This window comes from Furipterus horrens, unplaced genomic scaffold, assembly GCF_987537825.1.
Source record: "Furipterus horrens unplaced genomic scaffold, mFurHor1.1.pri manual_scaffold_8, whole genome shotgun sequence".
NCBI classification, from domain to species: Eukaryota; Metazoa; Chordata; class Mammalia; order Chiroptera; family Furipteridae; genus Furipterus; species Furipterus horrens.
The window spans coordinates 79,197,099-79,269,187 of NW_028327178.1; the positions used below are offsets into that span (position 1 = coordinate 79,197,099).

Sequence of the window (72,089 nt, forward strand, 5' to 3'; positions counted from 1 at the left end):
CTTTTCTAGTTTCTCAAAGAAGTCTTTATGCTATATGATGCTCATAAATATTTTTTTTGCAGCACTTCAAGTTAGAATTAACTAGACTACTAGTATGACTTATGTTAGGAATATTTCAGGTATAATTTCATTCCTCTAAAACAAGTTGATATAAAAGAGATAGACTATTAAACTATTCACCGAAGTCATACAAAAAGCTTGCCTTAATTTTGAAATAATTTTATGTACTGTTGTTGCATGAAGTTAAAAAGGACATCATCCTTGAAGTCTAACATCGCTCCTCATCTACACCACTTAAGACTGGTTACTACCAAAAGCAGCTTAAAGAAGTCAGTACGAATAAACTAATGGTTAAGTACTAGGAGTCTAATAGGAAACTTTAATTATATCCTAAACACAGATTTATTTCAAGTACAGATTTGACAAAATAAAGAGTGGGTGTTTTAACAACCTATCTTGAGTTTAAGGATGTTTTTAGATGGTAGAATATAAAATGGCAGTATCTGCTATGAATACTACTGTCCAATGGATACTTAAGTAAAAGGCAAATAGAAAATGATTATAAACATAGCTAGGGTTTGCATAAATAGGAATTACACCCTTCCTACTGCCCTCCCTCAAAAAAAGGGTTCAGAAGAGGAAACAGAGGCAAGATGCCAAGTTGGGGAAATGCACCCCAAGATTCTTCAGATGTGGATCTACAGCTGCTAGTGTCTTACCTGGCGTGTGTGTGTGTGTGTGTGTGTGTGTGTGAGAGTCAACCTTTCATTATCTTCATCTCTTCTTCACAGATATATGCATCTAATTTACCTGACAATGTCTTGGTTTCACTAGTGCTTATGTTGGTGATAGTTAATGAGAAACTCTATTTTTGAAAATTTGCCCCAGTTTTAGTTTTGTGAGATGACATATTCTAAAAAGTGGAGGACGACATTAACTGTTAAGCAAAGGGAGTAGCTGGTCAATAAACATAAACAGCTCAGAAAAAAAGGTTGAAATGTATGAAGTAGAAATCAAAAGTATAGTCATCTTCTACTGAAAAATCTCAAAGGCAGGTAAAGCCCTGCTCTTAATACTCTGGATAACCAACCACAGGTTTTCAGGGCCTTTTGCTCTTGTTTTGGTCTCTAAGTTTAATACTATTTAGTTCACCAGGAATACTTTTCTTCTTTCTGTTTCCCCCCCAAGTTTAAGTCCATGACTTTTGAAGGCTTGCCATAGAGTCAACTGAGAAGAAAGTGTTATTTCAATGACATGTTGGTCCCTAGTGCCAACAAAGGAGGAAGCTGACTTCCAACCGTCTTGGGATTTTGAAAACAAACATATATGGATTAAGTTTAAATAGCAAGAAGGAGAGAATAGCTAAGACTTTCCTGGATGAAAGATCTTTGCAACTCAGGTTGTATGAGTAAGTAAACTGATGAGAATGTATACTTCCAGTTTCCTTATTCTTTTAAATAATTCCTAAACTCCTTTGAGCAGGTATTCTAAAGAAACTGAAGTGGTAAAGTGGTTAAGCAACTATATAAGATTTCACAATAAATTCTAATAGGAAAGCAACAGAAAGCTACAGAGAACATGTGTATATAATTATGTATAAATGTGTATTAATGCACTTGATATAGGGAAATATGAATACTAGTTGAGCACATAAAAATTATATTCAAAATTCTCATATGACATTTCTTTTTTTTAAGTTCCTAAACTTAAGCTATTATAAACTGGCAGGAACAATAAACACTGGTCACATCTAACACCTGATGTAATTCAAAATTAACCCCTTAGTACAGCCAGATTCACAGATATTTGAGCAACTACAGCATCAGAATGCCAATCACAAATTCCATAAGGGGAATATAAATGAATCCATTGACTCCCTCTCATTAACTTAAGAGTCAGGTTTTGAACAATGCAATTGATTAACATATTCATTGTTCTCCTACGCTTTTGCTTCAAATTTTTACTTCTTTAGGGATCAGAGATACCTGAATACTTATCAAACAAATGCTCCCGCAAAACCATCTCTGTAAAACGTAGTGGCACCAAAAGTGCCAGAATGAAATTTTTTACTATTTCAAGAGACCTACAAAAATGCTAAGAAATACAAACATATGAATCAGTTTTATTTTTATTTGCATTTAACATGATTATACACATTCATGTGTCTAACAAGATCTGCACTGTTACATTAAAAATACAGTACAATAACATTCAACATGAGGTACTTCATATTTATATTTTTCCTTCATAAATAATGTTGTAAGCTACTTAATCCAAGCACTTGATGCACAAGTGGCTAGTGTCTTGAATTAGCCAAGCTTACTTCAACACCTTAAAAAACAAAAAATAAAAAAGACAGTTCAGTGCAATAATTATGTAGAAATGAGACCATTTACTTAAATACTATATAAGATATGCTTATAAAGAATGTTACATTAGAACTGCTAGCCTAGTTCCCTTCCCCTTTATCCCCAGTATGAACAATGCCAAAAACTGCCAGATACATTGGGAAAAGCATCTATGGAGTATTCTGTCTAATAAAGTTGTGTTTATATATAGAGTTGCCTGCCTCATCAGAACAATAGATTCTAGTTTTAAATGTTACAAAATTTAAGATTACTAAAAAAAAAAAAAAATTAAAAATAAACAAAGCAAGCACATTAGCCTTCATTCCATGTTGTTGAAAATGCAGGAGGGAGAATAGGATTTAAAACACAATTTTCAAATTTAACCCACAGCTCTCAGCACCAGCCAATCAGGTAGTAAATATGTCTTTTTTCTTTAACAGTAATTAACATAGAATTAGGTTCTTCTACACCCGGTGTACAGGATTCTGCAGCTTTCACCTGGCAGGTCCCTAGACACACAGAGGGCAGCCAGCTAACAGGAGCATGAACAGTGAGTGATAGTGAATGAACAGCCTCCACTCTAAGGGTATCACACCCACCTCAAAAACCCATATAATGAAACTAGTGCTAAATAAAGTCTCTTCTCCTCTGGCTTAAAAATGAGTGCCTTCTAATCAGTTACACAGCCTACCAATTTGCATGGTAGCTAAGAATTCCTTAAATGTTTAATCACAATTTAAAAACAAAATCATTTGTAGAAGTATTTTTCAAATTGAAAACGTACCCTTATTTCATAGATACGTTGCCAAAACTACTATCTGTTAACTCCCTAATAAGAAATAATTGTTAGGGAATTTTGGAAAGTTGTCCTGGGAGTACTAATTTATAATCACCAGTAACAGCTTTATACGATCTATGCTAACAGATATAGGTAATGGCAAAGATGATTAAAACATTTCCCATAATCCAGTGTTCTCCTCCACAAGGAAGCCGGCCAAAAGCAACAAGCCCTTGTCTACAGGGGAAGAAGTAGCCCAGAAACGCAGTGAATATGATTAGGGCAGTCACTCACAGGGGCCTTGCTAGGGCCAGCAGGGGGAACATTTCTGTCCCACCTCTCACTGGCCAGGCAGGGAGGAGACAATTCCTGAGTCGGCAAACACATTTGCATGCACATGGGTGCCCACGCACACACACCCACCCCAGGACTAACCCCTGGCTCCAGACAAGCCAGCTTCAGGCTTGCAGAGCAGGAGCAGGAGGCGGCCAGGGACCACACTCTGGGTGGCAAGGGAAGCCATCTCAGGATCACACTGAGCAGAAAAGCTGCCCAGAAACACATGGATACTTCAAGTGGAAGTGAACACACTGAACAGTACCAGGGTCACAGGCACTCAACCATCACAAGCCGTCACTGAAGGAGAATTCTTGATAAGCTTTCCCTCCTTTGTTTATATTACCCACGGACAAATAAAAAGCTGGATGTGATGATGATGCAGTAAATATTAGGTGTATTGCTCCAGATCCTTTTTTAAAAAACCCTGCAGGCATATATTGGCACTTTAAGATGCCCAGAGGCCAGATTCTAGCAGTCCAGGAACAAGACAGAATTATAATTAACTAAGAAGATAGTATGTGATCAAACTAGAACAAGTATATTTATTTTTTTAAAAAATCAATGAATAAAAGTATCTTATTATATTAACATATAGTGCTACAGAACTAATTGCTTTTCCATTCATCTAAAGAACTGTTTGGTCCTCTTTTCATTAAAAAAAAAAAGGGAATAGGAATCCTATACAGTATGATTTATGAAAATAAGCAAACAGTGGGGATCACAAGCTAAGTAGAAAGAAATGAATTTGACTTTTTCAAACTGTGCATTTTATTGTGCCATCAGTTGATCCACTTATAATATGGGACTTTTACAGGTTTTTTTTTTTTTAACTGTTTTAAGTTAAAATAATAAGCCTGGAACTTTTTTCTAATGACAATGAAATTTTATAATGTATTTACTTCTAAAAAGGTGTCTGTACTGCACTATTTTGTCTTCTAATCAAGCATAAGTCATGGCCTAAACAAACATCCAATTTCTTATTTTCCCACTTTATACTGACATTTCCAGTGCTTAATATTTAACAATCTTAAGAATTTAGGATTTCAGAAAAAGTCATGTCCAGAAGTAAAGTATTTAAAAGGACATAAAATAAGAGTTACACATGACTACTGTCTACTCTCTAACTTATTACTTAGAATAAAGCAAAACTTCTTTCAAAATTGCACACTGAGGTTTATCTGTTTTTTGTTTTGAGGGGAAGGGTTCTGTTTAAAAATAACTCTTTGTTACTATTATTTTAGACTATTTCTTTCTATTTGTCAAAATAAAGCCCTAAAGGAAATTTGAGGTGACCCAAAAAAATGTTTTAAGAGGGACATAAGGGAGGTCAATGGGGCAGTTTGAAAAGAGCACAAATTCTCCCCAGCTGTAGAGACAGACCCAATTCTGAAAACCATAAAGCTCTAATAAGAAGTTGGCTCTTTTAAGCATATAGTTAAAAGCTGAATGCTGCATTTTTGCCTGTACATAATTAAAAGGTTGAAAGAAATTAGAAACTGTCTACAGCTTCATTCATTACAAATTATCTGCGCTGATCACATATCTGCAGATGAGCTAAGTATCAAGCAAGTAGGAACCAGATGTGCACTTCAGAGCTCACACTGCTTTGGGAAGTGTTTTCAAGCATAGAATATAAGTTCGGGAATCTGCCCTCCCTGTACCCCAGTACCATTGGTGCTATCTGAGGAACACTGAAACTGGACGGTCACTTTGCCACACTGAACCTCCGTCATGCCTTCCTGTCCAAAGTAGCTGAGTTCATTGCCATCCAGTATCACACTGGCTGTGTAGAAAGTGTCTGGCTCTATCTGCACCGGGTACTCAAACCACACGGGGAAGGTATTGCTGGAGCCATCTGAGAAGTACTTGCTCAAGTTCTGCCCCAGGACAACGCCCTGCCGTTTGAGTTCAATCTTGGCGCTGTACTCTGCAGAGCCACAGCTAGAGCCATAGAGCCCAAAGCCAGCGATGAACACTCTCTTATCCACTGCAAACTGAATGCTGTCACACCGGCCCCGATAGCGCCACTGGTTGCTCCGATAGGCACACGACTGGAAACGGTGACAGCGCTGGGGAACAAGGCCCTTGCGGGCTTTACTCACAAACTGCAGCTCAGGCTTTTTGGCTGCAGTGTACCAGAGGAAGATATCATTGGTCTCATTGAGAGTCAGAACTCCAGATTGTGCAGCACCATTTGCAAAATCATCCAGGGCCATTGTAGGTATGCGGATCAAATAAAGTGCCTTTCCCAGGACCTTGCGTTTATTTTCAATGCTCAGAGCTAGATCTTGCCTCTGGCATTCTACTTCAGCCCAGTTGAGAGCTGCCTCAAAAACAACAATTTCTTTGGCATTCAGTGTTTCCCTGCGGAGGATACTTTCTAATGTCTGGAAGTCAATATCGCAGAATCCCTCAGACTTAAGAGCTAGCTCAGCCTGGGCGTCGATCACCTCCCAGCAACGCTGTGTCAGGTCTGGCTCCTCGAACAAGCAGCTCTGGGAGAGGAGCACACAGGCGTTCTTGGCACTCAGGCTGGTCTCCAGGAAATTAACGCAGGCTCTGGCGAGGTGAGGAACAATGTACTTTTTGGCAGCATAAAGAGTAGCCAGCACAGTGTCAGCAGCCAAGTCAATTTCATCACAATAGATATATCTGAAAGAAAGTACACAGCATATAAATGGAATTTTCACAAAATGAGTGTGTACAGCAAGAAAAGATGCAACTACTTTCAAGCTAGTTTCAAAGAAAAATCATGTTAAGTGAGAATTATTACAAAAAAATTGGAATTAAAAAACATATGAAATATGTTCATAAATTAATGTTTCAACTCAGTAGTTAAGTCTATATAACTAAAGACATTAACTTTGTGTTGTCATTCTAGCCTCTAAATTATAAACTGCATTTAATGTCATTTCAAAAGAATAAAAGATACTAGAATGACATATCAGAGGTGGTTAATATTAGGAGAAAAAACACGAAATTTTAGTACATGTACTATTTTATATTTAATGAAAAAAATATAGCTTCCCTATGTTTTAGAAGCTACACACACACACACACACACACACACACGTTTTACTTCAAAATTTTTCTGTACATTCAGATAGAATCAAACATTTTTAATATTACAATGTTAGCAATGATTACATCTTGACACTTTTAACTAAGTTTGACTTGGATTTCTCCTAAACACAAAATAAAACCTGAGATTAAATAAGATATTTTTCAAGTAGTTCCAAGTTCAGTGGGTTATCAAATATGGACTTCAACGCTATCTCCCAGTTACCTTTATACAGAATCTAATACAGGCTTTGTAGTTGGCTTTCTTTTTAACTCTAAATTCTTTCTTTTCCCCCTACATATTCTTTCAACCTTCAGAATTAAAGAATATATTGTTTCTAGATATATTTAATTAAAAGACAAAGAAAGCCTCAATATGCACTCTTTCTGTGATTCTGCAAAGCATCCCTATGTCAGGAGATAAAACACTTCTTGGTGTTTGGGGAGGCAGTGGAGTCTCTCAGAATGGTATGTAAAGGCAGAAATCATCTGCTTCTTATAGAGTGCTATGGTTCACCAAGTCAGTGAGAACTACATATGGATAAAAAAATACATGCTGATAATGCTTAATTTTTAAATCTTTCTAACTAAGGTGTTTAGCTACTTGCCTGTGAAGTTTTTCTTTAGTTATTATATTTCAACTTAGTGAAATACACATAACAAGAAATTAGCAGTGGCTTCTGTAAGAAAGCAAAACAAACACACACAAAATTACTGCAGTCAGAAAATGTCCACAATCACTAACGAAGGCAGCATTTTTGCTCCCAGGAAGCCCTTTCTCTTCTTTGATGGGCTAAACCACGTACCACTGGCAAGACCTCTTGACAAAACAGGCTGCAGCTAAGAGATGCTCTAAAAAGAGGTCCAGGACCTTGGGGAAGATTCTGAAGCATAGTCAGCACTCTGGCTCTTACCCTGGAACTATCAACTGAGCAGTCTTCCCTTTTCCTTGACAACCCCTTTCCAGGCATACTGGCTACTCACCCACCAAGGAGGGGTGAAGTGAGGAAAACCTGGCTTCCCACTACCGCTGGGACAATGTGGTACTGATCAACTATGGCACAACAACAAATGGCACCTTATCACTTTTCTGATTTTTACCTCTTTACATGAGTGGCATGTCTAATTTTAAAGAGCTGTATTAAGATTTATTCTAGGGAGTATATTTGTGAAAAAAAGATGCTTGTCAGATGATCAATCAAATGACTTAGGTGAAATGTATTAATAACTCTGTGATTCTTACATTTCCTAATTATGTATATATCTGGAATGACACAATACTACTCAACTGCAGTGAAGTAAAAATGCTGAATTATCATTAGCACTCCCCTCTGCAAAAGATAATGTCATATACGCAAAGCTGGCTTGACTGGGGAAAAAAGAAAAAAAGTCTTACTGGTAATACTGGTCCTGTATTTATATCTCTAAAAGATTACAAAGGTCATGAAGTACTGGCTGGTTAAAAAGTGGTAGATTAGTTTACATTTTGTATTTCATACATTCACTTGCCTTTAATTTCCTTACCTTCCACAGTAAAAGTTTAAGTCAGCAGCAGTTAGATTTCAAAACTATAATGCAAATAAATAATTAGCTCTAGAACTGTAACAGTGAAATGCTTGGCCTCGCTGACTCCATCTTGTTCAAGCCTGCTTTGTTCCCATGGCCTTTAGGTTAATAGTTTCTGCTTAGTCTTGCATACAGACATGCTAATCATTAGAGGAATTCTGCTGGTGGCCTGAATTTTACAAAAGCAGCCCCTTACCAGAAAGTGCCTCTCCTGAGGAGATAAAGGAAGTCTATACAAAAATAATGTTTACCACAGACTTTAAGAAACCTAACCTCATGACTGGACTCATATCAACTAGAGTCAACAGACTAAGAACAAGTAAGTTTCACAAACTTTCTTGAACCCCTGCTGGTGCCCAGCTTTCTAGAGTCACCAATCACCACTTGCCTCTCTGGTTTCCCTCTGTCCTAGACATAAAAGAAGCCTTAACTCTATACCTTAAGATGGCTCTTTAGGACCCAGTCTGCAATCTTTCTAACTTTCTGAATAAAGTTGCCTTTTTTGCCCCAACTCTTCATCACTCAACTCACTGGCTGTCATGCAGTGAGCTTGGACTCAGTTACAAAACTAACTATTAAATAAAATACTACTTATTTTTCAGTAGGCAGATGATATGTAGCAACATTTTAACCATTTTTGGGATTACTGTCCAACTTGACGATCCACTGGGTCACTTTTTTCAACAAAGATTATATTTATGCTAGTGAACCAAAATTCCAACAGCAGCTGATAACCTTGAACTCTGATATACCCAATGTGCTAGAGTATTTAACAAGAAATTATGTAAATATGGTTTAGAATAATCATTGGATTTTAATAATATGGTAGACTATCACTGCCTAACACCAGTACATGTAATGAAGTAGATTATATTTACCTCATTAACATGAACTGGATTCTGAAAGGCCCATGAGATATAAAACTATTTTTTAAAATATATACCTTATAGCTGTATATTGCTATATTACCAATTAAAGTTAGTCTGTATAAATACATAGAAAACTATAGAAAACTACTCACTTCTCTCAAAAATTTCTCATCTACTATCAAATACAAATGCTTCTTATCCTTGAGAAAGGGTATCCGATTATATGTGTGAGAGAGAGAGAGAGAGAGAGAGAGAGAGAGAGAGTGTGTGTGTGTGTGCGCGCGCATGCGCGCGCGCACGCAAAAATCAGATTATTTCAATAAATAATGCATTTTATATTTGCTGGTAGGAAACAATAACTCCTAAAAAACTTAGAAATCTCTTAACTGGTGATATTTAAACAAGGTATGTATTTCCAAAACTGTGAAGCAAAAATATAATTTGTCTTTAAAGTTTTTCACACATGTCCTTTCCTTTCAGAGAGGACATCCTCTATTAGATAATGCCTATGCCAGAAAGTTATTTTTCTTTAATTCTGAGTTGTTAAAAATCAAATCAGAAGCCACTTGCCCCCAAATTCCATGCCAAGATGTCATTACAAATGACTGCATCACTCCACATGCTTTCCACTGAACGATGCAGTTTTCTCCAAGAGAGGTAAGCGGCACCCTCTTTCTTCATCGGTATCCCTTTTCTGTGACACAACTTAAATTTAACTGTGAAACCAGCAGAGTACAAATGCAGCATAAACAAACTCCAAACATATGAATGATGCTTACTTCAGCATAGCAAGAAAAGCAGCAGGTTCGACATCTGGTATACGGATTTCATCTTTGTCCTCAGCAAGTTCTCCGTAAAACATTGCATGGAACACAGAGCTCCCAACAGCTAAAACATACTGTGGAGAAAGGGAGTCATGCTCTAAATTGAAGCATTTTCAGCAAATCAAATTAGAAAAACAATTCTAAGCAATCAGGTTTAATGGACACAGAGTGCCTAAACCTGCTCTTTTGTCAAAGCCAAGGTACAGTGTATCTTGCTCTGATAGTATAAGATAGATGTTCATGCAAATCAGTCTCTATGCTGCTAATTATCTAAAGGCTTTAACAAATTAATACACAAGTTTCCCCATTACAAAATAAATAAGTAAAAGAAAAGCTTATCTAACTGATTTCCAGAGAAAGAGTGAACATATGACTTTCCTAACCTGTCACAACAAGTCCCTGTGGCTGGAGAGTTAAAAGGGCATGTTTTTGTGCGAGATATAAAGCAGGATAAAAGGAACAAAGAAAAAAATTAAGCGTGGCCAGAGCCCTTTCGAGAGGCTGAGCTTTCACAGTGATCGGTGAAACATGCACTGCCTGACAGCAGCAAGCTTCCCACCCCAAATTCCAGGCTGACTGAGAGGGTCCCTCTCTGTAAATCTCAGGACTAAACCAGTAATGAGGCTGTTGCTTACTTTGTGTCCTGGCAACCGCTGAGTCCCACCTGGTGGCCCAACCACAAAATGTACATCTGCCATCAAATCATTATTGAACATCACCGCATTTCTATAAACAGAGGCAAATCATTAATTCACAGCAGTCCAGCATTTTTAATACCCCATCCCCAATATATAAAACCCACAAAAATTCATAAGCTAAGCAACAGTTTCATAACTTCAGGGTAAAACTACAAATAAAGGTTTCAACTAAACAACTGTGTTTGTAATCACTGCAAGCACATGGGAAGTAACTAACGTGAAAAAAAAAAGTTACCCAAACTTTTCATCAGACTAAGGATAAATAAAAGCTTTCTGCCTTCTATGGCCCCTAGACATACCCCTGTCACTTAAATGCTACAGCTTGCAAAAACATTTTTATCTAAGAGGAAAACAGCTGTCTGTTTTGGAAAAGGCACAAGGCAGTTTTCCATTACCAATAAAGCTGCTGGGAAAAGAGGAAACACAGATTTATGTTAAAATACAGTACGGGTCGCGCAAAAGCAGAAACTTCAACACAGGAAAACTTTTAAAGTAAACATGCTGTCCTGGCACTTACCTTTCTCTGATGGTAGGATAAAGACCCTGCCAATTCGGGGCTGGGATTAGGTTGTTGTTACTGAGGTTCTGCTGGTGGTACTGCTGGACAGTGGTGCTGCTGGAGTTCGCTGGTTTTTTGCGGGGAAATATGTCAGCAGCCATCTTCTTCTTCTTTTTAGTCTTTAAGGTAATTATTTCATAACAAACTGGAGGCAACTTGCTGATGCTGCTGCTGCTGCTGCTGCTACTGCTGCTATTTGTTTTCTTCGAGCTTTTCTTGGATCTGTTCTTTACCGTCTCTGGAAGCATCAAGAAGAAGGTGAGACATTTCATGTTCTTTTCCTTGTCATCTACCATGAGTACAGTGTCTCTCTCTTTAGAGCTAGATATCCCAAGTTGATATGAACATCAAGGAAAAGAGGCTGGCACGAGCTAAGATGTTAACAGAAACCAACAAGATGATATTTTGCTTCTTTTCTCAGCCAGGCAAGGTGACCTTTTCACTGTGTTGAATAGTAACTGGCTTTAAGTTTTATCCAGTACTGGGTCTGTTAAATACATGCCCATCATGATTCCTGTTTCTCTTATTTGCTCATGAAAATAACCCAGTTTCCAGGATCACCTGAAAATGCTACAGTGAGCAAAGATGACAGGCAGAGAGCCGTAGCACTTGTTTCCTGAATTAGGTTAGCAAGATGTGCTAGAGCCAGGCGAGTGTGTTCAGCCGGCTGAAGTTGTGTGGTGAATGGATCAGAGGAGAGTAGGTATTACAGCCCTGCAGATGGAGTCAGACAGCCAGTGCTTGGAGCCAATCGCTGAAGTCACCAATCATGATTGGACCAAGCAAAACAGTGACACCTATTGTAACGTGCACAGTTCTGATATTAAAGGAACAGCAAGCAGTTGCATTCTCTTGTCTACAGTACTATTGTATATTTTAATAAGACAAACAACCTATGAAATACATTTGAAAACAGGAAGAGTTTATGCTCACAGATTTCTCCTTCAGTAGATGTATATTTTTATTTCCTTAGTAAAACAAGCAGGATCAATTAACAAAGGGTAGGAACTGATATCTAGTGTATATTACTGGTAAAATCTTTATACCGACAGCATTTACTTTCAAGTACTTCAAACAATATCCTCCATTCACCAGCTAAGAGGAATTATTTATAGCAAAACCATACTAAACACATTTATCACAGCCTAATGAAAAAAATGTTTTCTTTTTTCAGGCTCTTTGTATATGTTATAATCTAGTGCAAAATAAGAGATGAGGTCATGTATTTATTTTACCTCCCAGTGTTTTCTAGCTCCTGTAATGATTTTGACAGGAGTCCCAGATCACAAAATACTGTTAATTAGACTAAGATTATACCAGTAGGCTTAACTACACTGAAATATAGACAAATTCTAGATGTAAAAGTAAGATTCAAGTGACACAGATCTAAATCAAAAGGTTGTAATTCATTAAAAATATGTCAAATGGGGCCTTGTTCAGGATTTCAAAATACAACTAACGTATTATGGCTATATTTAGCCTTATAATAATTTTAAAGGATATAATCCACAACTTCTAACACAACGCCAGTAAAAGGCTATTCAAATAATAAATGTTCTGATGCTGCCTAGTTAAAATGCAAACAGGTTCTCTCCGTTTTGAATCAGAAGAATATAAACTACTATGTGGTTTTTATAGACAAAAATCCTCCAACAATATCTAGCTTTAGTGAATTAACAAAAAACAAAAACTCCTGCTGCAGGTTCCACACATGCTTATTATGTCCTAAAGAGGGACTAACGAGACTTAATCTCATCCCTATCTACCTGCTCCCAGTGTAGCAGCATTTCTCCCCCTCATGACCACAGCCCTGAATAAGGAGTTCAGAATGAGGGCTCAACAACGGGAGGCTTCCACTGTTATTATAACTGATAATCTACCAAATATAACATACTAGAAATCAGACTTTAGATCCCTAGGACATTAAATCATTAACTGACCCAAAGAATAGCCTCTCTATTAGCACTGCTATTCTTAAAACTGCAAAGCCATGGCAAGACAGACCGTATGTAAGAGTATCACGGTCTTTAGCAGGTCATCCATCCCCATTTTACATGGACCCTAAAAAGCTGCTTATTTATTATAATTATGATGTTTTTCAATCACATCACAGGGCTACCCACCACACACATACATATATGCACACTTCTAAGTCACCTTCATATACATTTTAACACACAATGAGAGAAAACCAAAAATTATTTTTAAAAGCACATGGTTAAAGGCATGAAAAAGAAACAAGTTCCTATTTGAGCTAACAATTCAGAATATGATTTTTTAAAAAAAGTCAAAGGATTTCGCTCCTGCTCCACTACTACTATACTTTTTGACCACTACCCTCCTAGGAAACCCACCACAACAGGGAGACTTTCTGACAGGTCAAACAGCTATCAATTAGAATGGAAAGAGAAATGAGCTGCTTTAACATAATACATACTAATAACTGCCCATACAAAACAGAAATAGCATAAAAAGCAGACATAAGAACTTAAAGGCTGTGGTTTTTACTCATTTTGCATTTAGTTCAACACTCTTTACTAGGAAAGCCTCCAACAAACGCTGCTCTTACACCAGTAAAATAAAGAAAAATGTGCATGTAACCAGTTAAGAAAAAAAATTACATATTTTAGAAAATGTTCTTTCTGAAATTAAAGATTTCAGTTATTTGGAAAATTAAGTTTTGTGGAAAAGCTTGAATCTACTAAAGTAATGCTAGATCTGAATCACCTAAAGCAGTGCTGCAAAGAGGGGCATATTACTCATGGATGTGGGGACTGATGAGCATGGTTATTTATAAAGATATGGTCTTGACTACAAAAAATAACCCAATTAAAAAATAAGGATGACATTTAAATTTTTGTAGCCAATTTGAAAAGATGAAAATATTAATATAATCGAGACAATATAAAACTTATGGAGAGCTACCTTTTCTTATCAAGGTCCTTACTGCTGCAAATATGGCCCAAGGAGCAGGCAGCGGAAGCAACTGTCTGTGAGTCTGTTAGAAAACCAGAATTTCAGCCGACTCTGTCATACGTAATCTGTATGACATTCAAGTTTGAGAAAACCTTATTAAGATAACTAAGAAATATTGCAGGGTCTACTCAATTATTCAGTATCAACCTCTGGCATCACATTTTGCATTCAATTATCAAGTAAATGAAGAAATAATTCAAAATAATTTAATTTGGTTTGAATGTAAAATTTAACAACCTTCACGTCTTGTTCTAAAATTCTTCTGATTAAGCCCTAAATGTCAAAATTCAGGTGGGTAAACAGCCAACTGAGAGGTCCCGAACATTTTTCAATTATCTGGGAAAAAAGGTTCAAGCCCAGATTATTTTAAAGGACAATGACAGAGATGATTTTAGTGGGGAAAATAAAGGATTAAAAAAAATGCCAAGTGTAAAACAGATGAACCACTTAATATTTTTAAACCATCGACTTCACCATTTTATTTCAGAAAGTTTTACTATGGCACAGAAAAATTGGCAATCAGGTAATCTGGTTCAGCCCTGGCTCGGCCACTAAATATTACAGTATGTGTGTTGGGGGGGTTGGTTCAGGGTCCTGAATAAATCATTTGGCCTTTAAGTGCCTCAGTTTCCTCAGCTACTAAATGAATAGGTTCATTAAGAATAGATGAGTGTTTCTCAGACTTTATCCTCAATCCACAGCAAGAAATGTATTTTATGTTTGGACTGGTACTGGGCACAGACACACCAGTATACAAATGGAAAGACTAGTTCACAAAATTAACTCAACATGTTATGATACACTCTGACATTTTCTATTTTATTCTCTTTCCTTTTCTTTTTAACGTTGGTCTTGGTTAATTCCATTGATTTCCTGAGCACGTACAGTCTAACAATGGTCTAGATTATTTCTAAAGGCTTTTCAGGTTTAACATCCCAGGGTCTTTCCCTATTAAGAATCTGGACTAGGGGCAACCAAATGAGGAATAAGGTAAGACTGCATCAACTTAATGGAGCACATGAAACCCCTCAAAATGCAGAGAGAATGCATTAATTTTTTTTTTTTTTGGAAAGAAAAACCATAACTGACATCTGTCTTTCAGAGTAATCCATAACCCAGAACACAATAAAATGTTATAAAAACATCTAAGATGGATTTGAATATACAAAATAATCATGTTGCTTTATTCTCTGCTCTCATTACTACAGTCTACCTCATTAAATACATGTTTTCTTCTCCCTCCTCTTGAAATTAAATATAAATAGTTAAAACGCCATTTAGTAAATCTGTGACCCAGAAGCACCACCCACTGGACTGAAGGGTAATAAAGGATACCAGCCCTATGTCTATTATCAAATTTCACCTCTAAAATTTCTTTCCAACTAACATTGTATCACTTGTTTCTATACCTTCTGAATTTTAAAACTGTTATGAGATATAGTTAACCTACCCTAATGAAGTAAATAGGTCAAGAAGCACATCAATCTATTAGAAGAGTATTCTCAATATACAACATGCTAATCATGTAGCATATTAGGTGTTGGGCACACAATGGTGCACAAGATTATGAACAAAGTTTAAAAGGTTTTAGCTAATAAAGTACATAAGATTATTTTTATAATTTCCAGAAAGTTCAATCACCTTTATCTCTTTTCATTCAATTCCCAATAATAATAAAATTATCACTTTAAGGTCATTAGATCATCCTCTTCACCACTGGGAGGTTTGCCAGACACATTACCTTTATTTAGAAGAAACTTGTATGTTCAGTTTGGGGACTTGAATGACATTTGGAAACAAAAGAGACTCTAGAAATCATTTAATGCAACTCTGTCCCTCAGATAAAGTAACTGGGTGTCCACAAGATTAAGAGTTGTGAAAAGTCCATAGGTAAGTAGTGGGGCAATATCTGGAATAGAATACAGATTTAATCACTGTTTGCTTAATTTTGTCTCTTCCACTCACTCTAATGTTTACCCACAGTAATTATCCTACATCTTTACATGATGCTTTATCTTCATATTTCTATTCTACTTTAAAATAAAAATATATGTGCAAAATTTGTAGACATGAAAACCATGAACAGGCATACTCTGCACCCTGCAGAGGCACACTGCAGGAAGAATGCTCGGAAGATATCTTCTGGAAAGAAATGGAGAAGAACTGTAACAAGAAGGACCATAAAAGCATAACAGCAATGAGCAAGCCCCCTCAAAAAACAGAAGAGGCTCTCCAGGTAAAATGAAAGTTTGAAAACCAGCCATTCACGGTTAACACCAACAAATCCTATGTTGACAATGCTGGCAACTCTTGTTTAACCTGTTCTGACTCTGCACTGTCTGGACTTGTATTTGGTTTACTACAAGACACCCAAACAGCTACAGCAGTGAGGTTTACCAAGGTTTAAACAAGGTAGTGTGGACTGAAGAAATGAGTTTTCACTCCCACAAATTATTACTAGAATATAACAGAGGAGAGTAATTTAACCAGATAAGTCATAATGGAATAGTGTTTTGATTTTGATTCTTTTGCATTTTACTACTGCGTGAAAGTTATGCTTCTCATTTGGGAGGTAAAAAACATAAGTGACAAAATGTTGGCAATCCCTAAAGATAGCAGCAGCTGCAGGAAAACAGACTATATGCTTTCTAAATTTGGAAATAAATATGGAGTCAGGCACTGGCAGCATGTTATGGTGAAAAAAGCAAGAACCAGTAACAAGTTACTTCATTTTCTCATCTGTCAAATGGGTAATTATACCCAGTCCATCCCACTCAGGTTTATGGTGGGGGCAAGATTACATGTCTGTGAAAGCACTTACATAAAAGTTTAAAACACTCTGCAAAGGTAAGCTTCCAGCAACAACTGTACCCAGAGCAGGGAACATTTGTGATATAATTGTCTAAAATACAAAAACCCAACAGTTAACCTGGCTCCCAGTCTTGTAATCTTGACATTTCATCCCATTTGAAGGCTTGCTCCAACCCCACATAAGGGCCAAACAGGTCCAAGGCTGCTCGGATTTTGCAGGTAAAGCTGAATAATCAAGATTTGTGCTGTACATGGTGATCAGGTCCCCACCTAATGCTGAATCTGCACCTGGAACTCACACTCTAGGTTGTGTGTCCACTGAACTTCATTCAAATCTCCAGATAACCTGTTGGCAGATGCCCTGCTGTACCCACCTCCTCAGAGGACAGGAAGCTGCATGTGATCCATCTAGCCACCCAGCAATGTCTACATTAGCAACTCAATTTGGCCCCTCTCAACAATGACCCAGTTTGAATTCTAGCACCAAGAGTAGCGATAGCTAAGAAAAGCATTTGGCCAAGGTATACACCTTAGTGCTGGCTAGGAGGAGGAAGCTCATGGACAGTTTCACTAAGTCATTTCCTTTTCACCAAACAGATCTCCAAGTGACCTTGAACCATACTTTATATTTGGGAAAAAAATACCCAAAGGTTGAACGTGATGGTTATTTAAAAGCAGGAACCATTTTTTAAAAATTCCTTTAGTATTTAACATGATATTTTAAAAACTATTTTATTAATTTATTTTTACAGAGAGGGGAAGGGAGGGAGAAAGAGGGAGAGAAACATGGATAGGGAGGGCTGCCTCCTGCACATCCCCAAGTGGGGCCTGGCCTGCAACCCAAACATGTGCCCTGATTGGGAATCGAACTGGCAATCTTTCGGTTCGCAGGCCAGTGCTCAATCTACTGAGCCACACCAGCCAGGGTTTAACATGATATTTAATATTTATGGCTGTGTCTATGTGTACCTTGTCTGGAATACTAAACAACTCATCTAAATCCCAAATCATTCTCTATCACATGTTAAATGAGGTGATCCTAAAAAAGAATATATAAAATTCATCATATGAGATCCTTTAATGATAGCTATTTAAAGAAATGATACTATGAATTATTTTAGAGCTTAAGATACTTAGATAAACAAAGTAATCAACTGCAAATTTTTATTTTCTCTAGAGGATCTCGTATTAAGTTTCCTAATGTGTAAGTGTTGACTTCATAATCTTATATTTTCCAGTTCTAGATTTCTAGGATTAAAGAACCTGTACAATGTTCAGCAGATATAATTATTTATTTAAAATATTTTTCTTTACATTTCAATACTGTGATTATGACCAATACCCAACTAAAACTCTATGTATATATATGTGCTATTTTTTAAACATAGCTGATATTGGGTTGCCTCTTAAAATTGATGGCATCTCATTAATATAACTATTAGGCTTTTATCCTTTCTTGTTGGTACATAAAAAATAATGGCATGTCTTACAACCGATGGAACCTCACATCAGTAAAATATATAATTCAAGAGATAGAAAGGACTCTCTTCTTTAGGTTCAGTAATTACTTCCCTAACCAGGCAAGATGATGGCTCAGAATTCCAACTGAATTACATTAGAATAACTGAGCTTTCATCTAGTAGTCGTTTGATAAAGTATATTATCAAAATTTTCAACTGAGACAGCTATGACAACCAACGATACGGTAGAAAATCTAGATAAAAAGTCCAAAATGAGAATTTCTACTGCCAGGACTGGTAAGAGTTTCAGCATTAGTACAATGCATTTCTATATTTTCTCATGGCACACAACTATGCATGTACATAAAACTGATTAATGGAAGCCTATTAACTCTATGGGTAGTATTTGCTAAAGAGATTTTATCAATCAATCTGAAATTAACATAACAATATTATACATAGGTTAAACTTGGAGCTAAATGACTCCTTAAAAATAATTATTTTTAACCGAATAGAATCTAAAATGTTAGTTTAATAGGGAGAAATATTATTATGTTACAATGATCAGTCTGTGTATGATTTTCTCCTTGGTACTTGAAAACAATTTACCCAAAGAAAAGTAAATCAGGCCTCAGGAGGTCTCTTCTGAGAAAGTCGGAAGGGAGACTGTTCTGATCTAACAGGGGATATTAATCTTATTGGAAATGCTAGAATGGAACAACTTTGCAAAACATCTGCTGTGGCTTTCTCTAGTTTGTTTGTTGGCTTTAGTTGATAGAGGGAAATAATGTGTTTTAGTCAAAGAAACATTTTTTCATAGATATTTTTTGCTTTGGCGGGCAATATTTTTTTTTTCTGATATTAGGAGGGCAATAACCAAAAACATTTCCACAATCAGATCATTAAAATCCAAAGCCCCTCTTCACTTACATACTTAACTAAACAATGTACTGCTTTATTTGAGAAAATCCCCCTTTTCCAATGAGCACATGGAATGGGAAGAAAAAAATCCAGACAGCCCTCAAAACACCAGATATTCTATATCAATCCTGATTATTAATGGGGTGTTACAGACCAATTTTGCCAACATACACAGCTCTTATTGAAAAAACTCTACAAGATTAAAAAAAAAAAAAAGATTCCTAAGTACAAGTCATCTAAATGTGTGTTGTTCTCATAGTCTCGCCTTACAAATGAATACTGCCCCCTCCCAAACACCTTAAGTTATGACATAAGTTATTTTAGATTTAAAATGTTTATCACTGTAGAACAAAACAGGTTCGAAAAAGGCAAAATCAGGAAAATAAACTTTCATTTATTTTTGCAAAACCATATAGAAAAGATCAGTTACCAATTTTGTGATTTGACCATGATTATACACATATACACAAAAAGGTCTCGATTAATTATTATTTAATGAAATGCCTTTCTTTATTTTTATAATGTGACTAGAATAAAATAGTTATTTTAAGCAAACAATATAAGATCTAAAAATAAGGGATCTGCTACAGTGAGAAAAATTGTGCTGTAGGAAAACACAAACATATGAGGTTACAAGGCACCTTTATACCGAATTTCTAACACCTTTTTCTGGAGTAGAGAGCCACCAAATGAAAATAAAAAGGGCATGCATTTATTTCTAAACTGAGTCACAAAATAATGCCTAACAAAAAATTCAACTAGAATTAAAAGCCTGTGACAGAGGGTTATTATAGAAACCAGCTTCTGGCAAAAATTCAAAGTAAAATTCAAAGTAAAGTCCAAATTTAAAAATATGTTTTATGCTATTTTTAATTAGCTTTAAAGTATATAATTCCCCATGATTATTGGGAAAGACACAATATAAAGGCACACTGTCCTGTAAATGTTGGCATAACCTTAAGTATATCAACATCAAGTAACATTCAGAGACTGCCTTCACTTGCTGCAGAAAATAATTTGGCACTGATAAAGTATTCCCTTGTTGCTTCCATCTCTCATGGTGGTGTAATGGAAATAAAAGTTGAGTGGTTTCTACACTTAGTTTCAATGCTTGTGTCAAAACTAAGAAAATAAGGTATTTCAAACAAAAATTCAATGCTAATAATATATTCAGCAAATCTTTTTTTTTTTTTAATTAAGAGCTACTATATAAGTAGGTCAGGACTTGAATTGCCCAGATGTACAGAATAAGATAATTTAAATTTAATTGCTCATAAAATAATATTAAAATAAGTCTCCTTTAGAAAGTTAAAGAATATTCATGGAAATAAGCTCTTAAATTTGGGTTTCCCCAATCTCTGCACCACATAACAAACAATAGGTATGGAGTATTTACATGTGTACATATCTTAACTCTGCCCTGGCTGGTTTAGCTCAGTGGATTGAGCGTCGGCCTGCGAGCTAAGTGTCGCTGGTTCGATCTTCCAGTCAGGGTACATCAGAGAAGGAAAACTCTGACTCCAAAAAACCTCCGCTGCCTTGCGGCATACCTCTTCAGGGGAAGGGCTAAGGGAGTAAACCCTGACAGAAAATCCGGAGCCGGAGTCCCTAAGGCGGTTTGACGTTGTAGTCAACACCGGCAACTCCTGCGGCGCACCTGAAGCCAAGCTGTATTGACTCCGTCTTTCCCTTGGACCCTTCAGCTGCGAAGAGAGAGGGGGGTCTGCTGCATGGGCAACAGCAGACCCTCCATATCACCCTGCCCAGGCTCTGTAGCTTCAGCGTCATCGCAAGATGTCGATTCAACATGGGAGGAGACAGATACCGTGTCACTCCCGAGTCGGACTGCACAGTCATTCTCGGCGGTGCAGATAGACTCTTAAGAAGCTACACCATCGTCTCTCGAGACGGACGGCTGCCGACGACGACATATCTTAACTATCAGAGAAGGAAAACTCTGACTCCAAAAAACCTCCGCTGCCTTGCGGCATACCTCTTCAGGGGAAAGGCTAAGGGAGTAAATAAACCCCGACAGAAAATCCGGAGCCGGAGTCCCTAAGGCGGTTTGACGTTGTAGTCAACACCGGCAACTCCTGCGGCGCACCTGAAGCCAAGCTGTATTGACTCCGTCTTTCCCTTGGACCCTTCAGCTGCGAAGAGAGGGGGGGTCTGCTGCATGGGCAACAGCAGACCCTCCATATCACCCTGCCCAGGCTCTGTAGCTTCAGTTTCACTGGAGAGGACACTCCAGCGTCATCGCAAGATGTCGATTCAACACGGGAGGAGACAGATACCGTGTCACTCCCGAGTCGGACTGCACAGCCATTCTCGGCGGTGCAGATAGACTCTTAAGAAGCTACACCATCGTCTCTCGAGACGGACGGCTGCCGACGACGATATCTTAACTATAAGGGTCAGAATAAAAGCATTCAAGTCAAAATATATCTTCAAAACTTGGCAACTCAATTGTTAGTGCTGAAAAAAAAAAAAGTAACACAGAGAAGCAACCACTTCACCATACTTAAGAGCTACATGGACTCATGTAAGACCCACTGTAATGATGATGGGTAGAGCAAGGCAAGAACAGTCACTAAAAATGGTGATCAAAATATAAGCATTTTTAATAGCCAACAGTAAGGATGCTGAGATCCACTAAAAAAAAATTCATACGGGAGACCTGGTTGATGTCAGTTATTTCTTAAGGTAACGTTCTCTCATAAGATTTTAAATATCACAACAAAAAGGAAATGAAAAAGGATATTTATTAAGAGGCATGTGGCCAAGTTTTAATCAACTACCTAAAGGAGTTACACCATGTTAAGTGAGGATGGTTCTCTATTGCACTATCAGAAGCATGCCCGGATAGCAGATCCAGGAAGAGAAGAAATTCCGCTTCATCTTTTTCAGGAAGAAGACACATGGTTTGCAACGCATTTTAAGTCTCCATTATCTGGCTCCAAGCCCTTGGACTTGTCCTCTTCATTCACTCACAATGCAAACAAGACTAGAGTTGACCCTTGAACAACAGAAAACTGAAAAATGTAGGTCCAACTTATTTGTGGATTGTTTTTTCAATAACTACCGTATATTATTTGATCTTCCTTATGATTTTCTTAATATTTTCTTTTTTCTAGCTTACTTTATTGTAAGAATACAGTATATAATACATTTAACATACATGTGTTAGTTGACTGTTATTGGTAAGGCTCCCAGGCAACAGTAGTTAAGGTTTTGGGGATTCAAAGGTGATATGCATATTTTCAACTACACAGGGTGCTGGCGCCCAACCCCCTCCTCGTTCAAAAGTCAGATGTATTCCCACACTGTAAAGGAGCCCATTGCTTTCTGCCATCCTCACCACCCTTTCTTCCCTACAACCCCATCTATCAGAAGCCTATGAGTCCTTCACAATGCATTTCAAAGACATTTCAAGGAAGGTTTCCCTGCACTTCCAGACTTCCTGCAGTTTCATCTTGCTTTATGTTGTCTGATTAGACTGAGTTCTCTAAGGGTTGCATCTCCACACCTCCCAACAAGACAAAGAGCACCACACCACATCTAGCTTTCAATCAGTTTGTAACAGAAAGGACCAAATCCAACACTTCCAAGTCCATTTAGAACCTTAGATTGCATTTCTAGAGTGCAACTGGTCCCTGGGCTAAAATGCTCTGTAACTGAGGTCTATGATGTTTCGAGCTGTCTGATACAGGTCTATACAAGGTACTGTACAGTGGTAAAGAATCTAGACATCTACTAAATGTGTCTCGAGGCTCTCCTCAACATGTCTAAACACAAATGCGGTTTTACAATATTGCATTCAACTTGCAGCCAGGCCAACTGAAAATACTAAAGCTCTACTTAAAGCAAGCCTGCACATGTAACTCAAAGCAAGGCTTTGCTTTATCAGAAGTCTAAATTTTAATGTTATATATTCACATATTCAAAGAGAAGTGTGGGTAAAACAGGAACAAGACTCCATTACCAGGACAAATGTGCCTTTATCAACTAGTCTCAATTCATGGTCTGGCATATTTATTTATAGCACTGGTAGAGAATTTTAGTGATTTAATGAACTGGAAAGGATAATAAATGCTCAGCAATTCACATAAAAGGAAGAAAGCAGTCAAATGAATAATCTTAAAAAATGGATAATTAAAGAGAATTTAATATGTGGCTTTGAAATGTATTTTCCCTGTATATAACACTGAATGGATGAATTTCCATCACATTAGACACACCCCATCTTCAAACAAAGTAATAAAACAGGCTTGTGTGTACATGGCTGAGTATATGAACAGTCTAGAAACTCATGCCTACCCTGCAAACAAACCTCACTGCTAGGGATGGGCAACGTCACATTTCAGATTACTGCAGAGCACGAGCACAAGCAGGAAAGCACACGTCATGCTGTACTAAGAACCAGAGATAAAGTAATCATCTCTGCAAAAATAAGTTTTTTTTCCTGCAAAAATAAATTCTCAACTTCCATCTATATGTTCTCTTACAATATTAGAGTAAGAATAAATGGAGATTGTAATACCAATAGTGGAATAGCTGAGCTTTGGCCAGTGTGGCTCAGTTGGTAAAAGCGTTGTCTCATAGACAGAAAGGTCGTGGGTTTGATTCCCAGTCAGGGCACATACCAGGTTGCGGGTTCGATACCCAATTGGGGTGCATACAAGAAGGCAATCAATTGATCTCTCTCTCTCTCTCTCTCTCTCTCTCTCTGTTTCCCTCTCCTCCTTTCATTGCTCTCTCTAAAAGCAATGAAAAAAATGTCCTCTGTTAAGAATTAAAAAATAAAAATATCGTGAGGTAGCTGAATATCCTAACCATGACTGCAAAGTCTCTTGCTTGTGTGGTAAAAGGAAACTTTTACCACCAGCAATAATTTAAAAACATTTTAGTGAGGTTGATAATGTAAACAAACTATTGTAAAGTCGTCGTCGTCGTCGGCAGCCGTCCGTCTCGAGAGACGATGGTGTAGCTTCTTAAGAGTCTATCTGCACCGCCGAGAATGGTTGTGCAGTCCGACTCGGGAGTGACACGGTATCTGTCTCCTCCCGTGTTGAATCGACATCTTGCGATGACGCTGGAGTGTCCTCTCCAGTGAAGCTGAAGCTACAGAGCCTGGGCAGGGTGATATGGAGGGTCTGCTGTTGCCCATGCAGCAGACCCCCCCTCTCTTCGCAGCTGAAGGGTCCAAGGGAAAGACGGAGTCAATACAGCTTGGCTTCAGGTGCGCCGCAGGAGTTGCCGGTGTTGACTACAACGTCAAACCGCCTTAGGGACTCCGGCTCCGGATTTTCTGTCGGGGTTTACTCCCTTAGCCTTTCCCCTGAAGAGGTATGCCGCAAGGCAGCGGAGGTTTTTTGGAGTCAGAGTTTTCCTTCTCTGATGTACCCTGACTGGAAGATCGAACCAGCGACACTTAGCTCACAGGCCGACGCTCAATCCACTGAGCCAAACCAGCCAGGACGTTTTGTAAGGTACAATGAGATAAATATATTTGTTTTGCATCTGCTGTTTATGTTTAAACTGAATGATTTTAATGTATTAAAGCATTTTAGGCGGTTTTGAATAGCAATGTTCAAGAAGATATTTGAAGCTGGTTCAAGTGGCTGAAGGCCTCTGAAACCTCTCAGTGACATCTGGCAGTGATGAAGCATAACCAAAAGCCCTAATGGGAACAGCCCTTTGTCCCACAGAAAAGGGAGGGTTTATCCAAGGGCTCCAAACTATAAAAACTGGTCCATAGCCTGGCTGTTTTCTTTTTTTACTACTGATGTCACTGGTTCTTAAGCCACTTGAAGGTCATTCCAGTGGACCGAGCAACCAAAGGGAACAGGAACTGAAGGACCTCTCAAGTTGCCTTTCCTTCCCTGTTCAAACCTGGGGGATATAGAAACAGTGGTGAAACAGTTTAGGTGAATGCAGGCTAGGTCTGTGCATTCCTCTGCCTTAGTCAATGTACTGTTTCATGAGGGCTGTCTGGGCGATAAGCAGTAAAAATTGTGATTTCATCAAGTCTTGACCCTTGAGTACATATCCATTTAATATTCTGTGTGATGAAATGGGAAGTAATTTTAAAAGATTTCTGGTGAAACTGAAATAAAATTATTGCCTTGAGACAAAATATATACTTGTGCAACTGTTCATGTTAGATCTGAACCAGCAACTTTTTCATGGAACACCACTGTACTTGAGTTAATATGTAAAGTGAACTCATGAACACCTAGGTAGTTAGCAGACATTTCCTTAAAAATGAAGTGAGCCTGTTACTTAAAAAAAAAAAAAAAAAAAAAAAAAAAAAAATCTATTGCAAGTGATAACATTAAAATCTTCAAGCAAAAACCAGAATTTTGAAAATATTGTTTACGCCACCAGGAGCTTAATAGCTTCCCAATGGTTAAAAACTGTTTTTAATAAGACTGGTAATGACATTAAATAAATGTAATTTTTATGAGATTGTATAATGAATTGCCAACATTTGAAAAGAGTTGCATAACTCAGTGAACCAACATTTTCTAATAACAATGGAATTCATTACAGAATCACGCATGGGTAAAGAAAGGTCCATTCAGAGTACAGACAGACCAATGGATTCTATTAAACAGGAGCAAAGTTAACTAATGGTTTTAGATTTCACGTGGCAATTAACATTTAAGAAACTACTATCAAGTTTTGATGTTGTATCAACTAATAACCACAATGAACTAAAAAGGCTATTAAAATACCCCTTCCTTTTCCAGCTACATATCTGGGTGAGGCCGAATTTTAATCATATGTTTCAAGCAACATATTTATTTATTTTTAAACAGGTAAATATTTAAAATTTTTCTATTTCATTTCTATTCCAATAGCAGAAAATACAAAAAAAATCTCTCTGGGCTTCTCAAAATATTTAAGTGTAAGAGTACCAAGACTAAAATGTATGAGAACCACTGACATCACAGGAGTTTGAATTTTATTCTAAGTGTGATTGGCAGTGAGCCACGAGAGGTTTTCAACAAAGATTCTTTAAAAAAAAAAAAAAAGTATAGGTAAACAGCACCAGGTTGCTACACGTGCCTGCTTTTTGGTTGTACTCTTCTAGAAAACAATAACTAATTCTCAAAGTTTAATTCTCAACAATTCACTCCAAAAAAAGTTTTTTATATATTAGGTAGACAGAATGAATAAACAACACAGAGTAGACAACTGTCCCTAGAAACTTCACATAAACCAAAAAAATAAGAAAATCTTTCTCTCATAACTTCCTTTCTCCTGTACCATATTTCCATAGCAACCTCTGCTGTTCCCCCAAGCGTGGCTGCTGACATTTAAAAGAATCTGTTGTTCACTTTTCCCTCATTTAAGAGGCACATTAGGTAGAACCTGCCTTCTTCCACCTACTATTTCTATATATACAGTGTGATATTATATAACATCAAAATCTTCCTATATAGTAAAGTAGTAGAAAATGGTTTTTTGGAAATAAAGTTAGGATTTTGCAGACGTCTAGACAAAGGAAATACTTAATCTGCCAACAATAACTTTTTCATTTTAAAATAGCCTTTTACTAAAGAGCTGGCACATTCTCAGCTTCATTCTTAAAAAGATTTAAGAGGCTGTACACGTCAGTAGGATTGTTATCCTAATTACTTCATACTCAATAATTACATATTATTTTAGAAAGACTGTAAAATCAAAATATAGGTTGTCCTGCACTTGAGCATCTGATTTTCCTACAACCGAATCCAAACACCATTATATGTTGACATCTCTAACCAACACCCACCTGGTAAGAGTTTATCACTGCCTGGTGAGGATTTTGCATACATGACAGGAGAGGTATGCTAACCAAGAGATCAGGATCTATTTGTCACTTTGAGGAAACTTTCATGGCACGGACAAGAGAAAGTAGATACTAAAGTAACCCAGACTCTCGGGTAAGCATGGCCTTAGCCCCTAGGTCCCACAGAAATACTTGTTAAATAGTATTAAATTAACTAGAAAATCTAATTCACATACATAAAGAATTTCTACAATATTTATGAAAATGTGCTGAAACCTTCCGGGGGAGGGGTGGGAAGTCAGCCACGAGAGACTATGTAGGCATCAGAAGTGACTGTACCTGTGCACTCTTCCTCCACTGCTGCTGCCCGCTCTCCAGCAGAGAGGCACCAGCTTCTAGCCCTTACTGCCTCCTACAGCTAAAGGAGAGGGTGCCGGATAAAACCTCAAGAAGGAAGGGAGCACTCTGGGACATACCTCTGACAGAATGGGTGTCTTACACAGGGGGTGGGTGGAAGGACTGTGTAAGAAAAAGAGGGTGCATGTAGCCAGCAATAGCCATTTGGAGCCTGAACCTGTATCCTGAGCAGGAGGTACTACTGGTTAGCTTCTCACCGTTTTTCAGGCCAACAAGATTATTTGGGGAAAAGATGGCTGCTGTTACCTTAGTTAAGAATTTTATCATTTGCTAGACTTTCTAGGAATGTAAGTAATTCCCAAATAAGCACCCCAAGCATTTCTAAATGTACTCTATTACACTCAACTTTGCACTATTGTTTTCCATGAACAAAAGGTATGAAAATAGGTGGCAGTCTATATATGTACATGTGAGCTCTAGTCTATCCACACACCTGGAGTATAATAACAGTCAAAGGCTAAAGTTAGTCCTTCAGTATAGAGTAGGTATGTCTGCTGGTGCAGGGTAGGCAAGACCACCACTAGTAAAAATCCAGATGAATATAAGAGAGATGTCATACAAAACAAATCTATATACAAAACAAATACTTACATAGGTCCCCAAACCAGGTGTAGAACTATAAAACAAGGTGTGCATTCTAACTAGGCTATGCATTCATAGCCTAGATTAAGGGATATTTTTGTGATTCAGAAGAAATGCAGATCAGTGCTTTCCATTGAGCTTTGGTCAACAGGACTGACTATTAAGGGTTCAAAATAAAATAGACTGTAACAGTGATATATGCAAAAGAATGAGTCTTCACAATAATAAAACCCAGATATAATGCTAATCAGTGTTTCAAAGGGAAGGCAAATTCATAGCGTAGATGCATTCAGAATAGTGGTGCTGGTAAAATTTTATTTCTAATACGATGGTGGTCATGACTAAAATGTTTACTTACACCCGCTAACTGAATGTGGGACCACTCATGCTCACATACAGGGTGAGTCAAAAGTAGGTTTACAGTTGTGAGTACACCAGCTTATTCTTGTATTATTATTATTGTATTATTTTCTATATGAACTATAAACCCACTTTTATCCCATCCTTTACTATTACAGAAAAATTAAGTAGATTTAAAAAATAAACTAGATATGCCTTGAGGAAAATAAAGTAGAACCTGAAGGGAATTTTCATATTTCTGCGCTTTTAGGTAGCAGCTATTCATGGGTGTATTTAAGATACATATTTGGTTTACCGTCTACTCTATGTTTACATGATCTACAATAATCATCTTTTTCTTGCACACTGACACCATTTACTTGCACAGTGATTGCAACACTACAAACCATACAAATACTTCTTATTCTATTAAAAGAGAAGGGAATCTGATGTTTTTGAGATATTCTTGAATTTGAAGGGCAAGAAAGGAGACTCTAGAAACACCATAAGCAAAACTATAAAAAGATTGCTGTAGGGATGATGGCAATGTACTGAGTTTGGGAAACTGACAGTGAAGAACCAAGAGCCTTTGATTTTGTGGGTTTAATTTCATGTACAGTTTTATACTTCTCTGTGGCTCTGAAGGGTTTCAAAATCATCTTATAAAAGTACTTATTTCAGTTAGAACCTCAGAGGAAAAAGGATTTAAGGGGACTTGAGAGATGGAGACATGTCCTGAACAGCAAGAGGTCACAAAGGGAGAAAACGAATGGTTACATTACACTTTTAACAGACTTATTAAAAATTAAATATTGTAATAGTGCATCACTGATATTTATCGGGGGACAAGACATGAATTTGAAGGGTTGCCAAGATGAGGCCACTGCCCACCCTTGATTAAAAACTGAAATCCAAAGATAGCAGTTTCTAGAATACAATTCACATCATTTAGATGTGAATTGAGGCAATTGGCCAGGCTTTTCTGACAGTTAAGTGACCTTTTTCCTACACATTGACACAGTTTAGTACTTTATAGTCAGGATCCTATTTAATTCTCATAACCACTCTATGTATTACATTCATTATAAATCTGACATATTCTGGAACTTCTTCCTTGCTGGTGGGATGCTAAATATTCAATGATAGATCCACAGATGTCAAAGCACTCTGCTGCTTTATGAGAAATTCATTGAGGGGACAGGCAGAAAGAAGGCAGAACACATTTATTCATTCAAAAAATATTTATTGAGCAATTTCTACGTACCAGACACTTGGAACATATTAATGAACATACATAAAATACTCCCCAACATGGAACATATAGTCTAGAACTGGGGGAGATAGACAATTCACCAAAAACAAATAAGACACACAGTAATTTAGAAGGTAATAGATGCCTTGGGAAAAGTAGAGTATTGCAAGAATGATACAAGGCAAGGCCTGGCTGGGTGGCTCAAGTGGTTGGAGTGTCATACCATACACCAGACGGTTGCAGGTTTGATCCCAGTCAGGGCACATACAGCAGGCAGCCAATCAAATTTTTTCTCTCACATCAATGTTTGTCTGTCTGTCTGTCTGTCTGTCTCTCTCACCCTCTCCCAATTTCCCCCTTCCCTTCCTGTCTCTAAAACCAATAAACATATCCTCAGGTGAGGATTTAAGAAAAAAAGAATGCAAGGCAAAGCTTAGCTTGCAATTATAAACAGGATAGGCCACACTAACAAGCTGCTATTTAGTGAAGACTCAAAGGAGGCGAGAGTTGGCCATAAATGTATCTGAAGAGAAATATTACAGGCAGAGGGAAAACTAAGCACAAAGACCAAAAAGCAGTAATGCTCCTGACTTGTTCCAAAATGAGCAAGGAAGTAAGGATGCCTGGAATTGGGGAGTCTGAGGGGAAGAGAAGTAGGAAAGAGGTCAGAGTTAATGGTAACCAGATTGTATTGGGCTTTGTGAATCTTTATGAGAAATCTGAGTTTTATTCTCACTGACATGGAAAGTCACTGGAGGATTTTAAATGTAATCTGATTTAAAAAATAATTATTCTGTTTGTTATGCTAATAACAAATTAAGGGGAAGTCATAAAAGGAGAAAGAAGAGGCCACTGCAGTAATCCAGGCAAGAGGTCTTAGAGACTAAGGTGGGAAAGGGGATTGAACTCTTGAATTTATTTGAAGACAAGATTTTGGATACATTTTGAGATAATAAGGCAGCAGGATTTGCTGACAGCTTGGATATATTATAGAATGAGAGAGGCAAAAGAAGAATCAGGATGATTCCAAGGTCTTTGGCAGAATAAACGGAAAAATGGAGCCAAGATAGAGCAGGTTGCAGGGAGAGCAGGTTTGCAGAGGACAATCAGAACTATTCAGTGTTAGTCCCATTAAAATTGTGGTAACTTTTACATACTCAAGGAAGAAGTCAAGAAAGTCATTAAGTATATAGAATAGGAGTTTAAGAGAGGTACTCAACTGGAAATACACATTTGGGAGTCTTATGCAGCTACATGCATTTTATGAAAGTCTTACAACTGTGACAAGTGTCCCACAAGAACTTAGCCTTGAAGCATTCCCAAATAATAGTTTGGTGAGAAAAGAAAACCCACAAAATTTTAAAGAAACAACCAAAAGAAACCAGTGGGCCAGTGGCATAGGAAGAAAAGCAGGAGTTTGGTGTCCTCAAAATCAAATGAAGAAAAAAGCATTTCAAAACAAGAGGAATTATATCCAATGCTGCCAACAGGTACAGATAAATAACTGACAGTTGGATTTGTTTGCATAGGTAGCCAGTATTAATAAAGGAAGGGAGCAAGGGGAATCAAACATTATTAACCCTGAAGAGGTTGCAGTCAAAAAAAAATTACAGCATAGGTCACATGTATCCAAGAGATACAGCCATTACTAGTACGTGCTGAAATATGAAAAAAATAAAATAAAAATCTGCAAATTTGCATTTATATTCATATAATAAATGATTTTTATTTTCAGTTACAACCTAGAAATTATTAAACAAATATAAAAACATAAATAAAATTTTTTTTCAAATAATGGAAACATGGATATTGCCAAAAAAATTCAACCAAACAAATGTCTTTAACATTAATTAATCAGAATTTTCAATAGCTGGATTTGCAAAACGTTTGTAATAGTCATTGCAAACAATATTGCTATGCTTGAGACATAAATGCTTTTCACAACACTTGCAAAAATATTTTGATAAGCAACTAATTTTGGATGCATAGCAACCTAACACATCTTTTTTTCTTCTTGACGAAGGAGCCATATCTAAGTCATTGTTAGAATTTCCTTCAACTTGTGTTTGAAATTAAAAGTTTCAGGTTTAAAGGCTTACGTACACTTGTAGAGATTTCTGAATGCCTTTTATTTGAGATTTCTAAAAAATATTCTGCGTCTTATTTTCACATTGCTATTCAGCATATGAATAGTCTGAGTATTCTTGTACTACTCAAAATTGTGTAGAATATAACCACAGGCCATCTTCTGGTGTTCCTGGCCACATCATATGCATATATCATTGATCCACAGTGTCAACTCCTGACTTTGTTTGGTTGTGATATTCTATTATGTCAGGTTTTCGTAAATCTAAATTTATGGTATCATCGAAATGCATACTTAAACCTAAAATTATGTTTTTTCCCTTTTTTGATATATTAGATACAAATGTTCAATCTGCACCAAAAGCAAGTAAGTTGGATTTTTCAGGCCTGTTTTTACAAGACACGAATTCAAGGCGTAGTTGGGGTTTATTCTTACAGTACCTACATAGGAGAGTGACTTTTTTTTTTTAAGTCAGAGACAAGATTTGTACCAGTGAACCAGTTTTCTGCTGCAACATTACATCCTGATCTACAAGTCTCTTGATTATGTCTGCAGGTTTATTACTAATCAAGTTAGGACCGCTGGGTTGCTTATCAGCATATATTTCAAGATTTCCTGCGTAAAACACTTTTGAATCAACCACAGCAAAAATTTTTATACCATATTTACTGGGCTTGGATGGAATACATTGTCTAAACCCACATCTGCCTCTAAATCCATTAGGCATTCTAAGCGGGTAAGTCCGTCATCAAACCTGATACAATTCTTAATAAATCTAAATCTCCATAAAGATATCATTGGGTCTAAAAAATTCAATCCCTCTATCATTTGTAGCCAGTAAATCCTGCAAATTTAGCTGATTGCTGTGATGGAAACCAGCTAAATATAAAAGGCCTAAAAATGCTTTCAATTTGTTTTTGTCTATTCATTTAGCCTCTTTTTCTTGGGAAAACCAGCTCGAGATATATTTATTTGTGTATAAGAAGATTAAATCTACAGTATCATTTGTGATAAAGCAGTTCCAAGTTTCAAGGTCTATCTTGGCATTTTTTTGCATTTGGCCAAACTATCGAAAGTTGAACCAAAATATTCTTAGCTGTTTTCTAATTTGTCTTCTCATTCAATTTTCTCTCCACTCTGATTCTTTATCCTTTCCCCCAAAATACTCTTCATTAATGTCTAATTCATCTTCACTTTCTTCACTAGAAACATACTGCTCAGTATAGGAATCTTCTGAACGAACTTTCACATAATCTTCTAAATCACTTTCATTTTTACATTTGATTCTATCATTCTTATCACTGGATGTGAGTAGCATTTACTGAAGTTCTTCAACATCTCTTCGATTATCGAATCAATATATTTTTACAGCCATCTTCAATGATAAATAGGAAAAAAAACATCGACTTTGAAGTTCACAGAAAAAAATACATCAACAATGACTGGAGTTTGAGGTATCTCTCAGTAACAATTTATTATCAAGTATCACATATGCTTATGAAACACGGCTTTTAAAACATTATGGCTTAACATTAGCCATGTACAAATGCGTAGCTAGTCATGACCTTGAACCTATGCACCCAATATACGTAACAATATTTAAGTAAAGAGTTTGTTTGTAGCTCTCAGATCGACTGCGACCTCTGCAGGGTTAAGCATAATCAATCCAAGAGCATAAGCCTGTGTTGCTAGTGAGTTGCAGCATTCATAGACACCACAGCGGACTGCAGCATTACTCGCCAAGGGGACTGACATCCCTCAATTCCCCATGGAGGGAGGAAGGACCACTTTTCAATCCTCAGGGTATAACTGGTCCACTGGCCCAAATATGGGGAGAAAGAACAATAAAGAAAAAATTCCTCTGCTGGGCAGATGCCCAGTAGAAGTCAAGATGGTACAGGTGGAGGTCCTCCTACTATAAGGCACATGCAGTAGGAACTAAGATAGCGACCACAAGAAGAGAGTATCTATCCTGGGAAAAGGATCAATAGGATAAGGGACACAGGACCCCAGAAGATCTAGGAAATGGATTGATAAAGAAGAGGATCCAATGCAAACCTGCGAAAGATTGGGAAGTTGACTGGTTAGTTTGAAGGAGCCTAGTGATTCCCAAGCCAGAGATAATATAAACCCAAGCTAAACGAATGTAGTGCGTGCTTGCTCGGCACTCTCTCTACCGCCCTCTCTCTGGGTAACACGTGCTCACCCTGTACAATCACCAGTTTTCTCTCCTTAGCAGCCACATAGCCCACTGCAACTGCATAGACTACAAATGCAGGCCTGGGCACAGTACCGGCCAGATCACAGCCGGGAACCAAAGCAAAGCCAGACAGAAACAAAGGCTGAACTAAGCTTTCATAAGGACTGAACCAACAGTGCAGAATTTCTGGACCTTGGCCTCTGTACTGGGCTTGCTGAAAACAAGAATGGATTCTTCCATAGTGGGAGAGACAAAGATGGGACATTGGGAACTGGGAGCAGCCTTCTATTTCCATCCCCAAAAATCTTACCGTAACACCTCAACCTCCCACGTGTAGGTCTCCCGAAATCCTTTTCTCATGATCCCATGACAGGACACCATTTCCACAGGCAAAAGATTTATCAACATGAAATATTTTCTTTAGAGAAAGCCCAGTGACTATGCTATCCCACCCCCAGCCCAGAAGACATGATTATGCATTTAATATTACCTTTCTCATGAACTGAATTTGTTTTTCTAAAGAATTACCTGTGAGGTAGAAACCAATCATTCTAAACAAAGCTGTCCAAAAGTCCGCAAGAAGGCAGCTCACCTTCCCCCCACTTCCTTTAGACTCAGGCAGCTATCAGGAGGTTGCAACTGGGCCAATCGCCAACCTGCTGGCCATATAAGGAGGCAATTTAGCCTATGTTGTGTTGCTTCCACATTCCAAGCCACAGAATTCCTTGAAAACTCACCCTGACCTGACCCTGGCTCCAGGCGTCTGACTCCAAGACCCCAGCCCACTGTGTCACATACTCAATAAACCACTTTGTTCAACATTTGGCTGCTGGCCTTCTCTACCTCTGCCAACCCCCTGACACCTAATATTATCAAAAAGAAAGGATTTACTCCAGTTAATATTTGGAACTCAAATCAGCAGTTTGTTAGGAAATACCAGTGATAAACTTCAGGTGTTAACAGTAATTTGCTAACATTCAATTCCTGCCCCTTAAAAAAATAAAAGTACCTCTACATAAATTAGAAATAAAAGGATAGATTTCCTTTGTCCTCATGAGGCCGTATGACAAAACCAAAAGCCAATGTTGTACCACTGTTTTTCCTATTAAAATAAAGAACAATTTTGTAATTACTGCCATTACTATTTGATTATATTCCAAAATACTAACACTAATGCAGCCTGCCATAAAACCAAAATAAAAGGTGTAATTATTAGAAAGCAGACATAAGTGTCATTATCTGCAATTGATAATATAAGTAGAAACCCAAGAGAATAAACTGCAAAGGTCTTAGAATAAGAGCCAACTATAAATATACAAAAATCAACAACCATCTTATACCAGCAATAGCCAATATGAAGAAGCCATCACAACAAAAACAAAAACATAAATACTTAAGAACCTTAAGAAATATTTGGACTTGCTTTTTTTTTTTTTAAGAGGTATATATACATATACCTCTGCTAGGAGAGTTCTGGATAACCTTTTATGCCCCTTAACAGAAACACTGACCACGCTACCTTGTAGATGACAGTCCTTGCCAAAGAATAAAAATGAAACATAATTGGATATTTCTTAGGTCTGTTAGAAACAAGGTCATAGTGACTCCCAAACCAGTAGCAAAGTCATTGGTAACAAAAGGCAAATGTAATTGAAGGGTCTTAAGGGCAAATGTAATTAAAGGATCTCTGAGAAGGGAGTGGATAACATTAGCATATTCACAAATCACAATAGGGGCATTTAGATGAACGCGTTAGATTGTACCTCCGGAGTATCCAGTCATGGAGAAACGGGGAAGGAGGAGAGGGGAGGGGAAACTAGTTGCGTTAGGGTGGGGAAGCTAAGACTATAAAACCAGGTTCCTTTGTCTACTTGGGGCGCACATTCTCCTGGCTGTGAGGGTGCGCCCGGCTCTGCAGACTCGTGAATAAAGGCCTCGCTTTACTGCTCAAGTCCTGTGTCCCGGTTTTTATTGTGAGCGTTTCTCACAGGTCTAAGGATTCAAAAGCAGTCTTCCAGTTAAAGATGGTGGGGTGAAAATATTCAAGTACGTCCTCTCCCTCTAAACTCCACTAAAATTACAGTAAAGAGATTTTTCTAGAAGGCACAGACCCAAGGACTTAAAGAACTGGAGTGGAAACTATAACATAATCAGGGAAGTGGAAAGAAGAACAAATAAAAACTTTGCAGATGTGAAAGAGGGAAATACTACACTTTCAGTGAGAAAAGCTAAGGAGCATTCCATATTACTCAAAAACTGTAGGTGAAAAAGTGGTGGACTAATAAAAGGTTAGTAAAAGCTGTCTGAGAGGCCCTACATCCCGGGATGCCCTTCTCACTTCCTCACAGCAGAGCTCTGGCTGACAGTCCCAGAGCCCAGGAAGACTGAAGATTGATTCACCGGAGGGTAGATAAAACAGATAAGGGTTTGAATGGTGAGAGAATGGGAACCTTCCCTGAAGTGGCTATACAAGAAGCTGCTAACATTCCAGACAAATGCCTCCTGGTACACTGGCAGTTACACCCTTTCCACAGTGCAGGGTGGAAGACCTCTCTCTGACTAGCCTAAGGGGAAAGATCTTACAAATGGCCCAGTGAACACCTCAGAAAAAAACAGTAAACAGTTGAAAGGCTGCCATTATGGAGGGAAACTAAAGGTTTTGGAGTGAGGGGGGGATCAGAGAGAATAGGGGATCATATATTTTACAATAAACCTTAATCTTTATCTAAGGACAGATGCATATAATTATGCTTCTTTAAAAGTACAGTGTGACTTGCTCTACCAGGTATTTCTATGTATTCTAAACTAAATTAAAAAGATCTGGCACTAAACAAGGTTAGATGAGTAAAGCCTAAAATAGAACCTGACCCAAAAAACTAGTTAAGATCTTCAAATATAATAAAGGAAAGACTACTAACCAGTGAGGAAAGGAGAAAGGATGGACTATTATATTGGGTTGGCCAAAAAGTCTGTTTAGTTTTTTCTGTATAATAAAAAACAGATTTTTGTGGTGATTGCTGGGGGGTGGGGGGGTGGGGGAGTGCGTGGGGGTATAAGGGGACTAAATGGTAATGGAAAATATACAGAAAAGATTAAATTTTTTTTTTTTAATGCTTAAGAAATAATTAAAAGACCTCATTGTTGAAAAAAAAAGAGAGACGGATTTTTCATTTTCATCAATAACTTTATTTATTTGGATATTTTGAGTATGTAGGCTAACCCCCTTTTGGTATAATGATTGTTTTCAAGTAATGTCTTGATCTGATCACTGTCAACTTTCATTGATCGACCCAACCATGAAGCACCATCCAGCGAGAAATCTCCAGCACGAAACTTTGCAAACCACTTTTGACATGTTCAATCAGTCACAGCACCTTCTCCATACACTGCACAAATCTTTTTTTTTGAGTTTCAGTTGTGAATTTACCTTTCTTGAAATAATAAAAGCATAATATGCTGAAAATGTTGCAGTTTTCTTCCATCTTCAATGTTGAAATGGTTACACAAAAATTCACCAATTTTGATAAGATTTTTGTAATACACGTTGATATGACAGCTGCTATAATACAATCTAAAAAAATTGTTTTGAATAGACAACCACGTGCTACTCGGGCCATCTTATGGAAAAAAACAAATGAACTTTTTGGCCAACCCAATATTTAGCAAATGGTGCTGGCTGAATTGTCTAGTTGGGGAAGAGAAGGTGATAAGACAATTCATATCCATACACTAACACAGAATTAAATGTAAAAACCTAACACATTTCCAAAATTTTATTTCATTTACCTCACCTCTGGGTTTTCCAAACACAAATGTTCACAAGGAATATTTATAATGATATAAATCAAGATATAGGCTGTCTACATAAAAATGAAAATGTTGTGTTACATGGAAAACACCATAAAAAACAAATTATGGGGAGGGGGTATTTAAAATCATTACTAAAAATCATCAATTAATAGTAAAATGGATACCCGAATAACTTCTCCAAAGGTAAAACAAAAAGCTAATTACTAATTTTACCAGCTACCAAAAAATATAAATTAAAATAAGACTACATTTTTACAGAAACTTAGATAACATTTAACACTGGGATGTTGACATCATGGGAAGACCATCCTGCGTTTAAGGAAATCAGTTTGTCTGTGCATAAGCAAATTGGCAAAATGCCTCAAGAGTCATAATAGACTCCACCTTGGCCTGAGAATTCTTCTCTAAATCTAATCCAAACAGGTCAGACATACTCAAGACTTTTGGACAAGGGCATTTACTCAACCCTGCCAGCATGTCCATACTTTCTGAGCCTAGCTTCTTTGCCAGTCTCTGTTGAGGACCCTCCTTTATTGGGTTCATTTCATCTGTGTAAAACTCTACATTGTGGTCACCATTACTACTCTCCTCATTCTAAGCAATAAGGAAATGCAGTGAAAAAAAAATAAATAGGAGGTTAAGGTCACTTAGATCAGAAGTAGCTAAGCCAGGATTTGCAACTAGCGTTTAATACTATATTCTCAACTACTAAAAATGGAAATACATGAAACAACAGAAACAAGTTAAACTTGGGCATATCCATCACTAAAAAACTGTATTTCCAAGAAAGATATAAAAGCATATGAAATCTGTGATATCTTAACTGAAAGGGCAATATTTAAAACTACAGATGAAATTAAAATGCCAAGTTTATTTTTTAAATGTGTCTGTGCAAATAAAAAGGGACAAATGGAAGAATATCCCATGAGTTGTTTATTTCTTGATAATGTGATTTGCATTTTCTTAATTTTTTTTTGTAATTATGAAAATGTCTACAAGAGGACTGCTTTCTGTTTTTAAATATTTAAAAATCAAAGGAACACTAGAAATTCTTAACTGTACCTACTTAGAAGGCCTCACGTTTTAAATACGCAATGAAAACAGGTAAGATTAGATGAGAGATTACTATCTTAGCAATGTGGCATTACAGTTGAACTACAAAGTCCATCAAATGAGATGGTTTTCCATAATTATATTTTCAGAGTGAAACGGGAAAATTTAGTCTTATAGAACTTGATAGTCCAATTAACTGAAACTTAACTAAGCACATAAAACAATAAATATTAGCAAGAGAAAAACCTCTTTGACACCTAATACATGCTCTAAATCACTGGACTACTAAAAAGAGCATTTTGGAATTCACTGATTGAATTCAGATTACTACTTACACAGTAAAGTTAGAAAGGTTTCAAAGAACAGAAATTTGGAGACAGTGACACATTTCTATACTATTTTGTTCAAAACAGTTTTAATAATTCCTTGCAAGACAAAATGGAATTAGATAACTACCAAAAATCTGTTCTGAGCATAAAATAATTAACATTTTTAAACAGTGCCTTTGTCTGGATGTGTGTGCTTGCGGAAGAGAAAGAGTGGGAGATATTGTAGACAAACTGTGCCTTTCCTTTGTTACTTTAAAGTGTAACATTACAAGTGGTTTAACTTTTTGTAAAGAATCATGATGAAGCACTTTCTAGGAACGATCAACTTAAAAGCTGATACTGACATTTCTTTTGCCCACAAATTACCAAAGATTTTTTGCATGGCTGTAGGATTATACTTATTAAGGTTTTAGGGCTTTAGAGAAATGATTAAACAATAGTGAGGTTTGTGTGCCACAAAGAAAAACTTTTTCCCCCCCAATTGTTTCCACTTCATTCTGGAACTTTGTTAAACAAGTTTTCTGAGCAAAGACGGGGCGGGGGGTGGCGGCGGGGGAATGAATATTCAAGAAAGAAAACATAATGGCCAGCAGTATCACCTCGTATGTGAGCTTATTAAATAATCCCGTACTCAGAAAGAAAAACTGGAACTCTGTGAGATCACCCTTACCTACGCTGAGTCCAAGAACTGAAATGGTGATTCAAAATCTTCAGAAAAGGTAGTCCTATTCAGAAACCCAAAGATACCGACCCGCCCACTCTCCCTGGAGAACTGGTTGCTAGGGGAACCCGAAATAACCCTCTAGAGTCAGAACATTCTGGGCGAGGAGGATCCTCCCAGAGGCTGGGACGGTTAAATGAGGAGTGGGAGGAGGGTGAAGAGAAGGAGATAGACGGAGGGTTAAAAGACTATGAAACCCTTTGGCCGTGCCAGGGGCCAGAGAAAGTGGTTTTAGTAATCCCGACAGAAATTCAAAAAACACCAGTTGGAACAATGTTCTGGACGCTGGAGTCGTATTATACAGTTAAGATAAACTTTGAAATGGTAGGGACGCTTCCTTCCGTCCCCAGTGGGAAACAAACCATCCTTTGTGAGTTTCTATCTATGGAAAATGAAGCTGTCGAGTTTCATCTCATCAACTACAAACTAAATGAGAGTCCGTAAAACTAAAATTTTGTCTTTCTTATATTAAACCTGTGGTTCCCAAACACTGCAGCATTCAGGAGTCATCTACGGATCTTTAAAATACACAATGAGTTTTAATTAAACTGGGGTATGACTTGAGCATAGTTTTAAAACTCAGTAATTCTCTTGTGCAGCCAATATTGGGAACTACCGTATTTCAGGATTTGGCGAAACGGGTGAGACTATTTTTAAAAAGAAAAAAAAAAAAAGCACAATTATCTCCCTTTGTCTTTTCAAGGCTAATAATAGAATTAGCTGGCTTTTGCCAAGAACACACAGGACAATAGGTTGCTTCATAAATAGGAATCCCCAGCATGCCCTAACAATACTTTCTTTGAGATATAAAGACAGAGCAGTTGAAGTCTTTTCTTCCCAAGAGAACGAACATCCTTCTTACCAAGACACCAAACTCATATACCTGTACCCATTTTAACAGCGAATGGGCGTTTTAATGCCGCTAAGAATTTTGTGGACCAGCTCCAGGACCAGAACACTGAACCCCTCGTATCCCACCATCGTTCGCAGCGGTCCTGCAGCGACCAGGGCTGGGGGGTCGGTCCCTGGAGCCCCCTCAATAAAGTTAGTTGAGGGAAGTTTGTTCACGTTTCATCCCCAGGAGAGGGGCCCGGCCCCCGCCACCTGCTCGGCGCCAAGGCTTCCCGGCCGCGCCCCCTTGCTGGACCTCCGCCATCTCCGGGGGTCGCGCACTCCGCAGGCGCACGTCTGGACAGCAGGAGCCCATGGGGCTCACACCTTCCCTCCCTGGGTAGCAGCGCTGCAGCTGGCCCAGTCCCTGGGGCTGGGGCGCCGGAATCCCCGCGCAGCCCTGCCACCGTCCCGCCTGAAACCTCAAGGAAAGCACGCTTGCGCGGCCAGAGCCTCTAAAGCCCTGGCGGGGTTTCCAAACGCCCCGCATTCAGGGCCCCAATGCCGGCCCACGGCCACGTTCGGGCCCAACCGCGCTCAGCTCCTCGGACCCGCGTCCGGGAGCGCGCCCCTGGCTGGGCGGTCTGGCCCTGCGCACGCGCGGAGGCACCCGCCTGCCCGCTCGCGTGGCCTGACTCACCGCTCGCTCTCCTCTTCTCCTCGAGCACCGCCACCGCCTGCGCTGCTCACCGCCAGCCGCTTCGGCCCGGTGCCCACTCCTGAGGCCCCGTCCGGGCACTCGGGAACCTAGCGCCCCGTGGGCTCCGCAGGCACCCGCACGTAGCGGACGCTCCTCGGGGCCGCACGCGCGCGCCCGAGACTAGGAGGGGGCGGGGCCAAGCGGGGGTGTTCTCGAAGGCGGCTGTGGACCTGGATACGAGCATGCGCACTGCTTGTCCTTTCTGGGGTCCTGTTGCAGAAAGGGAGGTGACCCTGGACCAGTTTCACGCAGTGAAGTAAAAAAGGGCCAGGAGTCCCCCTCACTGAGAGGTAAATTTGCCCTTGTGCCATTAACTGAAGTTTCCTAATCTGGTTCATTCATTAATGTGTTAAACATTTATTGAGCATATACTTTGGCAGACCTCTGTGCAGGATACAAGGCATCCTCTGATATTGGCGAGCAGATTACATTTGGGTTGGGGATTCCATTTCCGGAAGTGATTCCAGTCCTCTCTTTGCACAGGTAAGGAAAGTGTATTAAAAAAGATCACCCCGTACCTAAAACTGCACACGTAACTACACCCATAAGCAACTGAGGAGGCTGCTTTGCTGCTGTCTGTGGTAAAGAGAAAAACTTTTTTTAGAAGTCTGGAAAAATAAGAGATAGAGTCAGGAGATAATTTTACCTGGCAAGAAAGGTGACTACAAAGGCATAAGTTGCAAAAAAAATAAAATAAGATAATATGTGAGCTCATGAACCCAGATGCGAACAAGTTTTACCTGAGTGTATCGTTCATAGTAAATGGCACAAATGACTGCTGGAAAGGTAGTTGAAGCTCATCTGGAAATGATTTTTAATTTCAAAATTTTAGCTTCACTGGCTAATTGGAGAAATATTAAAGTTGGAAGGAGAGGGGCTTGTGGTGGTCTGATTAAATGCAGAATTTAGGGATATAAAGACTAGAGACATGAAATACTGTGGTATATACTCTAGGATTCAAAATTTAAGCATTGGCACCAGGAATGGAAAGCACAGAAAAGTTTTAAGTGATTGTGAAGGACAGAAGGATTCCCTAGCTTTATGACAGACACCTACTTCTTGGTCATCATTCTTGGTAAATATTTATTAGTGGATGAATTAGACCTCTAAATTATTCTTTTAACATGAATGTGGCCCTGGAAGAACTTATTTCTACTCAATCAAAAAACTTAATTTGAGAGGCAGTTTACATAGTGAAAGACACATGCGCTTTGGAAGACAGAAACCCCTTTTATAAAGTCCAGATGTTCCAAATAAACTGTTTGGTATTGTACAAATTACTTAGCATCTCTGAGCCTTACTGTGCTCTTCTGTACCATGGAATCATGTTTACCTTGTTGATAGTTAATTTTATGTGTCAATTTGCCCAGCCACAGTACTCAGTTAATTTGGACAAATATATTCTAGATTTTACTGTGAAGGTAGTTTTTAAAGGTGAGATTAACATCTAAATCAGTGGATTTTGGGTTACTGAAGGCCCTAACAGAGAAAGACTGACCTACCATAAACAAAAAAGAATTCTGCCAAGGGACTGCTTTTGGATTCAAACTGCAACTCTTCCCTGGGTCTCTAGCCTGCCAGCCCACCCTTCAGATTTTGAACTTGCCAGCTTCCATAATCACAGGAGTCAATTACTTAAGTGGCTTTTCTCTCTCTAAAGATGGATGGATACATAGATGTATAGATAGCTGTTGGTTCTATTTCTCTGGAGAACCCTGACTAATATACCTTGCAAGGTTATGAATATTACATAAGTTAATTATCATCTGAATCTGCAAAATGGGGATTATAAGCTTTAACTTGTAAGGTTATGAAAAATTAAATATAAGTGGGTAAAGCACCCAACACATAACAAGGTCTGAATAAATGGCAACTACTGTTATGTGTGAACCAGTACCAAAGGCAAGAACAAAGAGGAGATAGGGTGGATAGTAGCACTATGAAAGCATTTTTTCAGTTTGCTGGGTAATAACATTAAATTTAAAAAAAACACATTTAAGAGATAACAAAAAAATTTGGTCTCCCTTGCTCTGACATGCTAAAAAGGTAAAACATACGAATATTTTAATTATTTAAAAATATATGCCAAATGAGCCATTAAGTAAATACAGGCTCTACCTGTACTCTTAAAACACCAAACATGCAGAGCAGAGCTATGTATTCACATCTGAACATTTTATTTCAATATAAATGCAATTCAATTCACTCTACTTGCTACTAGGAAAGAAAAACCAAAGAAAAGCCTACTTTTAAAATAACTCCAGAGTCTCAGAGTGGGTACACGATAGAGCACTCAATCAATGTGTTTATTGAATTCCTTCTGAGGCATGCCTATAGCTATTGGGAGCATGTAAAAATCAGTAAAATATTCCATTTAATCAAATACTGCCATTTATTATGTCCTAAGTAATATCCCTCCCCTCAGGGAACTTATCATATACCATAGAAAAAATGAATAACCATAACTACAACTTAAGGCAGAATGTGGTGAGAGCTGGAGGAGGAGCATAAATGATTGGACCAATTGTATCTTGTTTAGGAAGGTGGTGACAGGGACTCACTCTCCCAATCCTGCCTCCATTGCTGCCCCCAGCTTTGCACAGTTTGGTATAGTGCAAAACAGTGGAGCAGAATAGCATGTTTTAAATACATTTTGAGCAAAATTGATAAGTATCAGTTAAAATAACACTTCCATTCCACTGACTCACTTGCTTCAGAGTTGATAGAATACACTAAGAAAGGGGCAGAAGAGGCATTTACTACCCACTCAGATGTAAAAGTTCCTTTATTCTTTGTTTTCTCTTTATTGTCCTGGCTGGTTTTGTTTTGTAACTTTATAGTTAAAAAAAACTGAGATAAATTTCCCTGACCTAATGGATATTTATGAGAAAAATAAATAAAAACTAATGAACATAACAAAAGGTGGGGGTTTGGGTTTATGAAAGGACAAGGAATTATTGAGTTGGAAACCATTAGCCATGTTTGTTCTATGACCAGTGTTGTCATAATGTGACCTTTTACCTTTTGGCTGAGAATGAAATATTCCATCATGGGTGAGAGTAAACCAACTCCAGATTGACAAAAAAGCAAGTGATTTGAGGAAAATTCACAGCATTTTAGTAATCTTTAAATAATCAGGATGTTATTTTGTTCTGAAAATTTTGTGAAGATATTCATGTCAGGAGCTTTGGCACAGTGAATGGAAAATATATTAACCTGGGATTAAAGGAAAACCTATACCAGAATAGGAGGAGTTTTAATAAAATCAAACAGAATGGCTTCCAACCATGGATGTTAATTATCATCTGATGAATAATAATACTAATACTAGGAAATGTGAAATAAGTTAAAATATATCCTAGGTCAGTTTTTTTTTTTTTTTTAATTACAAACACTGGAATAGTGCCTTGTAAATTTAACCAATGTACTAGCATTAAATGCTTTAACATTAGACTTCCAATGCAATTAGGTCTAAACTACTCGTATGCAGCATTCTCCTTTCCATGATTTTTTTTATTACTGCTATTACAGTCTGAACAGTATCAGAGGTAGAGTGTTGCCCACTCAGTAAAGAAAATGGCAATATATATGTTTTTTATTATAATAATATATGATCAGGAAAAATGAAAATTTAATGAGATGGTTAGCAGGCACAATATTGGTTATTTTTTTTAGATTCTACCTCCCTCTCCTCTTTAATATTTTATCCCACCGACAAAATGTAATTTACACAAATTTTCAATAAGCTGACGTTTGCACATTTTAGTTGTACCTGTAATTTTGAATCCTAAGTAAAGTTTACATCAGCATGACATTTAAAGAAGAAAATAGAATATAATCATAAAATTAAATGCATATAAGTTATTTTGCATAAGAAATGACCAAATAGTACAACAACCCCAATATTGGGTTATAGAGGTTTTTTTCTTTAAAAATGAACCTGCTACAGAACATTACATCCAGTTTTCTAGAATGTAAACACATACTTCATTAAGCAAGGTTTTGTGAAGTCACATAATATTAAAATAATTATTTACATACCTTATATTCTAGTTTAGTGGAACAGTGCTATCAAATAGAAAGAAATGTTAGCCACCAACACAAGGAACATATGTACTTTTAAATTTTCTAGTAGTCACATTAAAAAGTAAAACAAAACAGGTGAAATTAATACAGTGATGCATTTTATTTAATCCAAATATCCAAAATATTATTATAGCATGTAATATATATATATATGTATATATAAATTATTAAAGACATTTAACATTTGTTTTAATACTACATCTTCTAAATCTGATGTGTATTTTTCACTTACAGCTCATCTCAGTTTGGACTATTCAAATTTAAAATGGCTATCCTACTGTAGCTCATTTAGTTGGGTGTCATCCTGCAAAGCAAAAGATCACTGGTTCGATTCCTGGTCAGGGCACATTCTTGGGTTGCGGGTTCAGTCACCAGTTGGGGTGCGTATGAGAGGCAACTGAACCATGTTTCTCTCTCACGTTGATGTTCTCCTCCCCCTCTTTCTCATTCTCTTCCCCTCTCTCTAAAAATAAATACATAAAATCTTTAAAAACAATAAAAAGAAAATGGCTATTATACTGGACAGCAAAGATCTAGGACTAGGTCATTGGTTCTCAAATTTGGCTGCTCATTGGAATCACCAGAGAAACTTGGAAAATTTTTGATGCCTATGTCATGATTCATGATTCTTGTGTACTTCCTCTGGGGTGTCACCTGGGTATTGGAATTAGAAAGAAAAACTCTTCGGGTGATTCAAATATTCAGCAGAGTTTGAGAATCACTAATCTCACTTATTTTTTTAAAACATTACCACAATTTTAATATGAAACCAGTGGCAATCATTTTTTATTTGAAACCAATAGCATTTAAAAATCATGACATGGAAATAAAGAACGAACTGACAGTGACCGGAGGGAAGGCGAGTGGGGGATAACAGTGGAAAAAAGTGAAGGGTCTAATCAAGTAACAAGTAAATAGGACCCATGGACATGAACAACAGGGTGGGGATTGTCTGTGGGAATGGGGATCAGAGGAGAGCAATGGGGGAAAAGTTGGGATGACAGTAATTAAACAATAAAAATTTTTTAAATGAAAGAAAAATCATGTTGACATATAGTAATGGTGTAGCATATATAGCATACATGGCATATGTACATCACTAGTATTTTTAATATAATTAATAATTGGTAATAAAATTCCAAACCTTGACTTATCTGACCATGAGTTCAAATGTAACATGGACCACCATTCCAGGTGAGGATTTAATGTTGGTGCATGGTGAGCGCTGTTGAATAGTGACACTTCTGTGTATGTTCTTTAGATTTTTTAATTTATATTTGTTTAATAAATTTCCTAATAGAGAAATCACCTTTTTATGTAATGAATGTTTATGACATCAGACACCCACTTCTCCCCCTGCAGACTCGCCAGTGACCTGAGACTTGGACTTGGTGCCCCACATTGCTCTATAGCATTTGCTCCCCCTCTCTGTGTGTAACCTGTACTTAATTCTATTGGCTTATTGGGAATGTTTCCCCTAATATACCCAGAATTACAGAAAGACACAAACATATAGGAGCGACTCTTTGGGGGGATGTTCCTTTGTTCACAACAGATAGTCTCACCTGAAACAACTCAACTCTGGTCTCCTGGTTGCTAACTTCTAGCAAGCTGGCCTAGGTTTGTTCTCAGAGCAGCGGTGGCCTTCCAGAGATGATGTAAAAACATGAAAAGCACATTTTCAAGCTTCTGAGTGCAAGTTGACACTGTTTCATTGGTCAAAGCAAGCCACATGGGCAAGCCCAGAGTCAGTGCAAGAGGTATTACCAAAGGGCATGGGTACAGACATGAATGCATTCAATCTGCCATGCACAGTGTTTTATTTCACTAGTCCTATCATATTTTATTCTACTTGTTTTCTAATTGTTCTTACTCTGCCACATTTTTTAAATCTGTCTTAGCTATTACTGTGTTGAATATCTCTTCCTGTTGTAAATGGGATCTCTCTCTAAGTGTTATTAGTATCCTGTTTTTTAGAATGTTTATTTGTGGTTTAGTGACTTTATGCTTTTAAAAACTTCTTTTAAAACTTGATTGTATGGATAAATACTAAAAATGAATGTAGTCTGTGATTGACTAAACAATCAGTAAACAGATACAGTGATTTTAAAAGACTATGCATTGTCTTGAGTTCCAAGAAGGTTTTAAATGCTGTGTATTTTGTCAAAAGTCTAAATTTGTTATTTTTTTTAATTAAAATAAGTTCTTATATGCAAAATTCAGCCTGGAATGGTTTTATATGATGAATTGAGCCATCAGTTGTGAAGGAGTACAGTGAAAAATGCACATGTGAATGAACTACAAATGTTCAATGGACAGGCAGAAAGTGAGTGTTTATAAATTTTGAGGGAAACATACTAAAAAGTTATATATGGAGAAATTCTTAAACCCAGACATTAAAAGGCATTATATTTTATCAGTTGGGTATGTGATTAAACTGTGTTTTAAGGAATAAAACAAGTGAGGTTATTTTGTGTCTGTGGAGGTTTACAGTCCTATAGAAACCTTTTTTTCTTTTTCCCTTTATAGAGGCATTGTAAATTGTTTGTTACTAGATTATAGCCTTATAAGAGTAAATTACAGTTCATATAACTTTGAATTACCATGAAACATTTTGTGCCTACACAAGTAAAGGACAAAAAACAGTCTAAGAATCACTACCTATTTATATTATGCTGTTTGCCCTTTTAAAAGGGGTTATTACCATGTAACTCCCCAGAATATTATTTAATACAAAAAAGGAAAAAACAAACAAACAAACAAACAAGAAAAAAACAAGAAAAAATGTATCACTTAATTTTTCCTCCTATAAAATCCAATTAGGGCCCTGGATGGGGTGCTTCAGTTGGTTGGGCACTGTTCCAAAAGATCACCGGTTCAATTCCTCGTCAGGGCATATGCCTGGGTTGTGGGTTCAGTCCCTAGTAAGGGGGTATGAGTTTGGTCCCCAGAACCGATCGATCTTTCCCTTTCTCCCTCCCATCCCCTCTCTAAAAATAAATAAATAATTTTAAAAATCCAGTTAGGTTTTGATGTGAGTCAAAATCAATTTGTTTCAGACAACTTAAGAATAACTCAGTTAATAAAAAGTTTAAAAATTATTCTTTAAAATTCCTTCCATCTGAAATTGGTTTTGATTTGAATGAATAAATTTGATTAAATTAATTTGAGAAGAAAATACTCTATTACAATATTTAGTCTTTCTTTCCGACAACATTGATATGTCTCCATATATTCTTCTCTGTTTATGCCCTGCAGTAACATTTTATAGTGTTTTTCATAAAATACATTCTAAATTATGTCTATTTCTATCTAGATGTATTTTTCCTATTGTTACTGAGGAGGGGGTTTTCCTTAAAATTTTTGAAATAAGACAGCCATTAATTTTGTATATTTAATTATGTACGTTGTCATCATGCTGAACTCTCTTGCAAATAAAATTTGTAACTAAGGCATATTTAGTATGTCAATCAACAATCATAATCACTCATATGATGAGTGAACTTTCCATGTTCAGTTCTGTGTTGAATGTCATTCTTCTTTCCCACTTAAGTATCCCTTCCTCTTCTGCACCATCAAATTTTCTCTCCTTACTGGATCATTCACTTTAGCATTCAAAATCCTGTAATCTCACCTATGACAGATAAAACCAAATCCTTCGGTATATTCTCTTTTCTGCAAGTTCATGAAAGGAATATTCTCTGTCTTTGTGAAGAAGAGTGTTAAAATAGCAGGCCTAACTTTAACAGGCCTGTTTGCAAGGGAGCTTGGTTTTTGGAGGGTTACTGCCACCATTAATTATGGGTGGCTTACTGTATCTAAACAGTTTGCATAAACAATATGTTTCATGCCAAATACCTGCTTTCACGATGGGAGTCTGGAATTTTGGTACATGATAAGCCTCTAATAAAAACTGTAGGTCCTGAGCCTCTAATGAGCTTATCTGGTTGGCACTATTTCACATGTGTTGTCACAATTCCTTGATGGGGAAGTTAAACATGTTCTGTGTGATTCCACTCGGAGAGGACCTTTGGAAGCTTGTGCCTGGTTTTACCCAGACTTTACCACTTACACCTTTCCCTTTGTTGATTTTTGTATCCTTTTGCCACAGTATATCATAGCTATGAGTACAACTGTGCTGGGTTCTCTCAGCTAAGGTGTGTGTGTTTCTTTTCAAAAACACCTATTTCAGCACTGGCTGGTATGGCTCAGTGGGTTGTGCGCTGGCCTGCAATCTGCAGGGTCACTGGTTCGATTCCCAATCAGGGCACATGCCTGAGTTTTGGGCCAGGTCCCGAGTTGGGGGCATGTGAGAGGCAACCAACTGATGCTTTTCTCCCTCCTTTCCCCTCGCTCTAAAAATCAATAAAATATTTTAAAGACACCTTATTTCATATCTATTGTTGATTCATTAACATTGAACTCATGACCAACAGCATGATAACTCGGGTCTTAATGAGCCTTATCTAACACACATATTTTCTCCATAAGGCAAATTTAGCTTTCTTGCACTCATGAACATTATTGCCACTTCAGCACTATGCTTGGGGGTCATTTTAAACAGTGAACTCACCAACAAAAAGCACAAAAATATGGAGAAACATAGCACTAACTAGATCATGAAAAATAAACTTGTTTACAGTAAGAGAGTTGAGAAGGCAGAGCAGAACCATGCTAGACCTCAGCTGATAATTGCACATCTGGTGACTCAGTTCTTTTGCCATTCTGTGCGTGTCTGTGAATGACTGCAAAACGTGCTGCAAGTATTGCTTTTGAGGTTATAAATAAATTTTAGCAAGTAAGCAAATGTATAAATATGGACTCTGAATAATAAGGAACAATTGTATATTGTATATTGTGAGATTATGATGACTATACTGTTTTCGATGAGGTTTTATAATTTTGGACAATAAAATGAATCCCTTTGCCCAGATTAGAACTTTCTGTTTTGAATTTTATTTTGGCTAGTGCTTATATTGCTTTCTTTATTTGTTTTGTTAGTTTGCTTGTTTGTAGTTTGTATTTCACTGAAACATACTTCTCTTTATATTGCTTTCTTTATTTGCTCTGTTTGATTGCTTGTTTGTAGTTTGCAATTTCCTGGAACATACTTCTCTTTATATAGCTGAATTTTGTTTTATTTTGTTTCTTGAAGCAATCTGAGAATCATTGCCATAAAATAAACAAATTCAACTAACATCAGTTGTTATAATTGTTTTGACTGATTTTATTTGTGCCACCTTCTATTTTGACTTTAGAACTTCTAGTGTTTTTGAGATTTCTCTGTTTTCTTCTTGACCCTTGCTGCATTGATCAAAATGTATTTATTTTTTCTTTCAGTAGTCACTTGAAAATCGTAAATCATAATTGCCTTCTACTAGCGATGACTTTAGCATTTGATTGCTATTGGTTTATTAAACATTGAATAGATGCAAAAAATAGTACAAAACATGAGGAGAAAAAGAATAATAATGCAATGAAACTCTAGTACCAGTCACTGAATATAATAAATAGAACATGTCTATTAAAATTGAAATGCCCTGTGTCCTGTGCTTCATTCTAATTTCTTCCCTATCATTCCCTCAGAGGCAAGTAGTTTGAATGTTGTGTTATGTCGTTCTTCTGTTTTTGTTTTTCATTTTACCACATATATTTATATGCCTAAACAACATGTTGTTTCTTATTGCATGTTTTTAACTTTATATCAATGCAATCAAAGTGGATATATTTTTCTATGACTTGCTTTTTCTGGCTTATTATTATGTTTTTGAGATTCATTCAAGTTGATATATTTAACTGTTCATTTTTAATAAAAAGCAAGTTACAAAAATGATTTATCCAATCTACTACTGTTGGAAATTTGTCTTGTTTTTGTTTTGTTTTGTTTGACAATGCTATACACATTCTTGTAAAAATCTCCTGAAGTACAGTATAATGGTTCCTTCAGGGTATATTCCTGAGAGTGAACTTGCTGGGTTTAAGTTGGGAGCATTTTCACCTTTACTAAACAATAACTAAATTTCCTCCAAATATTTGTTTTCTTTTATTTGAAATATCTGTTATATCTCTTGCTCACTTTCATTTAATTTTGAGTTTTAAGAAGAGGAAAACTGACTGGCTGGAGATAGATAATAGACAGATTAGTCAGATAGATAGATGATAGGTAGGTGGATAGATAGGTAGGTAGGTAGATAGATAAATATTTGAACACTTTGGATCAGTTAAGTGTGTTACAAATATCTCCTAGTTTTCATCTTGGATTTTCACTTTTATTGATGTCTTCTTTTAAATATAGAATTCTTATGATCCTATTGTAATTTATTAAATTATCATATTAACTCTATGATAGAGATACTTTTATCAACCTCACATTCTTCTGAGTAAGGAGAGGCCTAGAGTGTAAGTAATTTGTTCAAATTCATCCTGGTAACAATTGGCAGAGGCAGGATTCAAACCTAGGTCATTAGTCTCTAGAATGTGAGATCCCATCTCTGCTCTATGCTGCTTCTCTGTGATAAGTAGGAAAAAATTAATTTTAATGCAGTAGTCCCTCTCTATATTGCAGTTCACATATCTCGGCCTCACTGTATTGCGGGATTTTTAAAAATATTTAATTATTTATTGCGGATTTTTTGCTATATCGCGGAATTTTGTGGTACTGTATACATATGTTGTTAAAGTTACATAGGTTTAAGAGTGTAGAATATGTTTAAGAACTTAAGTAGTGTTTATAAAAGTGTGGAAAAGGTTAATAAGGAAGTGGGAAAGGTTAATAAGGGACTGGGAATGGTTTATAAGTGTGTGGGAAGGGTTTATAAAGCCTTAAAATATATATAAATACTAAAATAAATGTAAGGTTCCTACTTCACAGATTTTCACCTATCATGGGGTGGGGCGAGGGGGTTGTCTAGAATGTAATACCCACAATAAGTGAGGGAATACTGTATATCCAAACTTACAACCCTTTTCTTCACTGATCGAACTTTCTATCTTGTTTAAGAACTTCTTCCTTATCCCAGTATCATAAATATAGTTTTCTGGAGTATAGCCGAGAGAGTTTTATCATTTTGCATTTCACAATCAGGTTTTTAATCCATTGACAACTGTGTATGTGAACGTGTGTGTGCATGTGTATAGTAAAGGATCTAATTTTATTTTTTCATGAAGATAATTAATTGTTAAAATATTACTCATTCTCTCTGATATATAATGTCATACCTGTAGTAAACATAGGATAAAAACTACTAGATATAAGTGAATTTATGATGAAACTGGAACATGAAATGGAAATGTCTCATGTACAATAGCATAAAAATATGAATGACGTAAGAATAACTTTAACAAAATAATATGTGATAGAACTGTATGATGGAATGTCCAAACAAACACTGCTGAGTGAAATTAGAGAAGACCTAAATAAGAGAAGAGATAACCATTTTTAAGGATCAAAGGATACAACAGATTTTAATTCTTCCCCAATAGATCCACAGATTCAAAATAAAGTTAGTCATTATTGCAGCTATCAGTTTGGTGGAAAGTCATAAACCAGTACTAAATTTTATTTTCAATACTTTTTGGCTAATCATTATTTCTATCTACTATTAGTGGTCTATAGAAATACAATTAAATTCTCTGTTTTTATTTTGTTCCAGCAAACTTGCTACACTCTCTTATTCATTCTACTAATATGTGTATAGATTTGGGGGGGGGGGGTCTATAAACAACCATACAGGGTTGTACAAAAGTAGGTTTATAGTTTGTATGGAAAATAATAATAAATAATAATACAAAAATAAACTCTGTGTTTCACTTATTCACAACCACAAAGCTACTTTGGCCCTACCCTGTATTAGCTCTAATTTATGACAGCTTTATTTCTTTTCTTGCAATTTTTATGCTTTATTGTTCACTTTGTTCCCCCCTGGCTGGTTTGGCTCAGTGGATTGAGTGTCGGCCTGCAAGCTAAGTGTCGCTGGTTCAATCTTCCAGTCAGGGCACATCAGAGAAGGAAAACTCTGATTCCAAAAAACCTCCGCTGCCTTGCGGCATACCTCTTCAGGGGAAAGGCTAAGGAGAAGGGAAACTCTGACTCCAAACCTCCGCTGCCTTGCGGCATACCTCCTCAGGGGAAAGGCTAAGGGAGTAAACCCCGACAGAAAATCCGGAGCCGGAGTCCCTAAGGCGGTTTGACGTTGTAGTCAACACCGGCAACTCCTGCGGTGCACCTGAAGCCAAGCTGTATTGACTCTGTCTTTCCCCTTGGATCCTTCAGCTGCGAAGAGAGGGGGGGTCTGCTGCATGGGCAACAGCTGACCCTCCATATCACCCTGCCCAGGCTTTGTAGCTTCACTGGAGAGGACACTCCAGCGTCATCGCAAGATGTTGACTTAACACGGGAGGAGACAGTTACCGGTTATAAGCTCATCCGATTGGCGAAGGAAACGAGCGCCAGGGGTCTCCTCTGACGGTGGGAGAGGTCATCGCACCTCACTGGACAGCTACCGCCCGCCTCAAGCTGGGCAGCCCCCAGCCAATTAGGTGCCGTCTCGCCATGGCTCACCTGCCCCACTGGGTGCGTGGGGATCAGAGAGGCGTCTCTTGAAAAGTGGGCCACAAAACACTCGCACCAGGCAATTCCAAGCAAACAACCAGAAAGAAGCCTCCAGCTCTTCGCCTCGCTAGCTGGAACATCAGGACCATGTGTCCCGGACTTACTGCAGACCTTCCGTGGATCAATGGTGCCAGGAAAACCGCCGTCATCGACAGGGAACTGGCACGACTAAACATCGACATTGCGGCTCTACAGGAGACCCGGTTGGCCGACAACGGAACTATCAGAGAAACCAACTACACCTTCCACTGGCAAGGGAAGTCTCTGGACCAACCAAGACAGCACGGTGTTGGGTTCGCTGTGAAGAACACGCTTGTTAACTCCATAGAGCCACCCACAGGAGGCACAGAGAGATTACTTACCCTCCGATTGTCAACAACTTTCGGCCCAGTCAGCATTCTTAGCGCGTACGCCCCAACCCTCTGCGCCACCACTGAAGAGAAAGAACAGTTCTACCATGCACTGGACGAAGCGTTATCCAAGATCCCCAGAAGTAACGCTCTTTATCTCCTTGGAGACTTCAACGCAAGAGTAGGAGCCAACCACATGGCCTGGCCCACCTGCCTCGGAAACTTTGGGAGAGGAAAGATCAATGAGAATGGTCAGCGACTGCTTGAGCTTTTGTGTCACCACGGCCTGTGCGTGACAAACACATTCTTCAAGTGCAAAGAGATCCACCAGGTGTCATGGAGGCACCCCCGCTCCCGCCACTGGCACCAGCTTGACCTCGTCATCACCAGAAGAACGGATATTGGCAGCACCCTCCTCACCCGCAGCTACCACAGTGCAGACTGCGACACGGACCATGCCCTCGTGGTAAGCAAGGTGCGCATAATGCCGAAGAGGTTGCACCACTCCAAGATGAAGGGTCGCCCACGCATCAACACCAGTTGTGCCAGCAACCCAGTTAAGACCCAGCAATTTATCAACAGGATGGAAGATGCACTCGGCGAGGGAATGGCGGCCGATGACATTATCGAATCCAATTGGCCACGTCTCCGCGACGCCATATACAACTCCGCCATTATTGCTTACGGGAAGAAAGAGCGGAAGAACGCTGACTGGTACGAGGCTCACTGGGAAGAAATGGAACCCGTGATCGAGGCTAAGAGGAAGGCCCTACTGGCTTACAAGGCCACGCCCACTCCCAGTACACTTCAAGCTCTACGGGCTGCCAGGAACAAAGTCCAGAAGACCGCCCGCCACTGTGCCAACACCTATTGGCTAAACCTGTGCAGAAGCATCCAGGAAGCCGCCGATATAGGCAACGCACGAGGAATGTATGAGGGTATCAAGAAGGCAACAGGCCCAATCCCCTCCAAGATCGCCCCACTTAAGTCCAAGACAGGTGAGGTCATCACTGACCAGGAACAGCAAATGCGGCGGTGGACCGAGAACTACCTCGAGCTGTACGCGACGAGGAACACCGTAACAGACACTGCTCTTAACGCCATCCCAGACCTACCAGTCATGGAGGAGCTAGACACCCCACCTACTGCGGCAGAGCTCGGCAAAGCCATCGACCGCCTCGCTTGCGGGAAAGCACCAGGAAGCGACGGAATCCCTCCAGAAATCCTAAAGAGCGGGAAACCGTCCTGCTACAGCCGCTCCACCATCTACTCTGTCGCTGCTGGAAGGAGGGTTACATCCCTCAGGATATGAGAGATGCCAACATTATCACCATGTACAAGAACAAAGGAGACCGCAGCGACTGCAACAACTACCGGGGCATCTCTCTCCTCAGCGTCGTCGGCAAAGTATTCGCCCGGGTCGCTCTTGCCCGCCTGCAGACCCTTGCTTCCCGCGTCTACCCAGAGTCCCAGTGTGGCTTCAGAGCTGGCCGATCAACAGTGGACATGATCTTCTCCCTATGCCAGCTGCAGGAGAAGTGTCACGAGCAGCATAAACCACTCTACCTCGCCTTTATCGACCTCACGAAGGCATTTGATCTGGTCAGTCGAAGCGGACTCTTCAGCTTGCTACGGAAGATTGGCTGTCCACCACATCTGCTTGCTGTGGTCATGTCCTTTCACAATAACATGCACAGCACTGTGTCCTACAACGGCGCAACCTCTGAGGCCTTCCCAGTCAGCAGCGGAGTAAAGCAGGGCTGCGTCCTCGCGCCTACGCTGTTCGGAATCTTCTTCTCCATGCTCCTCCAATACGCCTTTAAGGACTGCAGCGAGGGTGTCTTCATTCACACCAGATCCGATGGCAAGCTCTACAACCTGGCCCGTCTACGAGCCAAGACCAAAGTCAAAGAGGTGCTCATCCGTGAGATGCTCTTCGCCGACGACGCAGCCTTGACATCACACTCCGAAGAGGGAATCCAGCAGCTAGTCACTTGCCTTTCCCACGCATGCAAGGAGTTCGGACTAGCCATCAGCCTGACGAAGACAAATGTTATGGCTCAAGGCACGGGGACTCCCCCATGCATCACCATCGACGGATACACCCTGGAGGTTGTCAACGACTTCACTTACCTCGGGTCCACCATCTCGAGCTCTGTGTCAGTTGACTTGGAGGTCAACCGGAGAATCGCCAGGGCAGCCACAGTTATGGCCAAACTGAACCGGCGAGTGTGGAACAATTCCAGCCTCACTGAGAAAACCAGACTGCGCATCTACCAAGCCTGCGTACTCAGCACTCTCCTCTATGGCAGCGAGACGTGGACCACCTACGCAAGGCACGAAAGGAAACTCAACAGCTTCCACGTGAGGTGCCTGCGGCGCGTCCTGCATGTCGCCTGGCAGGATAAGGTTCCCAACACCGAGGTGCTGAAGCGAGCCAACATGAGCAGTTTGCATGCAGTTCTTAGTGAGAGACGCCTCAGGTGGCTCGGCCATGTCAAAAGAATGGATGCAGGCCGTATCCCCAAAGACCTCCTCTACGGCGAGCTAGCAGAAGGCCAGAGGATGACAGAGCACCCAAAACTGCGGTTCAAAGACATCTGCAAAAAGGACATGACACAATGCTCCATCAATCTCAACACATGGGAAGTTCAAGCAGACGACCGCCTAGCCTGGAGGCTCGCGGTCAGGCAAGGTACGTCACGTGCAGAGGCTGCGCGCAACGAGGAGGCGGTCCAGAAAAGATCGAGGCGGAAGCAGCGTCAACAGCAGCAACAACAGCCATCTGCCTTCACCTGTAACAAGTGCGGCAGGGATTGTCACTCCCGAGTCGGACTGCACAGCCATTCTCGGCGGTGCAGATAGACTCTCAAGAAGCTACGCCATCGTCTCTTGAGACGGACGGCTGCCGATGATGATGACGATGATGTTCACTTTGTTGCCTTACTTCACTGTACAACATTCTCTTATTCTTAAACACTTTAAAATTTTTATATGAAATTAATGTTTGTAACCATCAGTCCTTCCTTTCTTCCTTCATTCTTTTCCCTTAAGATACTGTTCATCAAATTAACACAATTTCTTTCAATTCATACTTGTCCAGAAGTTTATTCACCAAATATAGTAAATGTAAACTTAATTATATGGAACATCTTTTCTAAATCTATTGAGATCATTTTAATTTTTAAAAATTGTTTTCCTTTACTTACTCCTTTTCTGATGCTCTTTCTTTCTTTATGGAGATCTAAGCTTCCAATACATATTATTTTTCTTCTCTCTAAACAACTTCTCTTAACATTTCCTGCAAGGCAGTTTCATAACTCTACTCAATTTGGTTTGCTAAAATTTTCTTTCAGATTTGTATACATACGTTCATAAGTGAGAATATCTTGTAAATTTCCATTCTCTGAGCATCTTGTTTGGTTTTGTGACATGATTATACTCACCTCATAAAATGTTAAATAATATTCTTCCTTTGGTGGTTCTTATAAAAGTGTAAATTATCATTTCTTCAAATGTTTGTTAGAACTTGCCCACACATCAGTCTGGATCTGGAATTTTCTTTGTGGAGAAAGTTTTAAGTGCTGATTCCTTATCTTCATGAAAGCAGGGTCACTCAGATTTCCTAGTGCTTATGACTCAGTGTTGATGCATCAAATTTAGGGGAATTGGTTTATTTCTCTTTTTCTTTTTTTTTTTTCTTCATAAAATCCGAATATTCTTTTTTAAATATCTGTAATAGCCAGAGTCGTGTCTCTTTCTTTGTCTTTAAGTCTTAAGTAAAGGTAAATTTCTTCAGACACTATCTCTGCCTATTCTAAGTGCTTGGGAGCTATGGAATAGGGACCATTTTTGTGGTAGAAACAGGCTAATGTCCACCAAAATATTTTATTTCTCATCCTAGGTACTTAGCTAGACCCTGTTGCCCAGCCATCCTTGGAGTTGGGTGTGGCCTTGAGCCCGAGTTCTTGCACATAAAATATGAGCAGAGTGATATACCCTGGCCCATAAAAACCTTGCCACTGAATGAACACCCAATTGCCATGTCTTTATACAACCACTGAGATCCAGAGCCTTAAAACAACAATCACTTTATTGTTTCTCACGAAACTGTCAGTTGATGGGGCAATATTTTGCCAGTCTTGCCTAGGCTCAGTTATGCAACTACAATAAGCTTGTAAACTTGAATCTTGTTACTCACTCTGAGCTGGAATGCCATTATTTTCCCCAGAATGGTCAGTCTGCCTGTCCATGTGACAGCCCCACCCTCATAGCCTGTATGTGGTCTTTCTCTTCAGCAAGATTGCCTGGCCATCCTCATAACATGGCAGGTGGGCTTCAAAGGGAAAATGTGGATGCTTCCTGGCCTCTTAAGGCCTGAGCTCAGAAACCCCAGGAGGTTGCTTCCATTACATTCTGTAAGCTAACACAATCTTAAATTCAACCTGGATTCAAGGAGTAAGGAAGTAGATTTCACCTTTTCATGGGAGGAGCTTCAAAGCCACAGTGCTAAGGGCACAGAGAGATATGATGCATTAGGGGCCATTTTTAATATTCTACCACGTCAGCCCTGAATGTCCTCACACAGAACCCTCTTCCTGTTCCCCTGACAAGTAGATACAGATGCTCAGACAGGCCTTCTGAGGCACGTAATGAAGATATAAGTGCCTGTTAGAGAGCTCCTCACCAGCAGCCTCTTCCCTCTAGCAACTGGATGTGGTGTAAGCAAGAAATAAATGTGGGTTGTGTTAAGCCACTGATATTTCAAGGTTTATTAAAGCAGCTAATCTTACCCTAAAAATACAACTTTAAGCTAAATTCTCAGCTTGAGGTTTTTCACACTGTACTGATAATATGAATTGGATTGTAAACCTATGAGAGTAACATTTTGTGACTATAGTCTCTCAGAGGATATTTTTTTCTTTTTTATCCAATGCCAAGGTCTGGGATGATCAACTTTCCTTGCTAACTCATTTGATATGAAGCATGGGAGGATTTGGAGAGAACAGACAGTGATGATAATTTTTTTCTTCATTCATCTTTACCCTGAATGTAGCCCTTTGCAGACCCCACTTTACATGGGTGAGCTCTGGCACTGTCCCCTCATCCCTATTATAGCCTCCACCAACTCACAAATTCCCTTAGACCTCCAAATGTCCTTATCCTGAAACTATCTAGATTCCTGCTCTCAATTAGATTTAGCCTCTGAGAATCACTTTCTCACCCACTCATTCTCATATGTAAAAATATGTTATTTATATTTTAGCTAGCATTTTAAATTGTTTTTGGTAAGAAGATCAGTCTGGTTTTATAAATTTCAAAACTTCCAGAAAAAGAATTAAGCATGTGTTTTTAAAGACATTTAAATTTATGATAAATTTATGTGTTTCTCATGACTTCTACAGATGAACTCATTTCATTCTGCTTTTATGAATTTCCTATTCACATTCCCTACTTGTTTTTTTAAACTGGACTATAGTACCAAGTGTACTCCAAGAAAAGTCCTGATGATATTTCCACTCACTGTGATGTCTGGTGGCTAGTTTACATCTCAGAACGACTAGTAAGATAAAAATTGATACCACCCCCACATTTCCCTGCAAACAGGTACTTACTGAACAAGCCCATTCTTGCCTTCAAGTTCTGTTTTTCAGGTTAAATAATATTTGTCTCATTCCAGTGAACTCTCTTCTATTTTCTAGGTAATCTGCTATGAATTTTAGGTTTACCTGTGTTTTCTTCCATTCAGCATTCTCAGTTTTACATATATAAGTCAATCTGAGATCTCCAAGAAGCAGGTCCTGAGACAAAGATTCAAAGATGTGTGTGTGTTTACTTGGGAAGTGATTTCAGAAGGCTGGATTATTCATCAAATGCTGGGTTATGAAAAGAATATTAGTTTGAATGTTCAGGAGTCAAAGAACATAGTAAGAAAGAATTATGTGCTGGGTAGAGGGGAGCAAAGGGGAAAAAACTGGAACTATTGTAACAATATAATCAATAAAATATACTTTAAAAAAAAGAATTATGATTCTGCATTATGATAAGATATATGCCAAGGACAAAGAGGGTTCAATGTCTAGCACCCTATTTTATAATCACTAAAGTAACAATAATGGTGATGAAAATGATTAATACTTATTGAGCATTTTCCACTAAATTTGTTTAATTTAAGCTGTATCGACTCCGTCTTTCCCTTGGACCCTTCAGCTGCGAAGAGAGGGGGGGTCTGCTGCATGGGCAACAGCAGACCCTCCATATTACCCTGCCCAGGCTCTGTAGCTTCAGCGTCATCGCATGATGTCGATTCAACACGGGAGGAGACAGATACCATGTCACTCCCGAGTCGGACTGCACAGCCATTCTCGGCGGTGCAGATAGACTCTTAAGAAGCTACACCATCGTCTCTCGAGACGGACGGCTGCCGACGAATCCCCAAAAAGTCCAGTGAAGTAGGTTGCTTCTTTTATTCCTACCTTACAGAGTGACAGATTAAGGCCTGGATAGATTACTTAGCTGCCTAGTGTCACACAACTAGATTTGATCCCAGGCACTCTGAAGAGAGCCACACTCTTAAATACTATACTGTATATTGCTTTTCAAGTTTATTCTAGAAATGTATGTCCATTGTAGAAAATTTGGAAAATGTAGAACAGTTGAAAGATAATTGTTTTAATGAAAACATGATCCCAATAGAACTTGTAAGGTAGGAATTTGCAACCTCTTTTAAAAATGAAAGAGATATAACTCTAATAAATTGCAAAAGCTACTCAAGGAGTTGCACCAAAACGAAACAAAGGGAAGAAAGAAAGGGAGGAAAGAAGGAAGGGAAGAAGGGAGAGAAGGAAGAAAGAAAGAAAGAGTGAGGTGGAATCAGAATGTAGAACAGATTTTTCTACATCCACAGCACTTCTTCATTATTCTAATACCACAGTTGGCAGAGAGGATTTATTTCAGGAACGTGTTATGAGATGTAAGGACAATTCCGTTAGAACATGTGGGTGTGTGTTTAGTTGTAAGAGCTCATAAATCTTTGAATCTGCACATGGAGCATGTAGGAATTTTGTTCTTTGGTTCCACGTGACAGAAACTAGCATTTACTTTTAGCCTTACACCCTTGGGCTGGACACTAACATGATTGTAAACTCTCCCACGGCCATTTAAGTGTCTCTTGCTCCTTGAGGCTTATTCCACATTTAAAATAGATTCAAAATAATATTCAGGTCAGCTTTCTGCTGATAACCCAAGTATGATCTAAACGATCGAGATAAAATAGAGGTACATTATGCAATTTTTAAAGGAAGTGCTTTGCCCTTTTTATTTTAAACACTGAAGTAGAAACATGGGTAGGAGAAAGGAATCATTGAAGGAAATTAAATTAGGATCAAGGAAGGGCAGGCTAATTACCAGCTTAATTATAATAATTTATAAATGCTCTTTATGGAATGGTTTTCAAATATCATTCTTTGGATCACAACAGATCTGACCTGATACATCCCAAGTAAGCTGCTTTGTTAATGATCAGTCTAAAATCTTGAGAACTGCCAGGAGAGCATCTGCAATCTGTTATTAGTGGTGAAAATATAAATTATTTTGAGCTATGGAGTATGTGGTTGTCACTGGGTGTACTATTATTAGATATTTTAGAGAGAACTGGAAAAATGGCACAATTAGGAGGAGCAAAGCATTCGTATTTAAGAAAACCTTGAGATGAATTTTTCATTTTGTACACAGGTCAATAATTAAAGCTTAATGCATATTCTTGGTTTTGTGTTTTGATTTCTGACTTTGGCTGGTGGTCTTTGACCTAGATTAACTTTTTTCTCCTGTATATAAACATACATTATCTACAAGGGACCTTGTGGTACTTAAAATTGCTTGCAGTTATTAATTGGTCAATTCCTAAGGCACAATTTTGAGTTTTTTCACAAAGTGGCTTTAGTTTGCATGGGATTTTCATTTATTGATACTTTGCTGTTTTTAAAATAAGGATTCAGTACAGTTAAGTTACTTCAGATGGTTAGAGTAGTGCTACTTAAAAATGTGGTCCTTAAACTCACTTGTTAGAAATGCATCTTCTGAAGCCTGGCCCAGATCTATTGATTCAGAATCTGTGGCAAGTGGGACTCAAGAATCTCTGCTAGCCATGAAGTTTAGGAGTGGTTTTATTATGGCACAAGAACTAACAGATATAGATGTCATCTATGTAAAATGCCCACCACCTTATTCTGCATTTTTTTATGGATGATGAGGTGAGTAGTATTTAATCTTTCACTGCAATTTGAACTTCAAAAAGGTGACTAAGTATCACTGCAGATACTCTAGCTTATCTGTGGCTACTCTCAATTCAATAAACATTTTAGGAGAAATGATGAAATGTGTTCAAGACAAGCTTATCTGCAGAGATTCATAGTCCTGTGGGTGAGACAGTTCTGTGACCAGATACCTGACAAGGCAGTATGATTCATAGTGACACAGAGGTATCTAAGAAGAAGGTGGGATTTACTCTGCTTGGAGAAATTGAGGGTGGCTTTCCAGAGCTGTCTCCTGTGGAGTGAGAATGGAACTCCAGATAGAGTCAATGACATGTACAAAGGTCTCTAAAAAAACCTGATGGGCTTAGGGAATAATGTGGCTGGAATCTAGGATATTTAGAAGCCTGTCTAAGCTTTGGGTTCCAGGATCCTCACTTTACTCCTCTGTTTATCCTGGCCTTCAGGGTAGTATCTGCATATTTCAAGTGTCAATGATCAATCAACCCTGGAAGTGACAATGGCTTTGAAACTGTTAATATGTGGTTTTACCTCAGTGTCCCCTCTATGCCCTGAGTAAAAAGTCCCCTTTATTAAATCTCCTGTGACAATACTTAGTGTGGAACTTTTTTTTCTAACCAGATCTTGACTAATTCACTTTTTAAGGGAAAGTATTCTGAGATTAATGGGATAACTTAGAGGATAATTTTGAAGATGATTGTGTGGGGAGAATGGAGGAAAAAAATGGAGATCAGGACACTACTACAATTTCGTACAGGCTACAGTTATCGAGAACCCAACAAAAGCATGCGCAGGGGGGGAGAGAAACATCTGCTCAGGCCCAAAACAAGGGAATCATCTTTAATTCTCCTTTTTCACTCTATCGACTGCCACCCCCACCTCAACACACATATGTGCACACACATGCAGAATTCTATTAGCAAGTACTCTCAGTTCTCCGTACAGGAATATTCCAAATCTGGAAACATTTCAGCACATCTGCTGCAGAAATTCTAGCCTAAGTCAACATCGTTTTTTGCCTTGACGATTATAATAGCCTCCAATTTTCTCTCATTCTCTTTCTTATTTCCCAGGTAAGGCATATCCATAGAAATAGAGTGTATAGTAGCGGTTGCATTATCCAGAGAGCAGCCAGAATCATTCTTGAAAAAAATATAATACAGACCAGAATGCTCCCTGCTTAAACTAATAGATTCCCTTGGTAATAGAGATCGAATTGAGGCTCTCCATGATCTGACTTCTTCACCTCGCTTCCTGGTGTCATCCTATACTCTCTCTCTCTTAGTGGTTGCTGTGTTCCCTGAATTCACTGAACAGCACCCTCTTCTGAGTTTTGTACTGGCTGTTCACTCTGCTTAGAACTACCATAAGCAAACAGTTTGTATTTTGTTCCTTTGGTTTTATGTCTGTTTCTTGGTCCTCCTGAGAATCTGTAGTATTATGTCAAGGAAATTAGAATAGGACTAGTTCAGTTATCCCACTATTCTCTGCTGTTTCTCCTACAAAATAAATCTCAGCATATTATATGTAAATTGATGAAAAGTTGAAAGTGAAATATCTATAAATGTACTATTGAATGCTCTCCTGGTCAAGGAAAAAAGTGTTCACTCTATGTAATGATCTTGAGTGTTAGAAAAAGAGACCTTTTGATTTCACTGCCTGGTAAAGACACTGAATTTATAAAATAACCACATCTATCATTAAGTAAAACACTTTATCACAAGTCTTTATTGTATTTTGATATTTCCAATGTAAACTAAGTTTCTTCCTGATAAATTTGTTATGAAGAGGTACCACAGCAGATATAAAAGAAAACATGAAAGAGCCCTTTAACTTGTGCACATTCTGTGTCAATAGGATGCTTTGTTAATGTTTGAAAGTGGGTAGTTTTTAAAACACACTGAGTACTTTCTCTGAGATATACTTTATACAACTAATTTGTTTAGAAAAGTCCCACTTTCTACATTGAATTCATCAAGTGTTAATGCAATGCCCATACATTAAACAGTGCATAAATATGGCAGGGGCGTAGAAAGAGAAGTGACACCTGACCCCAGACTGCAATGCTTAGAATAGAAGTGTCTGAGTCGCCACCATATAAAGTATGCCATAAACACATTATATCACACTTATAGTACCTCCATGAATGTTGGATTTACCTAATAATTCTAGAAGTGTTATCAGAAAAGGAAGGTGAAAGGAATAACATTTCAGGTAAAGGTACAGACTGTAGAACCAGATTTCTTAGGCTTGACATTTGGGGTATTCATCAAAGTAAGTGATATGAGCTGTTGTAACATGTGTCTTAAATCCCAGTGACTTAATACAATGTGATGTAACTTGCATGTCATTGTCAGTGTGAGGTAGGAGACTTCCAGGCTCTCTTACAAGAGGTGATTCAGAGGTGCAGGCTTTTTTCATCTTGGGGTCATTTGCTTCTACTCAGAGACAGGGTGAGCATAGAAAACCATGCTGCATATTGGAGGTGCCAGGCTGGGAAAATGACCTTCATCACTTTCTTTTGTTCAGAATGAGTCACATGGCCCTACCTTGATGCAGTGGCAGTTCAAAGTAAATTCTTCCTGTAGCACTGGAAGAAAAATTAAATAGCGGACACATAGCATCATTTTTGCCATACCTGGCTCTACCATCTTGTAGCTTAAAAGTTATAAAACTCTCTAGGACATCATATCCTCATCTGTAAAATGGCGATAGTAACAATACTGACCTCATATGATTGTAATGAAGAGTGAGTGGGTCAATATATGTAAAAGACTTAGTGCCTAGAACTTATTAAAGTAAGTTAGCTATTACTAATATGTATGTGAGGAAATATGTCCATATTCTAAACCATGTAACCTATGAATATGTTATGTTACATGGCGGAGAGATTTTGCAGATGTGGTTAAGATTATGGACCTTGAGATGGGGAGTTTATCATGGATTGTCTGGGTGAGCTCAGTCTAATTACAGTGCCCTTTAAGAATGGAGAACTGTCAACCTCTGGCCAAGATGGAGGCCTAGATAGACATGCTGCATCTCCCTCCACAACAAAGGAGGAACACAACTACCTCAACACTAGAGACAACCAGAAGTTCCAGAAAATCGAGCTGCATAAAAGTCCAACAAACAAAGATATAAAGAAAAAATACTTATCCAGACAGGTAGGAGGGGCAGATCCAGGGCGGAGAGGACATGATGTGGTGGTGGCAGGAGTGGTGGCAGCAGCAGGTCAGTAGAAAGCGCAGTCACATATTTTAAAAAGTAGGGAGGGACACCTGGGGAGCACTCCCAGCACCAGCACCAGACCAGACTGCTCAGCTCATGGTCCCAGTGCCAGGGAAAATAAAGCCTCATTGCTTTTGACTGTGCAAACCAGTGGGAGTTGGGGGGGAGGAAGAAACTGCTGGTCTCTCAGCAAAGTCTGCTTGTATAAAGGGCCCCCATGGTCCTAGAACATCCGCAGATCCACCCACTCTGGGAACGACAGCCAGGGCAACAGCTAGAGAGGCACCAGTCCCATACAAAGTGGGAGAAGTGCCTGGAACAGAGGCGAGTGCTGAGCAAGTGGCATTGTTCCCTCTCAGACCCCTCCCACACACACAAGGTAGTGAAACCAGTCACCCTGTACTGACAAGTACCTAAGGCTCCACCTCTTACAACATAACGGGAGAGACAGCTCTACCTAAGACACAGACGCAAACAAATATAGGAGCCTGTCAAGATGAGGAGACAGAGAAGTATGGCCCAAAAGGGGGAACAGATCAAGGTTCCAGTGAGAGAACTAAGCGACGAGGAGATAGCCAACCTAACAAATGAGGAGATAGCCAACTTAACAGACATAGAGTTCAAAACGCTGGTGATAAAGATGCTCACAGGCTTGACAGATATGCTTAAGTATGGCAATCGCATAAGGGAAGAAGTGAAGGCTATGCTAAATGAAACAAAGGAAAATCCAGACAAAACCACTGAAACCAGGGTTCAAATAAATGATTTGGAACATAACGAAGAAAAAAAACAGTCAACCAGTACAGAATGAGGAAACAAGAGTTGAAAAAAAAATGAGGAGAGGCTTAGGAACCTCTGGGACAACATCTGAATCATAGGGATGCCAGAAGGAGAAGAGGGAGAGCAAAAAATTGAAAGCTTATGTGAAAAAATAATGAAGGAAAACTTCCCAAATTTGGGGAAAGAAATAGACATACAAGTCCAGGAAGCACAGAGTCCCAAACAAACTAGACCCAAAAAGAACCACCCCAAGACACATCATAATTAAAATGCCAAAGGTTCAAGATAAAGAGAGAATCTTAAAAGCAACAGGAGAAAAGCAGAGAGTTGCCTACAAAGGATTGCCTGTAGGACTATCAGCTGATTTCTCAAAAGAAGGAAACTTTGCAGGCAAGAAGGGACTGGCGAGAAGTATTCAGAGTGATGAAAAGCAAAGACTTACAACCAAGATTATACTATCCAGCAATGCTATCATTTAGAATGGAAGGGCAGATGAAGTGCTTCCCATACAAGGTAGTTAAAAGAGTTCATCATCACCAAGCCATTATCATATGAAATATCAAAGGGACTTATTTAAGAAAAAGAAAATCAAAACTATGAACACCAAAATGACAACAAACTCACAACTATCAAAACTGAATCTAAAAAATAAAAACAAAATCCAACCAAGCAAACCAGAATAGGAACAGAATTATAGGTATGGGGATCATTTGGGGGGTTATCAGCTGGGAGGGGAAAGGCGCAGAAATGGGGAAATGGTGCAGGGATTAAGAAGCATAATTGGTTGGTACAAAATAGACATGAGGAAGTTAAGAATAATTAGGAAAGGGTGAAGCCAAAGAACTTATTTGCATGGTCCATGGACATGAACTAAGGGGGTTGGGATTGCTGGAGGGAAGGGGGTACTGGGTAGAGGGGAGCAAAGGGAAAAAAATTGGGACTACTGTAACAATATAATCAATAAAATATACTTAAAAAAAAGAGAGAATGGAGAACTGTCGAAGGTGGAAGAGATGCCCCATAAGGGAAGTCAAAGAGAATCAAAGCTCTGGATGGACTGGCTTTGGCAGTAGAGGGGGCTGGGAGCCTCAGTACTACAGCCACAAGGAATTGAACTCTGCCAACAAGCTAAAGGAGCTTTAATGTGTTGTTTTTTGTTTGTTTGTTTGTTTTTTTAATGTACAGTAATTTTTTTTGCCAACAGCCTCCAGATAAGAGAACACATCTGGTCAACACCTTGAATTCATTCTCATGAATCTTCAGTAAAGGACATATATAAACTTGCCTAGATTTCTAAACTACAGAACTGTGAGGTAATAAATATATGGTGTTTTAAGCCATTAAGTTCGTGGCCATTTATCATATAGCAGTAGGAAATAATAGAGAAGAAGATTAATAAAATATTCATAACAGAAAAGGCACTTGAGATGGACTTAATTGACAGGTAGCGTTTTGTTCCTTGGATAAAATGGGAGGACATTTCAGACAGAAGGAGCAGCTCTGAGCAAAGGAGGGTGCTGGGAATGTAGGGAGGAGGAGTTTTCAGAGTCATGTTCCTTACAACATTAGGAATTTATTTGCAGGATTTAATGACTGGTAGATTAGAGTCATGGTGTGACAGGCTTTAAATTTCAGACCAAGGAGTTTGCCCCTAATTCCACAGCAAATGAGGAACAACTGCTAGATTTTGATCAGACAAATAATGTGGTCAGATAAGTAGGTAAATGTGAAGAATCACAAGTCCAGATGGCAATAAGAAGTGCTTAAATATTAGGTAGTGAACTAAGGTAGCTTTTGGAATAGAAAGGTGGACACTCAAGAGAAACTGTCTTAGGTCAGGACAGAGGAATTGTTCCCAGGAGAGACCAGTAAAGGTATGGGAGGAAGCAGAACAGGGAAGGAGAAGACACTAAGCAAGCGTGAGCTTTCAGGGCAAGTACCAGCCTCAGCCTGATCCCACAAGGAGCCGGATCAAAAACATCACCTCAGAGTTTTTTGTTTGTTTTTTGGCAGTTTTTTAAAATATCTTTTTTTATTTTTGTTCTATTATAGTTGTCGCAATTTTTGGCCCATTGCTCACCACTGGCTCCCACACCCCGCCCCCCACACTCCCACAGTCAATCCACACCATGTTGCCCATGTCCATGGGTCATTTATAAAAGGGGAAAGATCAGAGTTTGTTTTGTTTGAAGGCAAGGGAACTGGATTTTCAGACTTCTGCATGATCACTCATTAGATATAGGCCACCCAAGGTGATAAAACTCCTAGGCATTGGGGGTGAAGAGTTTCAATAGTGTCGGGGCAGCTCTCTGACGAAGGCCTCAGGTATAAACTGTTCGAAACCAGGTGGGCACAGCTGGGAGATGGACACAGAGAACTGGTAAAAGGGACACAGCAGATCCAGGACCTCAGCAACAGCATCAGTACAAGGACAATAAAGCTTGTGTACAGGGCATCTGATGGGATATGAGGTGAGGGAATTTGAAGGGAAGTGAGGGCACACAAATTTTTGAGCCCCTTTCCTTGAGAGAATGATGCTACCATGGATACAAATACGAGTATCCAGAAGTAAAGTTAGGTCAAGTGATGAAAATCAGGGAAGATGGCAGGTCAGTTTTGTATACAGAATGTACAAAACTATATTTTCCATAAATTCGTTATTTAGAACAGTTTCCAAGTGAAGCAAAAGCTCCAAAATTGTATGAACTCAAAGCTCCTGAATGGTGGGGCTCCATTTCCTACAATACATGCATTGCTTTTTTTATTTTTTATTTTCCAAAATGTCTACCTAGTTTTCACACATGAGGGTGATCAAAACAAAGCGTTATTAAATGCTTTCACTTACTCTGAGGAAACATATAATTGCACAGCAATGTTTTATTGCTGCTAACAATGAAAGTTGAACTACATATTGATCACCTTAGTATATTGTTCAAGTTAAACAGGAATGAACAACAAACCATTATGCATTTTCTCTGGCCTCCAGGGTTAGCTTAAACGAAAACAATAACTGCTGTCAGTTAAAACACAAAAGAGCAAACTGTAGCAAACAAACTAAATTGTGATTGATGAGAGAAAGAAACAGGAACTTTGAGAAAACAAACCAGTATTTTTTAATCTAACGTAATTACTGGAATATTAAATCCAGGGAAAGTAGGGGGAAGGCACTGTGTTTTAACTTCAGTTCAATTTAGCAAATGATTCATGGGTTCTCTTTAAATGCAGGAAGCTTTTCTAGATCTTGTGGGAAACAGGGAATGCATGAGCTTTGGCTCCCTGGTTGGCCTGCTGGTCTAGTATGTGAGAGGTACATTCTTGAAAAGCAAACTGTAAAATCTTCATAAGATTTATCTCATAAATAATCCGGTGTAAATTTAAATCCTTGCAGCGACATTAATTTATGTGATCTTGTGCAAGCCATGTCATGGCTTTATTCAAAACCCATTGCTTGAGACCTACCAGATAATGCAACATTTAAGCCGCCCTTGAAAATAGGTAAGTAATAGCACCTTCCTCAGAGGGATTCTTTGAGGATAAAATGATCACTTGGACTAACAATGTCTGAAAACCTTGGGTGCTTGCTGGAAATGCAGAATCTTGATTCCATCCCACATATCCAAAGTTCTAGGGATGAGGTCCTCAGATATGTTTAACAAGCCCTTCATGCACAGCATTAGATGTTTGAGAAGCACTAGATTAAATGATACACTGTTTAAGAGCTGACATAGTGTGGCGATTAGGACTTTAGGCATTGGAGCCAGGCTGCTTCCTCATCTGCAAGTTGGACAACCTTAGGACATTCTCCGAACCTTAATGTCTCTTCTCATCTGTGCAATGGTGAATAGTGATGTAGAACACATGTAAGCATGAAGAGCAGGGTCTGGCACCTTATACATGCTCAAGAAATATTGTTGCCTATCACTATTAAAGCACTTGGTTAACATAGGTTTCTTTCTTGCTAATGTTCCATGCCTTTTGTATGCTGGTTGTAGCCTCTTCCACATCTGCAGCCTGAGGTGCAGGTTGACTGAGAATCCTCAATCTGGGTACTGGTTATCTCTTGCCACATTTATGCTACAATTCCAAACCACCATAAAACTTCAGCAGTATTCAGGGATAAACATTTACTTTTTCTCCTGAGCCTACATACCTGCTGGACTGTTCTGCTGATCTGGATTAGAATCAGTTGATCTCAGCTTAACTCACTCATATTTTGTGATTGATGTGCAATAGGCTGGTCTGAAATGATCTGTGTTGGGAGAACTTATTCATGGTCCACTTATTCTCCATTCTCATCCTTGATTCTCATTCATTCTTCATTCTTATTCTTCAGAAGACTAACCCAGGCTTGTTCACATTGACAGTATCAGGGTTCCCAAATGGTGAATTAGATTTAGCAAATTAGATTTTGAACTAGGCCATTACGTATTACCACTATGGTTTTCTATTGGCCAAATCATGTCAAAGGCCAGTGTAAGGTCTAAGGATGAGGAACTCCACCTTTGATGGGAGTTACTACAGTCATATCACAAAGGTAAAAGTGAAGATTTGAAGTCATTTCTGCAATCAGTTTCCTAAAATCAAGAGCATTGTTTGTCAGAAAAGTAAACATGGAACATAGGGAATATTATTTTTATTTATTTATTTTTTCAGGGCAAGTCATATGGTCAAAACAGAGGTAGGAAAATAAAATCCTCTATCACAGAAGGGAAATGAGTATTTATAAAAATAATAGTCTGCAAATAGTTAAAAAGAGAGGGAAAAACACAGGTTTCTTATAGTGTGTTAGTTCTTGCTTTAGACATTGTCCTGGCATGGGAATGTTTCCCAGATATTAGGCAAAATGTGAAAAGGTAAATAATACCTTTCATGTTTCAAAGTGTTGTACCTTAAAAGTTCCTGGAACATTTAGGGATTCTCACTGTAATAATCTCTAATTGAATCAATACAGCCTGTTACAAACCTGATCTTTGGAAGTAATGGGCATACTCTTTGTGCCTGATGTAGCAAAAAGTACAACAAACCCAGAAAGAACCCTGAAAATGGTTATATTTTCAAAACTTGGTTTCTCATTTAGGCAAGGTATAGTGGGTACCAATCCAAGGTCACAAACTTAAGTGTATAAGAAATTCAGCTGGTTTTATTTTCTGAAATGTTAGCTAGTTTCTATTATGAGACCCTATGCAACAATAAAGCATTAATTTGATTTTAGTTAGTTAATTCAGGGTTTCCACATGCTTTCCCAGGAATGTCAGCTCTGGGGGTTGCATTGTGTCATGGCTTCAGTTTTGTGGGATCAGAGATATGGAGTCCTCCATAATGTTGGTATCTGTGCCATCATGCCAATTTCGTTCCATCATTTTGATGTCCAGGTTCTCAGTCTTTGGTTCTACAG

At 38.5% G+C, this 72,089-nt stretch overlaps 1 protein-coding gene across 3 annotated transcripts; it reads right to left on the minus strand.

Annotated features, from left to right (window-relative positions):
- Positions 1 to 2,620: 2,620 nt before the first annotated feature.
- BTBD3 (BTB domain containing 3) lies at positions 2,621 to 41,330 on the minus strand. 3 transcript variants are annotated; one of them, XM_090286046.1, is made up of 5 exons: positions 41,307 to 41,330; positions 11,000 to 11,279; positions 10,420 to 10,510; positions 9,740 to 9,858; positions 2,621 to 6,117 (listed from the first exon to the last, which is right to left on the minus strand). In XM_090286046.1, exons 2-5 carry the CDS (start codon positions 11,140 to 11,142, stop codon positions 5,085 to 5,087), a joined length of 1,386 nt encoding a protein of 461 aa, XP_090142172.1. In that variant the 5' UTR covers positions 11,143 to 11,279; positions 41,307 to 41,330; the 3' UTR covers positions 2,621 to 5,084. The 3 variants fall into 3 exon arrangements, with proteins under 3 accessions (XP_090142172.1, XP_090142170.1, XP_090142171.1); XM_090286044.1 differs by lacking the exon at positions 41,307 to 41,330 and having other exon boundaries at positions 11,000 to 11,718; XM_090286045.1 differs by lacking the exons at positions 9,740 to 9,858; positions 10,420 to 10,510; positions 41,307 to 41,330 and having other exon boundaries at positions 11,000 to 11,718.
- Positions 41,331 to 72,089: the final 30,759 nt, after the last annotated feature.

Excerpts from the sequence above, each read along its gene's own strand:
- BTBD3 (XM_090286044.1), bottom strand. The coding sequence starts at position 11,337 with ATGGTAGATGACAAGGAAAAGAACATGAAATGTCTCACCTTCTTCTTG. Across the intron at positions 9,859-10,419 it reads AGCGGTTGCCAGGACACAAA|TATGTTTTAGCTGTTGGGAG; the intron begins GTAAGCAACAGC and ends CTTTCTCCACAG. Across the intron at positions 6,118-9,739 it reads GCTTTTCTTGCTATGCTGAA|ATATATCTATTGTGATGAAA; the intron begins GTAAGCATCATT and ends ACTTTCTTTCAG.